This window comes from Sinohyriopsis cumingii, chromosome 19 (assembly GCF_028554795.1).
Source record: "Sinohyriopsis cumingii isolate HCF-2022 chromosome 19, ASM2855479v2, whole genome shotgun sequence".
Lineage (NCBI taxonomy): Eukaryota > Metazoa > Mollusca > Bivalvia > Unionida > Unionidae > Sinohyriopsis > Sinohyriopsis cumingii.
Genome location: NC_142979.1, coordinates 15258974 through 15331062, shown reverse-complemented (window position 1 = coordinate 15331062; position 72089 = coordinate 15258974). Strand labels below are relative to the sequence as shown.

At 34.9% G+C, this 72089-nt stretch overlaps 1 protein-coding gene and 1 non-coding gene across 2 annotated transcripts; one reads left to right on the top strand and one right to left on the bottom strand.

The window, feature by feature from the left end:
* The first annotated feature begins 16876 nt into the window (after positions 1 to 16876).
* On the top strand, positions 16877 to 33675 carry LOC149775172 (placenta-specific gene 8 protein-like). Its single transcript, XM_089943177.1, has 4 exons — positions 16877 to 17032; positions 29310 to 29467; positions 30887 to 31026; positions 32144 to 33675. Exons 2-4 carry the CDS (start codon positions 29323 to 29325, stop codon positions 32234 to 32236), a joined length of 378 nt encoding a protein of 125 aa, XP_089799303.1. The 5' UTR covers positions 16877 to 17032; positions 29310 to 29322; the 3' UTR covers positions 32237 to 33675.
* Positions 33676 to 37741: 4066 nt separating this feature from the next.
* Positions 37742 to 37818, bottom strand: Trnap-cgg (transfer RNA proline (anticodon CGG)). Its single transcript has one exon. It is a non-coding gene; the product is annotated as a tRNA-Pro (tRNA).
* Between the last annotated feature and the right edge of the window lie 34271 nt (positions 37819 to 72089).

Sequence of the window (72089 nt, the reverse complement as noted above, 5' to 3'; positions counted from 1 at the left end):
ATAAAAATAGTAATTTGCAATATATATATATATATATATATATATATATATATATATATATATATATATATATATATATATATATATATATATAGTTACGATTCTATGCTTTTAAAATAAATAACATAAAAGAGTCACTGGCTGGAAAATTCCAGACATAAAAATTGACCCTTGATCAGATTGGACAGATTTGGGAAGGCCAAATTGAGTATAAAAAGTTTATCAAAGTTTGTACTATTGTTTTTGTTTTAATATTCCTCAAAGAAAGTGCCTCTGGGAATCTTGTTGACACACACATTATGGTCAACAAGTATTATTCACCTGACATGATCTTAGGTAAGGCACCAACACAAACTACCATTATTCTGCTAAATGGTTTGTAAAAGGCAGGAATAGGTTGGAGCTGAGCCTTAGGTATCTTCTGATTGGGTTTTTCTACCATTTGACAAGTATGAAAAGATCTGTAGTATTTACAAACATCACTTTTAACTTTTGACCAATAGAAGTGAGTCAAGATCTTGTGATAAGTCTTATTAATCCCTAAATGACCAGCCAAAGGAGTTTCATGGGCCAGACTAAGAATGTCCTCTCTATACGATTTTGGAACTACAATTTGATAGTTCACCGACCACTCATCACCAGCATGTACCTCGGAAGGTCTTCATTTTCTTATAAGAATCCAACTTTAATGAAATAATAACCAGGTACTTCTGTGGTTTCAGTTTCACTAATGGCCATTTGAAACAAACAGACGATCTCATGATCTTTTTCCTGTTCAACGACAAGTGATTGTAATTTGTCACCCTGATTAGAATAAAGAGAATGAGTAGTTAAAAGAGGATCTCTGTGATAAATGCCCTTTGATTGATCCAAACAAGGAGTGAAAGTGACCTAATCAAAAGCCTGACCAATACATGTGTCAGCTAAAGGAATACTTTCCTGATCAGCATCATTCTCAATAGCTTTCTTTGCCATAGATCTAGTTACTGCACAAGCTGGGCATAAATCAGGCAGTTCTTTTTCAATAGGATCGTCCTTCTGATCCAAACAAGGCTTGTCAGTTACAAGTGGATTAACCTCAACCTTATCTCCAGCTACGTCATTGCCTAGTAATAAATGAATTTCCTCACTGTGTAAAGAAGTTACTATTCCGACTGTCACGGGTCCTGAGACTAAGTCTGATGACAAATTTACACAATGGAGAGGAACATTAACAAGCCGCACTGTACTCACTGAATAAGAACACTCTCATTAGAAGATTTCTCAGAAAAAGTCAAAGTACCTGTTAATAAAAGACTCTGAAAACCCCTGTGTCCCTTAAAATTTTAATAGGAATGGAATTGGCTGAATCACACATGAGTGATATAGAGCCCTTAGACATGAATGGTTCATTTTTCTCCATAATAAAAGCAAACTGGGGTTTATTAGACCCAACAAATGTATTGCTTTCAATATATGACCTTGACCTCTTACAAATAAGAGCATTCGGAATAGGTCTGCATTGATTCTGTTGCTTATTTTTCAATTTTTAGCAATCAGAAATAGCGTGTCCTTTCCTCTTGCAATCGGTTCAAGTAGGAAGAGATAAGGATTTCTGATCAATCTAATCAGAAACTTGATTTTTAAATATTGTGCCAGATTGAAATTTGGAAGGGCTCATATTAGGCTGAAATACTAGTTTACTAGACGACAGCTGATTGGAAGACTTATTGACAAAAGAAACTTTATGAACTAAAGATTCCTCGTCAGCATGAGCTAAGGAATTCTCGTCAGCAGTATGAGTAGTATTTTCCAAGGTTTCGATCTTATGCTTATCCAAATAAGTTTTAATGTCACTATGGACACAGTACTTGAACTCTTCAAGTAATACGAGTTGTCTTTGATTTTCGTAATCTTGATCAACTTTCTTGGCTAATCACCACCTATCAAATAACTCCAACAGCATTTGTTTTTCTTCTTTCTAAAGTCCGAGCCCTCTAAACTCTAAGTCCATCTTGTATTTTAATTTTAATTCCTTTATTGTTATGTTAGAGTCTGATACAGACTTATTGATCAAAACCAAAGCGCCTTTATCCAAAACATTCTTTTCCACCAAATATTGGACCAAAATATTTTTATTTCTTGCTTTGTTAAAGAAGCTTTTGCCTCAGAAAGATCATATTTTCTGGCAAGAGGAAGCAATTCATCTTTTTACAAGATGTCTAACTGTTCCTGAGTAGGATCTGAAATAAAGATCTCCACGTTTGATAACATTGTACAAACTTGCTGATTTCACAAAAGATTTCTAAAATGTGAAATAATACTTGTGATTTAAAATTCCGAAACTAAGGGAATTTAAATTTCAAAAACACGTTTACTGAAATATTTTAGTAACATTCGTAGTGACTGAAATTATCCAAGATTTTTTTCAGAGCACTTTTGTATTTCCAAGAATCACTTGAATTCAATAATTTAAAGAAAATAGAAATTCAGCCCAAACTGGACACAACATAATACAACTTAACGTGTCAAGTGCTTTAAGCCCAACTAACACATCTTTATGGAAACATCATATTTAAATGCAAAACAGATATCCGGATGTGGGTCAAGAGTTCATTCTTCTGGAAAAAATAGAAGTTTGTCACCAATTGGCTCAGGATAAATATCACGTAGTCCAGGTATGACCTTGACTCAACGTAATGATTCTTAATCTGAGACGAATAAAAAATAAAAAAATAAAAAAAATAAAAAATGTTGTTTACTTTAATAATAACTCGGTCAATCGGCTCATGCACATATAATCTAATGAAGCTATTTTTAGTTGTTTACATAAATGAAATAAAGAAAAGGCTAAAAGATCAATCAGGTCAAGCAGAAATGAACACAAGTTTGGACAGGGTCAAGTCCAGTAAACAATGTTACATTATAATAGCATGTAATGAAATTTTTAAAAATTTAAAACTAACAGACAAATATTTAATTAAATGATTTGTCTATTAGTTGATTGTAATTTTTTTTCATATATATATATATATATATATATATATATATATATATATATATATATATATATATATATATATATATATATATATATATATATATATATATATATTGATTGATTGTTTATAAGCTCTTGACATCCAGAACTTGTGGTGTCCACTCGTCTCGACCTGCATATGATCCCTCACGAGCTTACATAATCTGAAGACCGGTTGGCCTAGGGTTAACCGTTATCTTCCCTCAAACCGACATCTAAGCTGACTGTAGACTTCGGATAATATAACTCCTTGTAACATATATGAATACAATGACCAAACCATATACTGCATGAGATATATATATATGGAGTAAAGCAGTGTTACATATTGTCTCCATTGTTACTTCTCTTTAATAAATAACATCGAAGAATAATTTTTATACAGTGGTCTAAGTGTCTTAGCTGTCAATTTATTCAAATGTGTTATGTTATAATATGAAGATATTTTATTTTATTTTGCTTGGGGTTTGTTTTGCTTTTTATTTCTGCTGGTTAGAATCTCACACGAATTCTTCGATGGTTGAAATACTCAGACCGATAACCCTATTATTTTTATAAAGGAAGAAAAGGGTCAAGACAATAATATGTTATAATATGTTTATCTATGATGCATATGTAATATGGAAAAATAAATGTGTGATGTATGATTTATTTATTCAACAGGCTACTGATAAATGACTCAAAATATTCAGTTCAATTTATAGTATGTGCACTTAACAGTCCTTATTGTTTTAAATACATCAATTACGTTCCTTGACACTACTTGATTGAATAATGTACGTAATGACACATTTGTGTGCCGAATAAGAAACAATATAAATAATGTATAAATAGTTTTGTTTTCTTTACGTTAGTGATGATGATTTTGATGATAACAGTAGTGGTTGTAGAAGTGGTGCTAAAAACATGATGAATGCGATAATAAATAACATTTTGAGTGTGTATGTAACTATTGCTAGATCAATTTGCTTTTATGTTTGTCTTCAGCTTCATCATTATAGGCATGCTCATGTATTCGAAAGTCTTTACACAACTTGGAGTACATGTTGCAAGTGATGATCAAAACATATAATGTCCGCATATTTTAAGGAAATGTATTATATACTTAAGCGTGTATTATGGAAACTTATTGGCGAAAGATTTTTCATATTTTTGTTCATTCTAATACATTAACATGTGAAAGATATATCTATATTATTTTATATGCGAAAATATATGATTTCCCATTATGCCATGCGACGTGTGATTATGTCTTCCCACAAACATTGAACCTGCAGACACGGAAATTAATCTTTGATAAAGAAATGTTACCAGACGCCGTTCGCATCTCTCTGAAGTTATTTTTCGTTACTTCTTTCTTTAACTACAACGACAAACCCGCTGTGATGTAATGCCGAATCGGACTTGCATTGTTTTCAGATAGGGTCAAATAAGATAAAAAAAAATGACCCCAAAAAATAATTTACTGCGATACATTAGTTCAACCCAATCCTACCGCTTTCTTAAGTGACGTTTATTTATATGATCAGACTTTGATAAAACGGTATTTAACGAGAAGGGGGTGGGGTTACCCGAGTTTGCGTGTAGTGCCGAAGAGTGAGTTTGATCTTCCAAACTTCTATTCTAGAGCAAGTCTGGTACATAGTAAAAAGATAACTTTCTTTTCCTACGTTATTACCGGAGAGATGTCATATTGTGGTACCAAGAACTCATTAAAATTAATCTGTTTCGTACCACACGATGAATATATCCGTTATTAACTTCGGGAAAGATAGCATCCTCTATAAATTTATATTTCCTTTGCATCAAAATATGATCGCAATTTGAGGGTTGATAAAACAAACTGTCACACCTTTTCCAATCCTCGTTCTGAGATATTATACAAAGAAGTTGCGAATAACAAAGAAGTTAGTTTCCCGGATATGCCATAGTTCATTCATAAAATTTAACAGGAAAACGAGTTCCAGCGTTTAATCTTTTGTAAACTTCAGAATGAGATTTTTCTTGTAACTACACAGAAATAATCGTCAACGTAAATGTAGAATCACTTGTTGCAACAATAGATTTCAGACGGACCCAGCTGTAAAAAAGCTAAGCTTGGTTATATTACCAAATGACATTTAAATGTAGATGTTCAATTTGCCGACAATTAAAAATAAAGTTCGCATAAGGAAATTTCATGCATTATATTTTATTTTAAAACGAGAATCATCGGATTGGAAGATATCATAAACTCTCTGCAAATGATTTTAGAGTAATCTTACGTAAGGCATGAGAGGCAGAGGATGAACAGAGGTAGAATGTAAGTGAGGTGATAACCGTCAAAAGGGACTTCATTTTGGTCAATCCAAACACTTAATTGTATCGTCAGTCAAGGAAATGTTTTTATGACAATCAGATTGAGATATGACAATTTTGATGAAAGTAGCATATACTGAGCATCATAATAATGTCAACAAAAGCCCAAAGTTGATAGGAATTCATATACGAATTGGCGGCATTGTAAATGAAATATAGAACAATGGCTGATTGCCATAGTACGAAAGGATTACATAAACAAAAGCCATGGACAACACGAAAACGTTAGTTTGGATATTAATATTTGCTGACTCTACAGCAGATCTAGAGTGGTATGGGTAGTTTTAAGTGCAAGAGCACTGATAGCATTTATTTTCTAGAAGGCATCACACTTGAAGTGGAGGTTGCTGTGATGACGTGACGTAATCATTGAGCACAAGAAGCCAGATTAAATCATTTAAAAGTCTTTAGATTGTTGCAAATTCGCCAAACACTATGCCATTAGATTTTACTTTTAGATTAACGGTGAATTCGTTGACATATGTGCCAAAAACATTACTATGTTTCTTAGTGGAGACTTGCATACCATTTTCAAAGCTTGAGACGCATTAAAATAAGGCCTTGCAAATATTTTTTTATTTTTTTATTTTAATTCATAATTTTTAAATCTTTATTTTAAAAAAATTATTAGGTCGCCTGCGTGTATTCTTTTGCTCTCTCTTGACGTACTCCCGATCTTTGGATCCTCAAGGATACATCATTCAAGTAAGACATGTCTTATCACTAAGAACTAAAAGTATGCAAAACTGTGTCCCATTTTGTTCGCAAACAATAAAGTTTCTCATTAGTGAGACATTATGGTATTGAATTTCTAAGAAAGAAAGAGAAATAAACGTACACATTAAAAATATGCAGGAACAGTGGCAGATATGATAACATTATAGTAAGTCAAAATTGTTGATAATAATTTAACCATATTCCCATACGTACAGACGGACAGACATGTAGATAGATAAGGTAATAATGGTCATCTAAGATAAAATATTTCACCTATGGCCTCGGTAACCCGAGTGTAACATTCATCAAGCAAAACCAGTTATGGACAAAGAGGAATAACCCAAGCTAAAGCGGAGATACCAAGAAAGAGTCTTGAAAGAGTTTTGTCTCCTTCTCCTTGGGACGCTATCTCAAAACAAAATAGAAAGCCCATATATAATCACAAATTGTGGTTTTATTTTGACGAAACATATATCATGGATTTATTGTTTGATGAATATAATGATAAAGGTGAAAGAGGAAATAACACCCTAATTAGAAAAATATATAATTTTCAATCTCCCAAAGTATGAGGAAAACGACGCTGATCTTTAATTATGATTACACTAATTAATTACCTTTTATATTTCCTTTCTTTTTGTACATTTAAATTACAACGATGATATTAGGTTCAAGCTTAAATAAATATTGCATTTCTTAGGAGTAACTAGAATACGGTACCTAAAGAATTCAGCACATATCACGTGGTATTCTTTGGAGAGAAGCTGAATTTTAACGACGTATCTGAATATTTGGTGAATGTGATTCAAATTGCCATCAGTAGGAGTCGTACATACATTCAGTGAATTCTTCCAACCAAAATATTAGAATTTGTCTTCTCATGCAATAAAGTCTTCTTCTTCTTCTTCTTCTTCTTCTTCTTCTTCTCTCTCTCTCTCTCTCTCTCTCTCTCTCTCTCCGGATAACAAAGACAGGCTCTTAAAACACGGTGAAAGAGAAATAATTCAAAATGAAGTCATTAATATCTATTAAAGAGTCCTATAAGAGTTGTGTCCCTTATTACCTGGACGATTTTTCTGCACGCTACTTTCGTAAATTAATTACACAGTTCACGGATATATGTAGAGTAATAATACAAATAAATATGCACATTTGTATGTGCATGTATTTGTGTATGCTGATGTGTTTGTATACAATTAGATAAGTAGGTCGGGATGTATGTGTACTGCATATAATTTCTTTATAACATCAAATGAGATGTTAGCTTTATGAATTTTCGAGGAAGGAAGTGTTACGTAGAAAGGTTTTTTTAATTCTTCTGTGCCGCTTTTTGTACTTATTGGATAAATAATATTACTCTAAAATTATTGTCCGACTGACGAACAACATCAAGTTCTGTTACTGTGGAAACGATGAAAGCGGTACATCTGTTATTTCGTCTTTATGGGCCGACATCATTTTGACTAGTCCGTTTAAGACGCTTTTGAACAGAATATCGTAGCATTGCATCGCCTTGCAAACCAGATGTGAGAGAGAAAGAGAGAGGGGTGGAGGAAGGGAGAGAGATTCTAAAAAGTATGGTTTTCCGTCTCTAAATTGAGCCTCGGTAGCTCATTTGCAGGTGCGTCAGTCTCGTGGGTTCGATACCCATGCAGGCCAGTTTGGGTGAGATGTCTTGGTGACGTGTTCTTGGGAAAGGCACTCAGTTCCCATTTCCCATGATACAGCCAATAATGTGTAACAACGTGCCGTTCAAACAAAGACAAACACCATCTTCCGGTATACATAATACCAGTATATACAAGCACTGTAGCCTAATTTGCACAATGCATGTACGAACGAAATCTAAAAATGAGAAATGTTCTAAATGATGATATAGCTACATAAATTTACACCAATATAGATACGCACGTAAATCCACTTTGGGAATTTTGAGTACTCGTCTTTTCTTTCTATACTATACGCCCTTTAAAATCCTTGCCTAAGAAAGAGCCCTACAATATCAAATATACCGGTAGTTGTGTAGACTATGTATGCAAGAAATACAAAAAAATCCCTTCAGAAGATTATAATTATATTTATCTGTCTTCTCTCACTATAAAAATGTTATGCATCTATCTCAGACATATAGATACGTTATATATTCAAACCAGCTGTATATCTCATGAGAAAGGTAAAGATAGATAACTCAACAAATATTCTCCCAATGAAGTGAGTCAGGACGGAGTTATGCTTCTTATTTGGTTTTAGGTTCGCAATCAGCTATGTAGTTTCTGGTTGTTGTATACATGCAATGTTTTGTTAATAAAGACACTTTGCACGCATTTTCTGGACATGATACAGGCTATAATATGTTAAATATACCTTTAAAATCAACCAACCAACGCCCTCCCTCTCCAATAAAGACAATAAAGAACACACACACACACACACACACACACACACACACACATATATATATATATATATATATATATATATATATATATATATATATATATATATATATATATATATATATATATATATATATATATATATATATATCCGTTGACGTTCTTAAAATAGGCCTTGTTTTGAGGATGAGACCTATTATATTTTGCATACTATTCATTTTGTAGTGTGGTCTTACGCTATGCGACAGAAAGAAGCAAAATCAACAAGTTTTGTACAATTCAACAAACAATTTTTTTCCTTGAATATGAAACTGAAACTTTCCAGGGAACTTACTGTATTGTAAATTGAATCCTAACTAGTCATATATATTCTATGACAAGTCCAAAACTATATAATGTTCTGACTGAATTACAATAATCATGAATGAATTGATCTACCTACAGTATTGATATACCACAATAATTTAATCAAGAATGTCTTTGAATTAGTCCAAAGTAATCCAAAAACAGTGTTTTTCAGTATTAAAAAAAAATTCATTGAACACTATGTAATTCCAATTAATAATTTAAATAAATGATTCCTCTAAATTATAGCTGAACACAAATAAAAACTGATTCCATATTCTGATATTAAAACAGAAGTGATAATTCTTTAAATAGTCCTTTATTTTCAGATTGTCGCCTGACCCATAATGCAACAAACTGAATGTTGGTTATTTCAGTGTAAAATTCCATTAAATATTGTCAACAAGATATCTTCCAGAACATTATAAGGCCGTAACCAATGCTAGGTCCTGAACTCAATGTCATAAACAAGTTATGTTTATTTGATTTAATTTATTATTGATTTAATTTAATTGTCTGTTTGTAAGTTTTAAAAAAATTATTTTCAATTTCATTACATGTCAGTTTGACCTGAATCTTTTCATAAATACCTAATAATTGAAACATTGTTTCTATTTTTGACTTAGTTTCCGACCTTGATTCATAAATCACTGAGACAAGTAAACAACTTTCTATTTTTATTTTATTCTCGATTAAAATTGTTGGTTTTTTATCAAGGTGTGTGGTTGTGACAGTTTGGAGTTATATTTTAATTTTTATTTAAATTATTTCGATTCTTAAAGATAATTCTTAACATTTTATTCTGAAATTCAAACACCGGAATATTATTGTTTGTGAACTGCACAATACTGATTATAGTATGCGTCATCGCCTTCCATTCTGGATTTTTCGTCGGGACTCAAACTCAAATATTTCATTACTAGAACTTCTAAAATTTTATTCGTAGATTATTCTTGGATTATTTTTGGATTTGATTCTTAAAACCGTAAGTTCTTAATTTTTAATTTTTAAAAAGTGTTTTTCCAGGGCAATAAATTATTTGTTAAATTTTTCAAAGCTTGCTGTTTTCATTCTTTCTTTTGTTACTGTTTATTAGAGCATAAACATGTAACATAAAAAAATCTTAAAAAATGACAACAGTCAGGTCGGCAAGAAATCTACCCTCAATCGAGGATAAAGGTCAAGCACACTATATAAATTAAAAATATATAATATGTAAATTGTATTACTGCCTTTGAGGCAGGAAAAAAAAATCTTAACGCGGATGTATAATAAAAGTAAATATGTTTTTGTAACTATATTAACATACGCATTGTGTTATATATACAATCGTTGGGCTTTAACGTTTTGGTGCGTTTAACAGAAAGAGAAAGAAAAAACAGAAAAGGAAAACAACAATGACAAACAAGAAATGAAAAGTAGTTGGGAAGGCCTTTACCGGACTCTCATTTTAAATTCAACACCAAACGTCTCTACACCTGCAACTAATTTCAGGAAAAACTGATTGTGAATTGTTAATACTTCAGTACACGTGAATGAGCGATTTTACGCTAAGTATAAAGAAATAGCTTTAAATTTTGGTCCTTCAATAAAGTATCGTGTAGCAGTGTGTCTGTGAAAGAATTGATTACAGTGAGAAGTATACTTTTCTGAAGGCAGACTTTGAAGCAGTGTACATCAATATGAGTTTGTATGCAAGGAAAAGGTATAACTGACACTAATAGGTAATCCACTGAAATGATTGAAGATGTGGATTTTGTTTACGACATTGTGAAATTGAACGTTAACTGTTTCTTCACATAATGTTTGCAGATAAAAGACATCTTAATCAATCCTTAAAACCTGAAAAGTTGCTCCTATTAATTACAAAAAAGTAGTCCAATAGTGGTCATAAACAGCATTTGATGAGAAACACAATGACACCGTTGTACATGTTGGTAATCACAATAATGAGACTAATAAACAGCATTTGATGAAAAACACAATGACACAGTTCACATGTCGGTTATCACAATAATGAGACTAATGTCAGTGACATATATTATGATAATACTCAAACTGAACAGTTTTGAATATTTTAATAATCTCTGTTCATTTGTCTCTCTGTACCTGCTGTAATTTTATCTGTCTATATGCCTACCATACTTTATTCAATTTAAATTCTGTACCGTCGCTATGGAAAGTACAATATAAAATACTCTCTTGTCCCTGGCGGTTTACAGAACTGCCACTATAATTTACTATATTCTGGACTCCGCCACATAAAAGACTGCCACTATATTCTGGACTCCCTCACATAAAAGACTGCCACTATATTCTGGACTCCCTCACATAAAAGACTGCCACTATATTCTGGACTCCCTCACATAAAGGACTGCCACTATATTCTGGACTCCCTCATATGAAAGACTGCCACCTATATTCTGGACTCCCTAACATACAGTAAACTGAGTTGACATGTCAATGACATGCTCTTTCAAACATTCTTTATGCTTATATAGTCATCCAAAATGTCTACACACCGTTTAAACTGAAATGTAGCATTTTTACTATTGTGATGATATATAAGCAGCCTCCTTTTATCTTGGAATTGTGATACTGTTCCACATTTTCATCTTTGGATATATTCAAATCCCTGAGGGCCTAACAATATTTCCGATTATGTCGACCACTGGTAGCATTACATCGCCTTCTTCAATTCCTCTTTCCAAAGCACACCCAAGTGTTCACAAAAGACTACACTGTAGCACGATAGAAACTAACCTATCCAAAGTCTTCAAATGTCAAATACAAACAAAACAAATCAATATTAAACACAAATGCAACAAACGTCAATAGAACAGCACCAATGTGTGAGCAAGTAAATAGAAAAATAAGTTTAAACTCTTTTCTTGCATACGGACTAATTGACACACCGTGTATTCTACTGTAAATTTGTTTAGAATTCAAGATTAGTGACTATCCTAATATCCAAAGGAACAGCTTTTATAAATCTTACACGGTCAATTACTCACTTTCATATAATTCTTCTTTAAATCACACTTTTAACCTTACGGCAAGTGCCGTCTCACACAGTGGTGGAAATACATCTCAGAACTACAATAGTTCTCATAGCTGCAAGTAGAATCAATGGATGTGCCGTTTCCAAAGAAACCCAATGCGTATTTAGGATACATATCAAATTTAAAGTAGTTACTATTATCCCTAGATGGCCATTTTAAGAAAGAACGACTGATAATACTTGAAGATACCATTTTCGACAGAACAAAGTTGGCATAACTATATCGATGAATCAGCAAAGGTAAAATAACTGAAATTTAAGCAATGAAATAACACGGTTGATGGCATAAATTTCACATATTTTCGGAACTTCCATCCCAATGAACAGTACCGACAACAACTGTACTTTCTATGTGGAAATGATGGTCATGGGCTGCTGATGTGCTTGTAATGTGACTATCAGCCATGGGACCTCCATTACATTGCATTGTAATGTTTGTCACATGCAGTGTACGTAAGGCTTCATGTGTATGCGAAAAGTAACCCTTGTTGCACTGCAGATTTTAAGTAAACAGTGCTGCTACTACTGTCGACTATCATCAAATTCACTGTGCAGTTGTTTTTTGTTGTTGGGGGTTATGGGTTGGGAGGGAGGCTTACAAATACAGACAGTTTCTTACCTGTAAAAAAAAAAGGCGAGCTCTATGAGTTCCTGGTCCGGCCGAGCCGCATCTCGCATATTTGCGATTTGGGAGTCATCCTTTAAACCAAATAAGGACCTGCGTTTTGGTGCTTGCTCATTTTATAATTGCTGACTATACACTTTTTCAATTTCCACCAGACCTCAAAGACTCATGAACTTTCGACTGCCTGTTATGGGTTTATATACGTCATTATATAAATATTTGCTTCAACAGCTTTTTTCCACGAAACAAGTGTACTTTAACTATACCATTAGCAGAAAGGAATTTTGCTTGCTCAACAAACCTTGTATTAAAGTTACTGAGTCTAAATTTGCTGACTTAGAAGATAAGAAGAAATGAGTTATGCAATGCGAGGGATTTTAGAATTCCCACACAAAAGCCACGATCTTTATTGAAATATTACATATTTGCATTACAAGAATAAAACATACTGCTTTTAATACAATTTGCTGAATAATTCAGTTATTACAATAATACTGTGATAATAATTTCGACAGCTCCGACGAATAGTTAGGATTCTGGGAAGAGAAAGGGACATAACACAACAATGAAATATACAAATTTCCCTCAGGTCTTTAATACTAAACGTAAGACCTAAAATATAACATGATATTTACAGTTTATTGTTTTACAGTAACACGATAGCAGACGAGTTAAAATTAAATAAGAACAGTAGAGTGAAACAGTCAAATAAATTTACAGGATGCTATTTCTTTGGTCTCTACGGTTTGACCATAACATTTTGAATACAGATCTTCAGCATTTCTTTGCCTGTATTTTGTGGAATTTTCTGTTGCCAAACCTCTATGAACTATGACTGTCCGTTTAGAATGAATAGTGATAAGGATTTGGCCACCAGACAGCACTGTTTATAGTCAGATCGTCACCGATTTACGTTGGAACCGACTACATGTAGTACAAGTGCTTTATAATTACAAGTTGTTAGAAGTAGAATGAGGCACTTCCTTCAAACCAACAACAGGTCTTTCTTAAAATTTTAATAAAATATTAGTGTGTAGCTGTGATGGTATTATCTGGAAAAATCTGTAAAGGCAAAATCTATTTTTAAGAACAGTGACCTTGAAAATATACTGACTCAAGATTAGTAGGGTTCACTTTTAAGATAATGGAAATGGATGCAGCAAATTGTAATGATGTCTATTCACTACAATTTAAAATTTAATTATTGATCAGAAATTAAATGTAACAATTTGGTACAAGTACATCTACGATAAAAGTCAATAAAAAGAGAATTTGCCAATGGATTTTATTTCCGTTTATATCCATACCTTACAGTTTATGCACTCTTAATTACCGTAAAACATTTTATGCATTCATACATTCTTAATTGTACGTAATTATTTAGGATAGGGACTTACATGTTAGTACGGAATGAAAAGTCTGATCCTAACCACAAACAGTTAGATTTGGTTCGCAAACAGTACTGTGCTATAATAAGTACACTTGATTGCAATTTATGCAATGAAGGTTTGGTAACCGTTGGAGTGGAACAATACGGTACGCATTCGATGGTGATCGGTACGAAGCAGTAAATAAAGGTACCAGTTTTCAATGTGAGCTTGATATTGCTCTCTCTCCTGCGGATGGTTCAGCCTTGCAGTGTTGAACTTGATTCAGATAAACTCCGTCTTTTTGCTCTGTGGCGGGACAATGATGAGATCAAGGATAGCCTTGACTAGTCGGTGTTCCGTCCAGAGCTCGGCTCCCCTCAAAGCTCTTGTTATCTGTAAATCGCGGACATCTCTGTTACGGGCGATGATATAGTCGATCAGATGCCATTGATTGGATCTGGGATGCATCCAAGTCGCTTTATATTTGCTCTTCTGACGGAAGAGTGTATTAGAGATAGTCAGATTATTCTCTGCACACATCGTCAGTAGAAGCAGTTCATTCGTGTTCATCTGTCCGATTCCATGCTGTCCCAATACTCCATTCCAGCTTTCGTAGTCGTGGCCCACTAGGGCGTTAAAATCGCCAAGTACGACGAGTTTGTCTCAAGGTGGGGTAGCTTTTACGAGGGCATCGGAACTTTCATAGAAGGTCTCCTTGTCTTCTTCGATGCTGGTCAACGTGGGGGCATACGAACGAATGATGATGAGATACCGTGACTTAGAGAGGGGGGCGCGAAGCTGCATCAAGCTTTCGTTCACATGCGCAGGAATCACTGGGAATTGACGCTAAAGTGCAGTACGAATTGCAAACCCTGCTCCGCGGATTCTTTGTTCATCTTTTGTTTTCCAGAGTATAGAAAGCTATCAATTCTCGTTTGAAGCCGTATCACCTTACCATACTACAGTTGTAGAACATTCCATTTTGGAGCAAACTGTCAAGCCATAAAGTTGTATTATGTATAATCAACTAAAGATGCTATTAACACTAGTCACATACCAGTCTCCTGGTAACATTAACTCAGAGTCACTGAACTTGATGCGTTTGGAAAGATAATATATTGTTTACCAAGACAGTTGTTTGAAAGCTATTATTCTAATACGCATTACTGCATATAATGTAAAAGTAAACCACCAACAACTGAATGCAACTAGCATTTTGCCATAAATTTTATCTAAATTTAATACAAATGGGTATAGATTATAACAGTACACAGTTTAGTAACAAGAGATATTTTGGTGTCAGCCTAAATATAAAACCTACTCAACGCCCTTGACTTGGATATATTTGACGTGTGCATACCTGGTAGAACAGAAAAGCTTTCGATTGAATCGGTAACAGTTATACGAACCTTTAATTTTTCCCTATGTCTAGTCACGCCGATAAAATCCTCTGACACAATGCAAAATTCCGATGTGCTTGCCTCATCCTTTCGTTAACTGGTGTCTCGTTGCAGTCCGTTTATTTACTTCGTCATACCAAACCTTGTGTATTTCATTCAAAGCCTCGTGTTTTATTTGACATGAAAAACAGGCATCTTTGCAATATCAACTAGCAATATAATTACTCAGCCTTTTTCATAAGTTAATAAATTGTGTTTGGTCGTTCTTTGTGTTAAACACTTCTTTAAATTTCATTTGCATCACATCAGCTGGTAGATTAATTACAAAAACTTAACGTCGTGTAATATTTTTAGAAATATTGCTATATACTTTATTATATGGGGTACGTTTATTCTTCAGCGATGTATGGTCAGTCTGCGTTTTCAACTTTTCATGCTTGTTTTGCCTTTTATGAGACCATTAGCCTTCACCTTAATAATGCGTGAAATAGTTCAGTGGTTTTTTGCAGATGCTTCAAATTATGATAAGTGTCGCCATGGATTTCTTCTATGTGTTACAGCTCTTTGGGTAAATACATGCATTAACAGATAGCACAGCTTCTGATGATAATATTAACAACTCTTTAACGCTTTACTTGAAACGGTTTCTTTTTTCCGACTCTACAATTATATATATATATATATATATATATATATATATATATATATATATATATATATATATATATATATATATATATATATATATATATATATATATATATATATATATAAGCAACCTGATATAGCAAAGCCTACAAAACATAATCTTCCTTAATTTAGACTAACGTGAACCGACATAATGCCATCATAAAGGTTTTTGTATGTGTCATCCTGCCATTTGTCTTTCCTATTTGTCCCTTTCTTAAATCCAAATCACACACACACACACTCTCTCTCTCTCTCTCTCTCTCTCTCTCTCTCTCATACTAATATGTATGTCCCAATCATAAATAACATGCTTAAGTCTAATTAAGAATGCATGAATGCATAAAATGCGATACGGTGATCAAGAATGCATAAAATGCGTTACGGTAATTATGAGTGCACAAAATGCGTTACTGTAATTAAGAATTCATAAAATGCGTTACGGAAATGAAGAATGCATAAAATACGTTACGGTAATTAAGAATGCATGAATGCATAAAATGCGTTACGGTAATTAAGAATGCATAAAATGCGTTAGGGTAATTAAGAGTGCATGAAATGCTTTACTGTAATTAAGAATTCATAAAATGCGTTACGGTAATTAAAAATGCATAAAATGCGTTAGGGTAATGAGAATGCATGAAATGCGTTGCTCTAATTAAGAATTCATAAAAATGTGTTACGGTAATTAAGAAGACATAAAATGCGTTACGGTAATCAGAATGTATAGAATGTGTTGTATGACGTTCGGGTCCATTTTCTCAAAGCACATGAATTAATTCCTGAGGTTGCACCAAACTGCAAAATTTGTATTAGGAAAGATTCCAATACACGGGAAACATTATCAGGCCTGATTTTATACTGGACTTATCTAGATCTAGTTTATTTAACAATATTATGTTGCAGAGACGTAACCGAACGATTTGCATGAGAGCCGACAGTCACCGCGCATGTTCTTGTACGCCTTTCATAAGAAACTTGCTCCGCGGTAAAGAGTATTCTCAGGGCGACAGTTAACGTGTTTAGTTTCTGTTCAATTCCTTCTGCTCAACAGGTAAGTGTGAAATCGTTTTATATTTGCAACAAGGCGCTCACGAGAGAGAGAGAGAGAGAGATCACCAGAAAATATGTATATTTTCACAATAATTCTAAATGTCACCCCATTTCTTCAGTAAGCTTCAAGATGCTAAATAATACATCCGGATTTGTCCGGATCAAATAAAGAGATAAAGAGCTTTTGTTAAGATGCAGTCTGAATGATTTAATATGTATCTTGCAAAATGACAAAGAGTTAATGTAAAAAAGAACAAAAAATCTAGGATTAATGAGATACTGTATATTGTGTCAAACGGAACCGTAATGACAGTGTTACGTTATGAGATTGTTAATTTCGTGGTTCTTTTAGAAACCGTCGCTATTTGACATCAAAACAAGAGCCCTCTTAACGAAACACCTGAGCTTAATGAACTGCTAAAACTGGCCGTTTGAAGAAATGTTTAGGTGAACCACGAAAGTCTCTCTCTCTCTCTCTTTCTCAAGTTATAATTTCAACACACCATTCAGTATCAAAATGAAAACTGGCTGGGCCTTGTTTTCCTTTTCTTTTTTATTTTCCTACACACTTAAAAGCTTTAACTTGAACTTTCTTCGCGACATGTGATGGTTAATGTTGGGGATCTAATTACACGACATCGATCTGAACACGAAATATCAAATATCAGACCGCTCCGGTGGCCTAGTGGTTAAAGCGTCCGCCCCAGATGCGGGAGGTCGTGGGTTGGAACGCCGGCCGAGTTATACCAAGGACTTCTAAAAATGGTACTAACAGCCGCCTCGCTAGGCGCTCAGCATTAAGAGACTGGTGTTCGGACTGGTGTCAGGATAATGTGACTGGGTGAGACATCATGCTAAATGTCTACGGCATGATGCCCCAATGCTAGACATCACTTTAAACTGTCACAGTGCAGACATCGTAGCGATATGACTTGAAAATTGTTAAAGCTAAGATGGATTAGATCCTACCGAACCTAGCTTTTCATCCTGTCCGCCACTTTTTGCGATATTATATTTCGCTTGCTTTCTGACGGTGTGCTTGATACCTCTGATTAATCGAAGGCTAGCTGGTCTCTATTGCTGTCGATGGACTGGTATTAAAGATAAAAGCTTTATTTGACCTTTTTGGATTAGTTGAACAAGAAAATTGGCTATTAAACTGACAAACAGGCAACAAAAACACCAAAATAAACTAATTATTCTAAAACCAGAAACTGTATGAAAATAAGACAGCAACCGAACGTCATATATAATGAAGGTAATAAGCGATCACGATCATCATAATGATTATGGCATGTCGCGTGCCTCTTTTGACCTTTTTACCAGGAGATGATACAGTAATAAATCAAATACTATATATATATATATATATATATATATATATATATATATATATATATATATATATATATATATATATATATATAATGTACGCTGTATAAATGATATACCACGAGATGTATACATTTTTCATTAAAAGAAAACGAGGCTTGCCGAGTTTCCTTTTAATGAAAAATGTACACAACGAGTGGTATATCATTGATACAGCGCACATACTATACATATATTTTATTTATATCATGTACAAATACACATATTCGCACTTTGAATGGAGTTATGATATGCTCCGGGCAACTGTGTATTGACAGAGTGAATGAACTCCTCACATTCCTGCGAGTGTGTCCACTACAAAATGTAGTTCTACGATTTTTCTTGTTGTTCACAACCACATTTGCAAATTGATAAGTTGATTGTTTACTTTTTGAGTTTCTATTTTTATTCACATTTATTAAATCAATATAAGTCACACTCATGATTTAAACATGAAATGTGTTTTTTATGAAGAAAGTATTGTACTACAAACATGGTTAGATTATACACTGAACCTTAACTGTCAGGCATTCACGTACTGGCGTATGGAAATTAGCGTGGAGTAGAAACTAAGAGAAATGATAAACCAACAAGAGGTAATTAAAATAGTTTAATATATTTAAAGTACATATAAGTCATTATCCTGCTTTAATGGGGACAAAAAACCCCGACCTGCACAATTTTATTGTAAACAGAAGGATATTTAGTAGTTTGTGTATATAATCTATCCCGACTATTTTTTCTTTGCATCTATTGTATTTGCGCAAACATTTCATATAAAATAGTGTCCTGCATTCCGAGATCAAACGGAAAGAACCTGCCCCGAATTTGTTAGCTCCCTTACTTACAAACAGGATGTGACGTCATTTGAGACGATTAACGTATAAGAGTTGTATTTAATTTGTCCAGCGAAGTGTCAATTAGAAACAAGATGGTCCAATGCGCAGCTCTAAATTGCGTGAATAATAGCAATTCTGGAACAATCCTCAGTTATTTTACTCTTTTATTTTTCTCCATCTTTGAAAAGTAAGAAATTATCTACCAAATTAAATAACATTAAAGAAATGTTTACGCCTTTTCATACATTGTTTCCAACAACAATTTATTATGCACGTTTGATTTTGTATGTTTCCACTCGTATAATAAACCCCTCCTTCCCATTCTGCATTCATCTTGTTTGTATAATGTCGATAATAGAAAAATAAATCACTTATAATTGAAAGTCTGTGTGTTCATATAAACTTTTTAGATTTCTTATAACTACACACACCGGAACACCACGATACAGTTTTTGAAACAAATGTCACTGTTAACTTTTGTGATTGATACTATTCATTAATGTGGTAATTACTCTCAAACTCGGACCAGGCTGATTCGGTACAAATCGCTGACTGATTCTGCCCAAATATTTGACTGATTATTTTCAAACTTTCAAGCTGATTCGGACCATGTGAAATGTTATTCAGTTTAGTCCAGGATTTAAATGTGACATTTAAATTTGTTTTTAAAGATGATCTTCTCATGTCCCAAGTACGTTGAGCAGTTCAAATATGCACTTGAAGAAAAACAACAATAAATAAAGCCTTAACATCCACGTGGCGACATCTCAGAATTACTATATATGATCCGTGGGGCGACTTCTCCAGGCACGGTGGGGCGACTTCTCCGACCACCATGGGGCGACTTCTCCTAACACCTGGGATAAGTTTTCTCAGGGCGAGTTCTCCATAATTCATTATCAACAATGCCAGTGGTTACAGTGTCTCAAATGACGTCACACCCGCTATTTTTACAGTGGGAGGGAAACGCGTTGTTCTATTCAAGACGGATCGGGATAGATTATCGGTTTTTCATAAATTTCTTCGTAACGAGTAAGAATGAAAGGTACAAATTTTCAAAAATGAACCTTATACATATAGCAAATTATATATGAAGTTTGCGCCAATTTCAGTTTTGCATGTTGGTCCCCTTTAATTGACATTTATAAAGACTATACAACGATAATCCAGAGAGAGAGAGGGCGGCGGGGGACCATTTGGACATTTTTATATTTAATAATTAATAATCGATTTTTAGAACATATAATAGGTTTAAGAAACAACAACTACAAAGCATTAAACACGCTACAGTATGTGTGCCTTGTAAGTTACAAATTTAACATATAAGCATAGTTTCGACTGGTATTGCAACTATGTATCATTGATATTATGAACACTGTAGATAGATCCCAAGGAAAGCGTAAACATACGGTTACGACGAACCAGATTACTGTGGGTTACTTGGTACAAGTTCAGTTTTAATGTTTTCGTCCAGCGCAATGTTTCTCGCTCTCAGTCCAGATTTTTGCTTATTTTGTCCCTTACGCACGAGAGGGGAGAGGGGAATGGAAGAAAAAAAAGGATTGCGATGAAATTGTGTACCATTTTAATTTCATTTAGAAAACAGGGACTATTAATACTTTTCATCGTTATTTTTAGATGTCATTTATGATTAATGAATGAGTATAAATTCATAAATGATCTTTAGGACTGCAGGTGAAAGAATGTTTATATATTCGTATTATTGTGCCATGGGCGGATCACAATTTGATATACCAAAGGTATTATGTCAATTTGCTTTATACCAACACTTTAAATGCCATGTTATTTTTAATGTATGTGGTTCACTCCTTATATACGCCTCAATTGTGACTATGTCACAATATTACCCACGTGACGGATCTTACTACTCATTTTGCCCCGAATGTGCTTATTCATGTGACCTAGTTCAAATATTGGGAAATTAATGAATTTTTATTGAATCGTCTAAAGCCCATCAGCCAGTGAGAAATTAATTCAAAGACGCCATTAAGTTATATTATTATTATTAGCAATTGTCAACACATCTGCAAACATCTATTTATAGATCCTATGTACTTTGTACGCTCTTAACAGACTCGCGTCACGTAGGCAAAATTTAACTCAAGTTGTTCTGTGTAGTTTACGGCCGTGAATGAAATATTACTCAAACAAAATCATGTACCAGGAGTTAAAAAAAATAAAGATATACATAACATTTCTTTTTCTTCACTTTAATGCATACAACTAAATTATTTTCCTAGCTTTTCTTGTGTTTACAGTACTACCCCTGGTGTGTATTGTATTATTGCCACGAAATATTAAGTGATGAAGGATCCATAGGCAATAAGAGGTTAGTGTTAGGACTGGTCGGTGTCAGGATAATGTGACAGATGTAAGATCATGTTACATGTCTGCAGCATAATGCCCCGGTGCTAGACATCACTATAACTGCCACACTGCAGACATAGTAGCGACATGACTGAAAAAGTGTTAAAGCTACGTTAAAAAATCAAAATCACACCAAATTCAAATCCTGTGGTTATGTGTGCAATTGCGAAGCATGCCTATATTCAGTTTTCTGAGGAGACCGGCAAAAAATTATTAGGCAGGCTTGAAATTAGATCGGTATCCGGCTGCCGCTGTAAAATTGTGAGGTGCTCCGATTACCAGAATGATATGATAGTGAACCGGATATAAAATTGCAGCTCAGATTTCGCTGGATGTTGCCCACCAGGTCCAAAATTAACTCATTCATTGTTAATGTCCTTAATCAGATTTAGTAACTCAAGCGTGGATAATATTTCAACAGAGGTATGCGGAAGATTTTTTATTTAAATTTTACCATTAAAACTCTAGTAAAACATTGTATGTAGTTTGTCTCCAACTTTCGCAAAAATGCTCATGTCTTTAATAATGCGTAAATGGCATGATTTTTTTTTTTCCTTTGGGTAACAGGTTACAAAATAACTATAACCAGTAATAACTACCTTGGTCACGGTGTGTACCTCCGAGCGTTGGAACTATGTATAAATTTATGTCACTTAAGTTACATAAATCAGTACAAAGTGAATATACATGAGTAGTTATGTTATGCTTTTGGGGAACGTACGGGTATTAACATTAACCCATAGGTTTACATGGAAATAACGGCATGTGGAGAACGGGAAATCGCCATGTTAAAATTGTCCATAAGTATATAATGGGTTGTGGTATTATGGTGACAAAGTGTTTATGGAGACAAAAGTTTTCATGGGGCCAAAGATTTATAGGGACGATGGGTTGAAAAGTTTATGGGAACAAATGGGAATGCTAATGTTAAAATTTGTACTCGAATCCAGCACACACCTTTACAATCCAGCAAACTGCCTATTGATTATTATCCAGCACACACCTATATTATCCAGTGCCCACTTTTTTTATTACAATCCAACACTTTCCTCTACAATCCAGCGCCTACTTTTAGCTACAATCCAGCGCACACCTTTTGATCACAATCGAACAGACACTCCTACAGTAAAGCGCCAACTAATGATTACTATTATGCACACCCTTTACAATCAAGAGCCTACCTATCGATTACAATCCAAGACACACGTTCACAATCCAGCACACAATCCTACTCTCCATTAGCCACGTTTTGATTCCAGTCAAGGACACCACATACAATATCCATTAACCTTTTTTTCATTACGATCCAGCACATATCCCTACACTAATCAACGCCATTATTCTGATTACAATCCAAGACAAACCCAACGAAAAGAGTGGGAGTCTTTGTTCATACACACACTTTATACTTACATGTACACAAACATACCATCACACAAGGATGGGAAGTGTTGATAGACATACCTCAATATGCTCTCGTACATACTATCACAAGAGAAGGGGTAAGAGGTTTGACATGTTTCGGAGTTTTGTGGAGAAAGACAAAAACATACACAAACACAAATAAACAAAATCATTTTTGGCAAGTATGATAAGGGCCGTCGGCTAACAAGTGGCATCTTTTCGCTGGCCTTCTTCTCAAACTTTGTCCCACGGCAGGCCTGTAGACCAATAATCTCTTCAGACATGGCCCACGATGCCTTTATATACATGGGATAGTTCGGGGTAAACGACTGTTGATGACTCTACGCTTGTCCACATCTTGACAGAGTTGTCATCATAGGAGAAAGCATTTGTACATATAGCCTTGGACTGGATCGAAGTGGATTGTTCCATCAATCAAAACGCGTTTCGCAAAATATATTCAGAGTGTGGGTCTCTCCTCCAATCAGAAGAGAGCGGATGCGTGTCATCACTTTTAACATATAGGGGCACCAGCTTTCTTACGGTTAACAATTGCGAAACAGTTGGAGTACCATACCTATGGCTGAAACGATGTAGACCATGTATTCGGGTGCACCTGAGACGGATACACTGTATACTCGGAGTGATAGCACCATGTCTGCGACTACTACTGCGGCTCAAACTGGTATGTTTCTTCCAGAAGAGGATGTCCTCGATTTAGTTTGGCTGATTTCCTATCGTCTCTGCTTCCGACTATAGTACTTACCACTGGTGGATACTTTCTAAATGAAACAGAAGGAAGAATTCCATTTCTAGTTTTACTACGTCAGAAAGACAATTGTATCAGACTTCTTTAGCTGAACCCAAGAGAAAGAAACCTTTTTTCACCGCCACTGAGATGTCAGAAGCAGCAGCAGCACTGACTGCTACTACCAAAACAGCAACAGCGACAGTAGGAGGGATAGGAATTGGCTGTAGGAACAGTTAAAGTTGATAATATAAAGTCGGTAATTGTATTTATGGGGTTGAGTTGGGAGTGTTAAAAAATTACCAGTGGTCATATATCTGTTAGAAAAGAGATGCTACTCATTCATTGCCAAATCAAGTAAATCCCTGACTATGATTACTTAGTGTTCATCTGAAAGTGTGTTTAATATCTTATTCTTACTGTACGTTTTTTTTTTAATAACAAGACAGAGAGATACTTAGGATTTTTTCATACATTGTATTGTTACACGCACAAGGGTATTTACTTGACCGAGCGGTTGTCAAACCCTGGCGCGATTCTCGCTAGAAGTCATAAGTTTACCCTGACTTTCCAAAGACTTCCATACAACCTCAGTTGTAAATCAGAAAGCCCGACGTGTCCATTCTATACCTAAATTTTCCTCTACTTAATGCAAGACCACAGATAAACCAAACTGCCAAATATCTATCAACCGTACATCTGCGTGTTTTGGCTTCATTATGTTTCCGTACCACCAACCGTTCACGCCTTAGAACATATATGAGTACTCCCTAACAATGGGATGTATTTAAACTCCGCCACCTTAGGCCAGTCAATGATGCTTTCCAGGCACATTTCGCCGATGTAACTGCACCATATTCGCCCACATGGCAACATAAACGGTGTCTGTCAAGTCCCTTTTTATTTATGCCCTTGTGTAATTTACCGGTTTAATACCGTAAGTACCGTCCTTGCAGTCACGCTACCAATGTATGCCACTAGATTTTAATATGTACTATTTTACGACAGGGACATTCATTCGGTTTTGGTCGGAATTCACTACTAGTGAACCAGGACATCATGGAAACACACTAACACGTCACTCCGTGACGTTTGCTCTTATTAATTAGCTCATTAGTTCGGGCCAGGAATATTTCCCTGGCGCCGAATTCCAATAATCAAACAAGTAATCACACAAATCTAAGAATTGCTTAAAACGGGGCACTACAACCAAGTGCACATACTCTAAATTTACTACAGCATGTCAAAAGAATCATAATGAAAATTTCATAAACATCACAAAAGTCCATTGCTTCTTTATTTCGTTCTTTCCTTCACTCTTTGTCACTACTCTTGAATTTCTTTCCTGGGTTTGGGTCTTCCTCTTAGATATCCTCTAACTGTCTGGCCTTCTCAAATTTCTTGACGAGTATTGGTGTTTATATTTCTGTTTCTGAAGGACGTTCTTCCTCCTGTTTGTTCTCTTTTTTCTTTGGACACTCTAAAGACCAATGTATTTTTTCCTGACAATGATAGCAGGTAGATTCACCTTTGTCTCTTTGGAACTCCTGCCTGCCATTTTCTTTGACGTTGTGGACATTATATAATATTGACTATACAAAGGAACATGAATTACTCGTGGGGTCCGGAGCCAATGCTATCACTGATACCAACACACAGGTTGCTCGAAAATTCAGAGTGTTACGACTCCCCATCCAAACCATACCACTACAGCTGAAGATTGCTCGCAGATATGTTATTGGTGTGTATTTCTCAACCAATACCTGGTTTGGCTGGCCAAAGCCCGATGTTAAGTATTTTAACTTATATGGGTTTAGTTGGTCAGGAAACACCCGTAAAGTGGATAGCATCCTGATACAACTCTGATCAGCTTTGATCAATAAGTACTCTGACTGTGGTGCAAACCAAGGAAAGAGAGCTTAAGTTTATCGCGTTTCTCACTTCAAGCACTTTGCTCTTGCAGCACGTGGTGAACATAACTCCGTATTTTAAAATATCTGCACACGAAAATAAACCACAAGTACGCGGTAACGGAACACGAGTATAAACATTAAATACACACAATTTCGTCACAGCAATATTTTATTAAAATCTCTAAATTGGGGTAGCCGAAATTGTCTATGCCCCAGCTCATGAGATTCAATACAGACTTAATGTCTATGTCAGGTGCATGTTTGTGTTTGGGGTTTAAAAATGTATTTTCCTTGCCCGTTAGTACGTGTGTTTTTTCTTTTTTTCATCCTGTCTTTTCTCTTTTCTTTTACTCTCTGTGTTATAATATTGCCAGAGTTGTATGGATCTTGAAGGTAATACTGGAATGGTACATTTGTTTCAAATGAGGATAGTAGGAAATTTAGAGAGGAATAGAGAACGTAGTTTTGTTTCCAGCAAGATTCCGTTTTGACGTTCCTAACATTGCATTTTAAAGTGTTGCCAAATAAACCCATAACGATAAACCTGTGGACATTTTTAACAGTACGCATCATATTAGAGGCCAAAAAGTCACATAATAATGTACTGACTTGTTTTGAACGTGAATTCTCTAAAAAGGATATCAAATATAATGGTGGTTTTGTGAATATTATGGCTATATATGTTCCTTAGGACACAAATATAGTGCGCATCGATTGCAAAATGACATTGTAGGACATCATAAAAAGTCCAGTATTACTCCACAACGTTGTCAACCTTGTAAACACGTTCACGTTAATGTTTGGTATTTGCACATGAAGAGTAAGGGATAAGCCCGAGTCCGATACATATGTATTGATGTTTGGGTTAGTGGGGCTTATTTTAAGAAATATTTTTGAATGAATGGTCTTGACTAGGGCTTTTGCATATTATTCCTCTCTCTCTCTCTCTCTCTCTCTCTCTCTCTCTCTCTCTCTCTCAACTGTATCAATGTAATACAACAATGACCGGCTGCGAGGATCGATTCCTTGCATAATATTGTTCTTGTTCACGGCTCATTCATCAACACCGGCTTGGATTCCTACTAACTATCGGACCATTTACTGACGCATAAGAAGAACCAACGGTAACGAAGAAATTAAAAAATAAAAAGAAGAAAAAAGTAGAAAAATGAACTTTTGTTATGTGTTTTGACATTTGGTTATGATTTTCATTCTGAAAATATACCCCCAAGAATTGTAATCTGTTTCCACATCATGATTTGTTTTTTAACGTCTGGATGAGATATTTACACACACACACACACACACACACACACATTCACACACACACACACGCACGCATAAACACAAACACACACACGCACACTTAGAAACATGTATACTAAGTCATTGTCAAGCTATGTGATTTTATGTTTGTTTATGTTATAATGCCTTGGCGTAGTCAAAATTAATCGTAGTGATAACCTTAAAAATGTAGAACAGATACAATTATTAACGTAAAGAAAGCATTTTGATATTTCTATATCATGATACAATTTCTTGCTATAATTTATAATTTACAATAAATATAATTAAACCAGTATAGAGCACTTTAATTTGGTTGCTGTGAAATAAGAAGTTTAAATAACACACAATACATAGGTTCGATATAAACTTTATTGTAAATATGAATAATCTTTGGCATAATGGGGGCAAATCCCGTCACAGCACACTGCACCAGCCGAGTTCTGAATTGTTTCTATAGGAATACCTCAGGAAGAGATACTTGAGTGAGTTTGTAGGGTTGTGAAGAGTGTCCTATACCTGTATGTGGAGCCACAAGGGGCTGATATGAGGTATATAGGGACACTGATAACCGAAATTCGATAAATCTGATCCTGAGGATTGCCATGATAACAAACATCAACCGATACCCCATACATGCACCGTAGGAAGTGGGTATGAAGTATATGGGCATAATAGTTGAGTACATTTGAGTACTGACACAAATTGGGGGTCAAAAGCAAAGTTATGAATGCATGAAACTTGGCAATGGCCTAACTTGGCAATTTTCCTATAGGAATACCTCAGGAAGAGAGGTTTGGGAATATTGGAGAGTTGTGAAGAATGTCCGAAACCTGCATGTGAAGCCGCAAGGGGCTGATACGAGGTATATAGGGACACTGATAACCGAAACTCGATAAGTCTGATCCTGAGGATTGCCATGATAATAAACATTAGCTGATTTGACAAAGGCCACCCAGAACAGGGCTGGAATGGTACGTTATGCAATAAATGTCCTAAATAAACAACATGGTGGAAGGAGGGGAAGCAGGTGGTTTCTTTCCGCAGATAATGTTAAAGATTAAATGCAGCATATACACAGAAAGGAATGCATCTCTACAGGTGTCCCAGTTACAGTATGACTGAGGCCCTACAGACACAATGTTTGATCAAATGTTTCAACTCAGTCATCTGATTGGTTCAAAATGACAACATATCTAAATTTAGTTACTAGCTTATTAACATATATTGGCTGCAATGACATCATGTCTGGGCAGAGAAACCATAGTAGACAGAGTGGCCCAGCAAGGGGCCAGAGAAAGATGCACTGTATACTACTTAAACTACATTTAATCAATTAAATTATAATATAGGTCCTGAACCTTATGACAAAGCAACAAACACTTGATATTGTTCTTGTTTATATAATGTATTCTTTTGTGTGACTGCGGTCTGCGGTTTCTCCCTTTTTCAGCTGCATTACTGCATCGAAGTTGTGGTAGAAAATCCACGAAATTTTCCAGTTGATCACTTTATGAAATTTAAGGATAATTTTCCTTACTGACTTTCGCAATTCCCAATTACGCTAAAGCTACTGTCTAAAACGGAGAATAATTCAGTTCTGTTCATTTTTATGAATATCAGATTGTGAGGTTTCATATCTGATTTTAAAAAGTGTACAATGAATGATCATCGTGTTTACCTTTAAATCAGAGGCAGACCTATTTTTGCTGTTAAGTTGTATTTCTTGTATTACGTAGTATCTCTTGTATGATGAAGTATTTCTTGTATTACGTAGTATTTCTTGTATTACGTAGTATTTTTTGTATTATGTAGTATTTCTTGCATTACGTAGTATTTCTTTTATTATGTAGTATTTCTTGTATTATGTAGTATTTCTTGTATTACGTAGTATTTCTTGTATTACGTAGTATTTCTTGTATTATTTAGTATTTCTTGTATTATGTAGTATTTCTTGTATTACGTAGTATTTCTTGTATTACGTAGAGTAATGGTATTCTTGGGAAATCAGAGACAGATCTATCTTTGCTGTTAACTTTGTCTTAACATAATCTAGATAGCTGACAAAGATTCCCATTTCCATCACTGAATGTAATAAAGTCATACAACTATGATTAGTATGTAACTATACAATTTAGGATTTTAGGTGTTTGACGTATAACTGCATTTACAGTATTTATTGTATTATGTAGAGCAATTGTAGTCTGGGGAACATACACATAAAAAGGTGTACATCCAATCGCTGTTATTTTTACGGTCTATAACCATCACTCCCAGTAGGAATTAAAAATGATATGAAAATCTGATATAAATCCGAGATGACATTTGTAGCTGACAGCCAAAGATGAATCAATTCTCCAACCAAACAAATACAACAGTTATCATCAACCAGCCTGGGGTCGCCGGAGCAACGCTACTGGTCGGGACCAGAAATGGAAGCAGAGAATGGACGACTGGGATCTGTGGCTGCTTCGAGGATATCGGCTCTCGTGAGTTAATGACTGATGTATACGATTGAGATGTTCTTGTGTTTCAGGGTGTTACAATATTAACAACGCAGAGTTTATGTGTCTAAGGTCACGGACAGAAAGATACACCGACACCAACAAATCAATTGTTTGGACAATTGACTAATGTCCAACTAGATATTCATATAGACAGACATGTGTTAGACAGATAGACAGAAAGAAGGATTAGGGTATAGATGTACAAACAGAAAGCTAAATTTTAGCTTCATTGGCTATATATTATTACGAATCGATGGTCATAAACTAAATAACAAGAAAGAAGTAAAACCAACAAGGTTTGTAAAACTTAACAAAGAATTTAATTTATCAAAGTCATAAATGAAAATGTGAGAGGAACTTGCACTATTATGACGTGAATCCAGAATTATCCTGATCTATGAAAGTCCTAAAGCAATGACAATTTATGCATAAATGTCAAAAGTGGAAATGTTCTGGTCCGCCAAGTATCGTGACCTTCTCAAGTTGGCGTCAAGAACTCCTTCGAATAATGCAAACAGTTCCAAAATAGTATTATTGTCCAAATAATGAGCACGTTCTATATCCCCTGAACCGTCCAAATAAATGTTGTTCATCTCGAATAATGTCTAAGTACAACATAAAACACGCCTACAGACTTACAACAGGAACACAAGAAATAAGAATCGAGATGAATCCGATTGCAGAGTTCTTTCCTAAAATATACATGCTACTGCTACTATATTTCACAATATACCCCACGTGACAGACCTTACGCCTTATTTTGCCTCAAACATACCTATTTATATGACATAGCCCAACCAATAGGAACTCGCTGAATTTATCTAGAATCGTCTAAATCCCACCAGCCAATGAAAAATTTCAGTCTTATTTATACGATTATTTTAAATAATTGTTAACACATACGTCAACATCAGTTTATAGATCCGATGTATTTGTTCACTCTTAACAGACTCAGGTCATGTAGGCAAAATCTAACTAAATATATTGTGTAAAATTTGCAGCTATCAATAAAAATTAATTTTTTAAAAATAAACCATATGTGTGTGTGTGTGTGTGTGTGCATGTATGTATTAAATGTATTATTTGTTGTATATCTCTTTTCTTCTTCCCCCATTGCTATTGTTTTGTTTTTTTTTTTGTTTTTTTATGTCACCAAGATTACATCAAATAAAACAAATTGCAGAATTGCTGTAACGTACTTGAGCTATGTAAATGTCAGAGTACTCTGATTGACTCTCTCTCTCTCTCTTTCTCTCTCTCTCTCTCTCTCTCTCTCTCTCTCTCTCTCTCTCTCTCTCTCTCTCTCATGCGACTATCATATCATTTCTTTTGATGTAAATGTTGTTATAGGTATAGATTAAGTAATAATTCACCGTTGTGTTGTTTGTATTACACTTTCAGTTTGCAAGACATGCTTCTGCCTACCATGCATGACATGTAATTTGTCCACTCGTTTGGGAGACTGCTTGTGCATGCCTTATTGCGTCCCAGATGCCTTAATTGCCATGAGAACTCGCACTCGAACCCTAGGGGACATTCGTGTGAGTTTCAACCTTAATCAACTATTCATGAGCTGTACACTGTTTTTGGAGGAATGTAAATTGCTTGACTATGCAATTAAACCAAAACATTTAAATTAAAACACAAAAGAGCAACAAAAATCCGTTGAACAGTTTCAAGTTTTTACTGTTTCTATATAATTTGCATATATTTAATATCGTCCTGTGTTACCCTCACATCATGAATCTATGAATCCGTTATATATATATATATATATATATATATATATATATATATATAAACACTCCAGTTAAATCACGTGCCATCAATGAGCTGAACAGCCTTGCAAATGCTTTTCAATACATGATGATGCATGACGAGGTATGAACGTCTTGGACTAGGAACAGAAACGATCTGATTCGCGACATTTTGACAAGTCATTCTTACCTTTCCTGGGCCCCGAGTGGTCTAAAGCGCTCTCTGTCACGGATCACTGCCATCTCACCTCTGTCTGCTTGTGTTCGAGTCTCGGGCTCGGCCAGTGTGGATATGTGAGAAAGCTTGCCGGTAGCTTCTCGTGGGTCGGTGGTTTTTTCCGGGGTTTTCCCGGGTTCTTCCTCCAACATTATTACTGGCCGCCATGTATAGCCTACCTTGTGCTGAAAAATGGCGTTAAACCCTATAACAACAACAACAACTTACCTTTCCAGTTAGATTATTATTTGTTTGGGTTTTTTATCCTTTTTTAGTTTTTTGTTTTGTTTGGGGGATTATTTTTTTTTGTTCTTAATTTTTGTTTGTCATGTTCAATAACATCATAGTTCGTGGGTCTCCACCTAGATTACATTTTCTTTCGTGAGGAAGTTATAAAGACACAAATTGTTAAAGTTTGCCTTTCATTCTTATAAGAAAAAGGTGATTTTAAAATCATGGAAAAATAATGATGATGTCAGCTTCTAGTCTCTTTGCCAAAGCTAATATGAGTGTGGCTGACAAGTATCGTAAGTTTTGTTCAATTTAAAAGAATGATATTTGTTTTTATTTCTTATAAATCATTGCTACAAGGTTTATTATTAGCCTCATTCATGGCAACAGCTAGATACAATAGCGCCAAGCATTATAAATTTTGTGTTCGAAATGTACAATAATACTTTTCAGGGTACAATCTGCATGGACTGTCTAGTCACAGCATTTCTCTGGCCGTGTGCAGTTTGCCAGATGGACCGGGAGCTGACCGCAATGGGACTGTAGTGACCGCGTGATTCTTACACTGATCCTAAAAGTGATGCAAAACATTAATACCGTAAATGGTCTTCGTGTTTTGATTGATTATTGTACTTTTTGATACGACATGCTCTAGCATCATCACAAAACCCTCCCAAAGTTATGCCTTTTTTCCAGTGCTAAAGTAATGTATATATGGTAGTAAAAGACTGGTGTTATATATATATATATATATATATATATATATATATATATATATATATATATATATATATATATATATATATATATATATTGTTATGTATATTTGATTTAATTTAATTGTAAGTTTTAAAATCTTTTTATTTTTTTAAATTTCATTACATGTCCATGAAATGTACTTTTGTTTACTAGGAATTTGATATTTCATTACATGTCCATGAAATGTACTTTTGTTTACTAGGAATTTGATATTTTCAAGAAAATTCAGTTTGACCTAAATCTTTTCACAAATACCTAATATTAGAAACACTGTTTCTTTTTTGACTTAGTTCCTGGCCCTTTTTTTTATTGAGTTTTAATGTGTGAATGATAATCGTGAAATCGAGGCTGTAATGATCCACATGTGATTGTGATCACGTGTCCCTCACCTGGGCATCTGTTTTTTGCAGTATTCAGGTTTTATATCGTTGTCTCTAGACAATTTAGTTAGCCGGGGCTTAAAACACTTGCTGTCAAGTCGTTCTTCTGTTGTCGCCAGTTTTCGAGTTATATGTTAATTTTTCTTCCAGATTATTTGGATCTTAAAAGATTAATTCGCTTGTCTGTAAATATTTTAGTGCTCATACAGAATTCTTGAACAAAGACATTTTCTTAAAAAATTTATTCGGATTTCCAACACCGGAGTGTTATTTCTTGTGTTTCTACAAGGAACTGTAGACAAAACACTGTACAGGATACGGTATACGTCATCGCCTTCCATCTTGGATTCTTCGTCGGGACTCGAACTTGAATTCATTAGAACATTTCATTATTAGGACTTTTAAAATTTTATTCCTCGATTATTCTTGGATTATTTTTGGATTTGATTTTTAAAACCGTATGTTCTTATTTTTTCATTTTTATAGTGTTTTTTTTCCAGGGAAATAAATTATTTGTTAAATTTTTTCAAAGCTTGTTGTTTTCACTCTTTCTTGTGTTACTGTTTATTCCAGCCTAAACACGTAACATAAGATATATATATATATATATATATATATATATATATATATATATATATATATATATATATATATATATATATATATATATATATATATATATATATATATGAGAGAGAGAGAGAGAGAGTGAGAAAGAATCTCTCGGAACTTAGTCTGCAGTGATTGCTATGTTTTTTGGTATGAATCCATGAATCGCATAGTGTAAGATATATGATCTAAAATTTGTTTAATTAAACGTTTTGCATTAAAAGTTCTAATTAGAAACTTGTAGTTCTTACTTTAATAGTTTCATACCGAATTCCTCATTTTTACATTGTTTCTAACGTGTTGTTATCAATCGTTATATTTCCCTGCATAGATTTCATATTCGTGTGATTTTTATTTTTCCACGATGATAGGATTTCCTCTGCTTAAAGATTCTTGGTTCACACTGGTCCCTAAATGTAAGAAAAGAAATATCAATGATGCTGTTATTAGCCTTTCATATGGTGCCTGCAACTTTAATTTACATAAACAAACATAGGTCTGAATTTTAGAAACGGCGATTTTTTGAAAAGACAATAATATACTCTCTATAGTGTTTTGTATGTCTCTTGAAAGTGAGCAAGAAACTTCCTACGATGAATGAAACAGTTAAGCTCTAAGGCTGTAAGCAGTTAGAAGTCCTATTTCAGTAGATTTACCGGTACATGAAAAAGAGGCTAATGTGACCTAGTTTTACGACGGTTTAGCAGCACGCTATCTGATTGAAACACTAATGATGTACAGAGATTGAAAATATAGACCTGTACAACGTACTCCCGTAAATTCTCTGAGACCGTCAGTCTCTTATAAGAGAAAGCAATCACTAAAGTTCACGGCTCTGCTGGGAGCCCTTCCTGAGAAATAAACCTAAATAAAAAAATAACTATAGATAGAGAAGTTAGGATGTTATAATATGGTTTTCAAAGTAGTTAGTAGTTGTTTTCAAGAACTGAAAATATGCTTTAAGTTCTTATGACCAGCACAGGGAGGATCATTTATTTATTTAGGCCATAAATGTTGATACATGAAAACCAGTTCACGCTTTATAAAAGTTTAATCGCATTCACTCAGATTCATGGCGTTCATTTCATGAATGAAATCATGTCTCAAACCTGAAGTTTGGTTTAGCAACACTCAAACAACTGCAGGACCATACTCTGATATCGACCAGCAGGCTTCTATTCAGGAGGGGAGGGTCACGTTGAAAACCAGCAGGCGTTTAATCTGGAGAAGAAGGAGGCACAATGAAAGCCATATGGATTCTATTAGGGAGGGGCGGTGGCACAATCACAAAGAATACCAATACGCCTCTATTCCGGAGGGGCAGGTGGCACAATGAAAGTCAGCAGGCCTCTACTAGAGATGGAAGGGGGCACAATGAAATTATATATATATATATATATATATATATATATATATATATATATATATATATATATATATATATATATATACTGCCAATTTTAAGATAATAAATTGTAATCTATGTAATCTATATTATGGTCCCGGACACCAACAATGTTTTACATGCAAATATTTATACAAAACATCACTTTCCTATTTCCAAGAACACAAATACAAAAATTTAAATTTATTCAGTAAACAGAAGCTAAACACTGTAGGTAAAATATAGATCTGATCAAGGTGAAAATAGACATAGCATAGACTCCTTCACGATAACAGTTACAATTGTGTCGGTGTAAGCTAAGTTCACATTGAGTCGAAAGAGTCAAAAGATGTTGGATCCTAATATACGAGAATTACTGCCAGACTTCTCCTAAGCTGGTTTAAATAATTGTTTAAGCAATGGTTCTAAAGGTCCTTCATGTGATGTGATACCTGAGGAAAAGATAATGAACAAGGAATATAAATTAAAACAAATTCATGAAGTATTATACCCTGCAGAATGCATCTGCAGTCCGTACATTGTAATACAATGCGCAGGAAAGAAATGTTGAGTAAAGTTTCTGGTGTAACAGTAACAGTTCTTTGAACTAGAACACTAATAATCCAGCGTCTGTATAATGATTTTGTGACGTACCTCGTTATCTCAGATCAACTTACTTTAAACCATTTTCATATATAGATTGGAAGCGTCTAGCTCCATTGTCTCTTTTGTACTATCATCTATTTTCTTTTTCTCTCCGTCTTCTTGATCAAACTAATCCCGTCAATACAGTGGACTTTCTTCTGAGAATTGCATCGTCGCTAATCTCATTGTTTACATGGAATTAAGTGCTACAGTAGTAATAGCCGCAGTTGTTCGAATATGTATACATTATTCCTGTGCGCTAATTACAGAAACTTTAAAAAGTAGTCATCTTTAATTTTCAAATCCGGCAGTTTGACTTAGATTATCTATGCAAGTCCAAATGTCTGACATGTACTTTATGGAACAGAAAGTTGTGTTAATACAAGGACAACACTCCTTTTGCGTTTCCTGGAATTTTTTTTTCTTCATTTTACGAAGTAGTGCTCCTTTAAATCATTTCTAAATGACGTATTCGAATCCGTGTATAGTTTCAATTTATCACATCAGGTCTTTTTCACACGCTTCAACACCTAATTTCTCCTTAGCTGCGCTTTCAAGGGACAGTTGGAGCCGTCATATCTCAGCGTACATTGTTCTTTCAAGGGACAGTTGGAGCCGTGATATCTCAGCGTACATTGCTCTTTCAAGGGGCACTTGAACTTCTAATATCCCAATGTACATTGTGCTTTCAAGGGACATGTGAAGTTGTAATATCCTAGCGTACATTTTCAGCAACATTCATTTGTTCTCTATGTTTTTTTTTTGTCGGCGATTCCACACATTGTACAATTCAATAATTTGGTCCGGAGACTTGGATAGCGTAAGAAGTAGTAACCAGAATTAGTAAAGCAAATCAAACCTTCGGTAGGCTGAAATAGATATAAAAGGTCCAGACAGCTTGGACTCAAGACCACTCTTAGGATTTGTCAAAGCAATATCATCCGTGTGCTACTTTACGGTTCTGATCGCTGTAAGGTAATATCAAGAAAAAGAATAGCACATACGTTTTAAATCTTCCAATGGAGACCAATTCCTCTATACGAGAACAATTCTTGGCATCTTTACGCCAAACAGGATCAATAATGAAGATCTTCCTCAAGGACAGAATCAACATCCTTATCCAGATTGTGCAAAAAAGAAGATGGCGGAGGCATGTATACCGAATGTCACTGGATGAACCGTGCAGGACTTCCCTCCGCTGAACCCCGGAGGTGAGACGAAAGAGGGGTCGGCCCAAAGAGACATGGTTGAAAACTATAAAGAAATAGATGAAATGGTGTGACCTGAATGAATCATCACCAACGTAAACTCTGCAGACCATCACCCGATTTACGACGAGGGATGAACTGAACATCACTGTTCAGAAACATTTATTACTGTAACCATCTCGTAGATTCGACAGGGTTGCGAGGACTATGTGGACTGCTATATGGTGACATATATATTAATATCGGGTTTATTACTTCAAGGTAATTATCAAATTAGTCTAAATTGCTTTGACCAGGATAGAATTAAGTGAATGTCATATTAATTAATGCATACAAATGCATGAGCTCACCGCCTGGTTAAAAGATCACCACTCTTTTATACTTTCCATCGGAGAATTAAATTAGTGTAGTTGAAGACGTCTATGCGACTTAAACGTGCAAACAGAGCCATGGAACAAGGCTAATCCAAATAAAGGTTCAGTAACATTATTCAGCCTAGGCAAAAGGTTATATATTTAGAGCAAACATGTACAACTTTCTCCGAAGCGCGAACCGTAGGTTGCACATGCCTGATTTAGAGTATGTACCAGGGTATGTATTTAAGAAACTCTATATTTTACTTGTTCTTGATTTACTTTCAACTGAATGACGCACCTGATGTACACCAGAGTTAACGTCGTGACAATGAAAGTGCAGGTGTCATAGCTTTCACAAACATATCTTTCAATAAAACTGAAAGTCATAGTAAAAATGACGAGGATTTTCTTGAATTCTGATTTCAGGTAAATTCAGTACTTGAATGAGTGTGTGTGTGTGTGTGTGTGTGTGTGTGTGATTTGGATTCTTAACGTAGCTTTAACAATGTTTCAGTCATATTGTTAAGATGTCTGCAGTGTGGCATTTTATAGTGATGTCTAGCACTTGGGCATCATGCCGCAGACATGTAGCATGATGTCCCACCCAGTCACATTATCCTGACACCAGACCGACCAGTCCTAACACTAACCTCTTAATGCTGAGCGCCAAGCGAGGCAGCTGTTAGTACCATTTTTGTAGGTCTTTGGCATGACTCGGACGGGGATTGAACCCACGACCTTCCGCTTCCGAGGCGGACGCTCTAACCACTAGGCCACCGGAGCAGTCCGTCTTGATGAACGAGATCGTATAAAATATAAATTTATTGAAGGTACTGGTTTCAATTTTAAATATTTGAGCTCCAAATTTAGCATCTACAATACTATGATCAACCTTTGGTTCAAGGAGACTCTCACGTGACTTCGAACGAGATTATAATTAAGGTCTAAGCAAGAATAAAAGTGATACTTTATAAAAGTTCAAAGAGAGAGCGCGAGTGAAATATTCAATGAAAAAAGTTGTTACTGTCACACTTGCATAAAATCAAGCCAAATTAAAGTTTTTTGTTTTCATTCACGTGCTTGTAATTGAAAAAAAAACATGACTGTCTGTGCTATTAATGAGTCGGAAGGAAATCAAGTTGGCAAAGACAGCCTGACAAGGAAGTACTCCTTGTATAAGAATAATAAACCTAAACGAATGCACAAGATGCTCTCGTGTCCTCCAATAAATGAAAGTAATGCTTAAGACGAGGTTTTCCATAAGTTTGGTAAAGTCGTTGATTGGTCCATAGACTACTGCCATTTAATATTTATCGGGCTTTAGTTTACTTTTAAGGAAGGTATGGCCATGTGTATGCACTGAGCATGGTTAATAGCGTCTGAATGACGAGATGAACGAGATAGCTCGTGTAAACAGCATGCATGAGGAGTAAACACCTACTGATCGAGATCTATTGGATATAACACTGAAAGATAGATGGATAAATTACACTGTTGAGGTATAAACGTGAATAATACATTGCGTTTGTGTTTAATGAATTCAAAAAATGTAACCTTTACAGACAGAAGAAGAAAAAAAGAAATCGCTTCGTCACAAAAGTCCTGCTAACCGAGTTACACTGTGCAGACGTGATACATTAAAACGAGCGAAGTCTTACGGTAACAAGCAGTAATGCAGCCCTTAGCTGGGCTCCCGCACGGCAAAGATATTTTGAAGTCGCACGAGAGCTAATTCAGAGAGTCTACGGTTACTCAAAATAGATTTAAAGTTATAACTGGGTAAAGGCTGTAACCCATTTTATACCTAAATAGAATACTATCTGGACATTATTTATATTATCGTACACGCCTTTGTGCCTGATTTCAATTTATTTACGTTGGTTAAAAGGGATTAATTTTGTAGTTTTCTTTGCTATTTACTTGATGTAGATCGTCGTAAACAGTTGTGTGATGGGTTTTCTACGGTTTCTATAATAGAAAGCAATGTCTTGTCCGTGCATAGTGTGGTATGGCATACGTTGCAGGCTGAAGGCTTCGTTCATATCATAGTGTGGTATGGCATACGTTGCAGGCTGAAGGCTTATCCTCTTGACCCCATCCTACATCCAATTGATTTTCCATTTTAATCGGAAGCCTTTCAGGTACGTAATGATAGCATATAAAAAATGAAAATATAAATGAGATGTGAATATGTGTTAGAAACATTTAGTGTCGAAAATGTAAGCACACCATCCCCAACCCCTTTTTGGGTCAGATAGAAAGAAAAATACCATTCCAATATATAATCCGTACGCAATTATATACAGCGTTTCCGCTAGGGTTGCAATTCTACTGGCATCTCGTACCGGTGAGGACGGAAAATGTCGGTATAAAACCAAATTTTACTAGTACAAATGCTAATCAACCAATCTCATCGACGCCTGGTTTATAACTTGCTTAGAAAGGAGATAATTATGTTCTAAACAATACTTCAGAGGAATAAAATTAAATTAAAGCGGTTTTTTAAAATATATATACCTTTACAGGGGCTGCCTTTGTAATGGAAAGCGTCTCAAGTCAACACCACGACACCATAGTTCGTTCGACACGTCATCGCGAATTTTATTCCCTCTGTAACTTAGTAAATTATCAGGTCATCATTATTAGATGTAACTAAAAGTACCTAATTTGTTTCACACGAAGTAGTCAAAAGGAATTAGGTACTTTGAGATACATTTAATGACGCTGTCCTGAAAATTTACTGAGATACAGATGTACTAAACGTCGCGATGCTTTGTGGAAAAAACAACAGAGTAATCCCTGCCAATATCGTCAGTCAGTCACCAACTTAATCCACACGCAATTAACAACTGTGTTGTAGAGTTTACTTAATAAGTATATAGTTAAAGTGATTCCATGCTACACATAAAATGTTTATTTTTGTGGTTTGGTGTGAGTGAGAGCATTAAATTTCAGCATGGCTAGACCACATAGTCTAAAAATAGTAACCGGCAAAAATTGCCCATATTGAGATCAGTCAGGAGTTCCTACTGAAGTAAAGTGACGCATTGGCCCAAATAAGATACATGTAACATTAAGAAATAATAAACATGTGAGAAAGCTGGAAAAATATATACATATTAAAAAATGAGCTTTAGCATTATTATTTACCACAGTACATTTTACAATATTCTTGGAATTCCTCTATGTTTAATTGTGTATTATTAAAAATATACATAGCGAATATAATGTACATCGCGTTTTTCAACCCTGAGGTCACATGTTGATCCTGTTGTCAACACGTGCCAGTACGTGCAATTGCCTAATCAGGATTGTTTTAATTGCAATTTGTTGTCAAAATAATTTAAGTCTGAAGCTGTTTGAGGACATTTGATAATTTCGTTAGTTTTGGGTCCCATCAAGCCTTTATACCCTATTTGTAGACTACTTCTACTTTATTTTGGCCATTGTTATTGACGGCATGATACATAGAATAATTAACACTGTTGTATATTCCTGTCTAATTAGTATTTACCCGTATACGTGTGTTCTTCTGCCGTGACACAACTATCGTGTGTACATTGAATGACGAATATATTTATTCAGAAACCTGACCTTTTAGAAAGAAAACTATGTTATCTGTTATGTGGTTTTTTAATTCAAAACGACTCGAATCACCATCCTGGAATGCAGACATACAACTGAAATGCATCCTTATATTAGTCCCGGATGGATCCATTAGCTTCGTATTGTTGGTTTGCAAGTTAATGTTTTTTTGTGTACTGAAATAGGTCCCATATCGCATGTCGTTACTGCGTAAAAGGAAAGGCCTGGCTATGACATACAATTTTGCTGTAGTTTCTATTCTCACTGGTACACCTCTGCTTCTTATGCATGCACCGTTCTGCTGTCGAGTTTTCTTTCTCACTCGAGCTAAACTAATAATGTAAAAAAATGTTTTGTGAACGATACGTAAAACTGGTCCGGGAACGAATCGGTTAATTGATAAAAAATGTGAAATGAAACATGACAGTTACATTTATGGCGGCGTCATCAACGTTTTGCTTAGTTGTTACTTAAAGTTTTATTTTTATATTTTTAAACTACTTTGATATTTTCATCCTCCTTGGCATGATGCAATACTGAGCTAAGTTACTTCATGCTGCTCGCTCGCTTCTTTTACATTTGGGCCAATATCACAGGCACTTAATATGTGACATGGTTGGTTAAAATTGTCTCATTTGGTAATATTTTCTAAACGCCTTAATGGATTTTCTTCATAATTTGCCGAATCTTTATAATGTTAAGCAGGGTCGACCCCCCTCCCCCCAAAAAAAGGGGGCGGGGGCAACCGGGGATATATACCCAGGGCCACGGGCCCGTAAGACAGCCCGGGCCGAACAACACTTTTTAATTTTATAAAGGAAATTTTTTATTTGAACAAGAACTAGGAGAGGTCCAGATGTTTCTTACCCCAGGGCCCGTGATCGCTTTTTACGGCCCTGATGCTAAGACAATTCATTGTGTGGGTCACATTCTCACTTGTCCTTGATACTTTGGGGTCAAGGATACATTGAAACATGTGCGTTAAGGTCTTAGATAATTTTTTTGTTGTCTATAATTTATATATATTTCGTAAACCTCTTTATATATTTTGATCATCCTTGGCATGAATCAAAATGATGTTAAGATAATTCATTCTACAACATGTTCCCTCGCCCCTTTCACATTGGTTACAGGGTTACAGTCATTGAAAGTGTGCAAATATTCCCTGACCCCCTTGATGGCTTTTATTCATGTTTTGGATGTCTCGACATTGAGTTAATACAATTATTTTGCGACACTGCGGCCTTATGGGTCAAAGTCACAGTCAGATCATTAACATTAAGGTTTTGGTTGGAATGTTTACATTTTCTTTATGAAACCCCATGAGGTATTTCTTCTTTTTTTAGGACAAGTAATTAGGAAGCTAAGACGAATAATAGTGTAAGATACTTGCTAAACCTTTAGACGTTGGTGTAAAATAACACATATTTTACCACGATTTTTTATAGTGGGCTTAAAACGCACTCCCTGGCAATCTTCTTTATATATCACGGTACGAATAACTGCTTAATTGTTCTTTGAATTCTCCACACCTGTATCTTACATTCAATGATAATGCTATCTCATGTGTAAAGCAGCTTGTGTTACACTTAAAACTAGTGTTTGATTTTCAGACAAGGGAACACTGTTGAATATAATGGATGTATATGTCAGTGCCTTATTAGTATTCATAAAAGTGTATGTTTCTATCAAGTTTAAGAAATATCTGAGAAAAACACAGCCTTCCGCCACGAAATCCACATAATGTGCAAAAGAATTCACTTTATAACGAGATTTTCCCGTTGACTAAACACCAAACTGACCAATCAGAAGAACGTGACGTTTCTGATATATTTGAAAACTACAGAAACCCAACTAAAGACCTGTGTAGAGAAAACTGAATAAAATGGTTCCATTTTATCTCGAACAATCGCTTGTTCATGGTCTGACGTGTTTTAACCGAATGTGACATTCACGAACAATTGCCAGTTTCTCTATCCATATTTTTGCGATTGTCGGCTAGCCTTTCTGTTTCTAGGAATTACAAAACAGCGTTTGCTTAACAACATATCATCTTAGCAGGTTATTTGAAATATCGATTTTCAAGTTAACATTACTGAATAAATTTTAATATACAACGAAACAAAGTTGTTGCATTATCACTGCATGACAAATGAGATTTCCCGTGAAGGAAACGCAATGGAAGCTACAAGGAAATTGTGCAAATTTTATTTCAGCGAAGTTTCAAAGTAACGGAAACTACCGTGAAGTTTCTTAGGTTTCCAGGCTTTAAAATGAAATATACTCAAAAACAGCAGCAGCAGTTTATGTGCAGTTACATAAGGGAATAGCATTTTAATAAATATACGTAGTCTCATTTTATTAAAACAAAACAAGAAAAGAAAACATCAAGGTGTCTGATTAAAGTCAGACACCTCACACTTAAGTTGAGTGAACTAAATTTGCCGTTTACCTAACAATGTCACAAAAAATGAAATTCTTTCAACTGCTATAAATTTTGCTATAAGTTTAATGAAGCAATAAGTAAATAATACAGTTATGTAGACAAATGGTCCCTGTATTATAATGAATAGAGAATAATACTTTTGGATATATTTGAGCATTATTAATAACCTAGGAGCTCAATGTACCCTTACTGATAACCTGTGTATTCCCATGTACAATCCTCAATGTTGGTATATGCGTAAGTCCTCAGCTATCACTAATTTATAATAATAATAATAATAATAATAATAATAATACTTGTTTATTTAAGGATGATAGGTCAATTAGAATACAGAAGTATCTAGTCTCCTTCAGGCCCTCGGCTACTTTCTAACAGTCTACATGCATGAATCTTATTAACGAAATTTAAGAAAGGAACAAAAACAATTACATGACTTTATATTACTATGAATATAGAAGGCATATTGCAATAAATGCATAGATGAGCATCCTCAAAGACAAAACAAAATAGAAACAGGGATTTGCACAAATATAATGGCATGCATAAATCAATCAAAATCAAGCTATAATATCTAAGATATTTTGTACAAAACTTTAAAAGTGGCTGATCAAACTGGTGTGGCAATTACGTGTATATTTTTCATCATATTTAAAATTAAATTCAAATTTTTTAAAATTTGGTTTTGGAAATTTCAGGTAGCTACATGAGGTCTAACGTAAAGCAAGCTATCCATGATTATAATCCAGTAATTTTTTAACGCATTCAGACATATTGCATTGTATACATTGGTAGACAAGTACTGCCTTCTGAAAATGTTTTCTATCGTTTATTGAAGCCATTTCAGTTCATGGAAAAGAATACTAGATAGTGGATCAAAAATGAACACCCAGAATTTGGCCAGTTTTGTACCTTACATATTATTTCTAACTGGATCATGGGGCAGTTTCTCCACATTGTAACTGGCCAAATCTACTAAATGTAGTACATTAATGTAGCTTGTATGGGTTATTTTACTTCATACAGATCTTTAGGCTTAGTTTTGCCCACTTTAAATCACGTTCAACTATCGGACTATTTATTGCCAAATTTACAAACATCTCAGAAGCGAAATGCTTGTTAGATGAGGTTAGCAACATGCATTACTTATGTTTTTGTGTATAAACATTTTATTGTTGTTTCGACCACATCTCAATATTTGTTATGTCGGAGTCTAGTAGAAACTCTTCGGTATTTACATCTCTGTCTTAAACTGTTATAGCAGCATCCTCTGCAAAAATGTCTGTCCATAGAGGTAGGTCATGTCTAAAATTAAGAAACTGAAAAGGGCCTAAAATAGACCCCTGGGAAACAACGTGATTAATATACATCGAGCTAGATTGATGATTCAGACGTATCTAATATCGCTCGCTCTCAGGTAGTCGACTTTTAGCTTAATTTCTAAAATGCCCAAGTTGTTTAGTGGAAGAAATTTGACGTCAGAAGGTGTAAATTGCGACATCTGATTTGAACGATAACCTCTATCTGCACTGAGTGAAAGTTCGATAACTTTCAAAATTTAGATTTAATAAAGACCAAATGAAAATAATAAGTCAAAAAGAAATATTGAAAACATCTTTGATAAATAAATAAAATAGCGTATGCTATGACATAGCTTTTTATTGACAGATAAATAGAATAAGTCGAGGAGAACTGTGTAACATCTGCAAAGCAGAATGTGCACTGGATGCTTCGTTGCTGATGCATTTGTTCGTATAACCGCACTTGCTACAATAATCATCATTACAGGGAGTTCATGATACAACGAAGTTTAATATGAACACTCTGTTAGGTAATACCGATCAAGGTCATGCCAGAGAGAATGCACGCTCCAACAATTTCCTCAATGATGAAATCAACCGTCTTGAATGATTCGATTTTTGTCTTTTACGTCATCTTTCAACTAGCCTTTGTTAATCAGATGTATATTTATCTATTTTACAAATTTCCTTGTAAAATAAATGGAAACTTAACAAGACAAAATGCGCGATGACTCCAAGGTAGCAAAGTACCAGAGAAAGTAATTTCACAAGAGAAAAAAATTCCATGTAGAGTTGGACTTAGAAGACGACAATGTTCACGGGAATGAAAAAGCGAAAGCCGAACGTTTGAAGAAAGAATAAGACGAGTAAAATTGTCGTCTACTGCGATAAAGACTTGCAAAACAGGTCAAAAGATCTGAAAGAAAGGAAAGAAACTCAAACAGCACGATCTTTCTTGACAGGAGGTGGTATAACTGTTCTAGGTGATTTGCTCATTTTATTTTTTTTTTAAAGTTAATGAGAAATCAAAGCATATACAAAAGCCAGTCGTTTATGACCAGTCAATGAACACATCGTTGACACTATTAGAAACCTCTCAGCTGTAGACGACAATAATCTGTATAAATGAAACGCAATACAACAAATGCTGCAGTATATTCGTTCCTCCTTTAGACAACTTCAATCAGCTAACCTTTGTTAGCTAGTTAGGGGTCACCAGTTATTATAAACTTTTGAGAGAGTGACGTATGTAAGGTGAAGTTGTTTGCATTTAAAACATGTACAATGGAGAAAATGTTAGCATAACTCTGTGCTACTTTGGTATAATGCGGCTGACATTTCTTTGGATATTGTACTTTTGGAAATTGTAAATGATCTAAGTACACTCCTAGCTAAAACGACTGCTCCCTTATGCTCCAACAATTCGCCTGAATTTGTCTAAAGTACACTATCCTTAGCAGCTATTACAATAGAGAAAATGATTTTTTTCCAGACTAGACAATACCAGTTCTGAAAGTGCAATGAATGAATTACCAAATATATAAAACGTAAAATAGTTATCGGCTCTTTTTCTTACAATTTACCTCTGAAGTTCAGGAAGTGAAAGTGACCAAGTGTAGCTAGCACTTTTATGAAAGGTGCACATCTGGAGTAAAGCCAAGCTGTATACTCTATAACCCATATTACACCCACCAATCATAAACCAAAATAAACGGAATTAAAGGTTCTTTGAACAATACCTAAGATGTACAAGGTCTTTTTTTAAATAGCCAGTATAACCAGTGATGAAACCCGGGGAATGTTTTTTTTTTCTTTACAATTCTAACCCTATGCAATGTACGAAACTGTAGAGCGCCACCTTAAAACAAATATAAAAATGTATGCAATTATTTTTCTTATTTTCAGATTATTATGTATGATGTTCTGAATAATATGGTACAGTAATATTGATTTTATCCATGAAAATAAGCTAATTATGCTTATTTTGCTCTTGCTTACATAATATGCCATGAGGCATGTTTGTGTGAGTAGTGACCTTAATTATGGGAAAATTAGAAGTCTTAGCTTATAGCAATAAAGTCAACTTAAATTTAAAACTGTTGCATCAAGTAAAATAAATTTATAGTGAAAATGTTTCTTTTCATTTAATTGCAATGAAATTAAATAATAAATGATGACAAAGCAAATTCGTTTTCTTCCATATTAAAAAATAAGCAAATATTTTAAACTTTGACCTTTGACCTTTATGAACCTCATCCGTTTCATCCCTTTTCAAACTGTAAAATTTATTGTTGACAACTCAGGAATATTTCTGGCTAGTTTTATGTTCCCGTCTTTCAGCATAACATTGGTTGCTATGTAGATAAAACGTAATGCGCGTTTTTAAAATAGCTCACTTTTTTTTTTTGGGGGGGGGGACTGGAGTTGTTTGAGATTCCGACACTAATAAATACTGTTCTGTGGGGGAAAATACAGGAGAATTATTCCAAAGGACTGTGTTTGATGCTTGCGGCTTAAATGTTTCAGCCATACAATCAAAATTAAATCATACAATAATAATACATATGTGCTCTTTAAGGGGGCGCTTACCAGTTATTATGTTCGTTTGAGAGAGTGACGTATGTAAAGTGAAGTTATTTGCATTTAAAACATGCACAGTGGAGAAAATGTTATAATACCTCTAGGCTTCTTTGATATAATGTGGCTGACATTTATTTGGATATTGTACTTTTGGAAACTGTAAATGATCTAAGCACACCGTTAAACAAAATGACTGCTCCCTTGTGCTCCGAAAATCAGCCTGAATTTGTCTAAAGTACACTATCCTTAGCAGCTATTACAAAAGGGAAAATAAATGTTGCCAGACTAGACAATACAAGCTTCTGAAAGTGCAATGAATGAATTATCAAATATATAAAATGTTAAAAGTTATCGGCTCTTTTTCTTACAATTTACCTCTGAAGTTCAGGAAGTGAAAGTGACCAAGTGGAGCTAGCACTTTTTTGAAAGGTGCACATCTGGAGTAATGCCAAGCTGTTTACTCTATAACCCATATTACACCCACCAGTCAGACACCAAAATAAACAGAATTAAAGGTTCTTTGAACAATACCTAAGATATACAAGGTCTTTTTTAACTGGCCATTATGACCAGTTAGAAAACCCGGGGAATTTTTTCAAAAAATTCTAACCCTATGCAAAATACAAAACTATAGAGCGCCACCTTAAATAATATGATGCCGAGTGAAACAGAACTAAAACCGCAACATCATTCTTTGCTCTTTCTTTTGCCTACACCAAGCTTTTGGAAAGATATTGATGTTTTGAATTTGTTACGATACAATGGTCATAAACTAAGTAACAGACAGAAGCAAAACCAAAAAGCTGTGTACAACTTAACAAATAATTTAATTATCAAAGTTATAAAATGAAAATGTTAGAGGAACATACAATATTGTGATTTGAATCTAAAATAATCCTATAAGTGCTATAGAAGTCCAAAATAATTGAATATTCCAATGAATTTCAGATCCTCGAATGTACGTATCGCAAAAGCATTGTTCAAAAATCTTTTGAATAATTCACAATAGTCCAATGAGCACTCTGAAATTCCAATGAATGTCTTCTCTCAAACTATCTAATCACAACATTAATCTAATCTGCAGACTGATTTTAACATCTGAAATTAAATCCGAAATAGTAATGGTTCCAAAATTGTAATCAATTCATTGCTCAGTTCTCTCCTTATATACACTGCCAAGAGTCTAATTCGACTCTATGCTCCAATATACACCACGTGACAGACCTTTCTAATCAGTCTAATATATTACAATATCTGTTCACGTTAATTAATCCATCCAATCTGAAATAACGTAATTCTTCCGAGAACACACGTGACTCTACCAGCGAATAAGAAATAGCCCCAAACTTGTCAACAGGTCTTGTTGTTCAGCTTAGTAATAATGATCATAAACACGTACATAAACATCTATTTATAGATCCTATGCAATCTACAGTCTTAATATCTCAAAATAGAATTGTAGACCCCGAGTACAACAATTATTTACCTAATACTTGATTACAGATGAGTATTACAATTTAAAGTCATGAACAACAATTACACATAACATAGATACAATCAGATACCAAGAGTTATAACAAATATAGATATACATAAGAAACTGGTCATCAATAGATGCTAAAAGCGTTATAACAAATATATACATAACAAACTGGTCATCAATAGATGCTAAATGAGTTATAAAGATGATTCTTCTCGTTTCTTTAAGTCAGTTGACAATCGACTAACTGACAACAAACGCAAATTATCCTGACATAACCTGATAGATTTAAATTCATTTTTCTGGATTCCTAAATAGTGATGAAATCTCTACGAGTATAAGTGAAAATGAATCAAATGAAGCACCTATACAGCAAATTATTCAGCCTCCCGCGGCTGACATCTCCATTGGAAACATCTTTACCAACAACGAAATAAAACAACATCTGCAAAAGGTATGAGAAAAAATGCAAAATAGCATATAATGTTTCGAACTGGTCAGATGCTGGGTCGGAGAGAGTTTCAGCTGGTATGTGTGGTTCTGCTGCTGAATTTGGCTTAACAGGATTAACCTTTCCACTATTCTTCACATGACTTAGCACAGCAGTTACAGGAATTGTCTTAAAGGTTTTGAATAATAAGAAATTTGCATTTTTAAAAAGTTATAAAAGATCAAGAAATAATTACACCTGTCATCACCAAGTTAAACAGCATCACTACGCAAAGAGGTCAGTGAAAGTGATTTACCTTAGTTGTTACCGGGGATACACTTGATATTGTTAGTGTCCGGACGTCCCCTTTCCCTGTGAAGGCTCTGCCATCAACGAACTCAAACCTAAAATGTTTATTTTGATAATCAATGTGTACAAAAGATACAAGGAAAAAATTTAAATTATGGAACTAATAATGGAGAAGAAAAGAACAAACAAATCTTCACAAAACCGTACATAAAAGCTAATTAGCCTGTACCAAGTATTCATCTACAGAAAAAATAGCTAAAACAGCCTTTGCTAAGCAGGGAAGCTATTGTACAATCAACAGTCTTTACGACAAGGAAACACATTTTACTAATACGATGGAAAACGGAAATGGTTAATTGTTTCATGCAAAGAATATATTTTATTGTTGGGTCAACACTATTCTTTTATTAAATCAAAACGAATATGATTACAACATCAGTGACAAGAGTGAAACAATGACTGTTTAAATTTCCAAAGGTTATTACACCTTTCAAAAGTATATTCGAAAGGTAAAAGACAGGATAACAGCAAATGGTTGTATTGAACAGTGTTTATGTTAAATATGTGACACACAACTCAAACGTTTCAACAACAATTCCACTGCGTAGGTAACCAGCAACAATTCATAAATGGTAGGATTTAATTAAATCTAATAAAAATTGCGGGTTTCTCCATTTTTCTCGATAAAATTAATAAAAGTTAGAAGCACCCAATGGCGATTATTAGTGCTTACTAGAGCTTGGATGTTGAATAAAGTTTTACGAAGAAGTAACAGATCGAATATCAACACCAAAGATGAAGATTGGGAAAGTTATAGAAGTCTATATTAGAGGTTCTAGTGGGTTCTTACCTTTAAATATTTTTATTGAAACAGATGAAAATAGTGCTGCACTATGTGAACCAATCTCGAGTGATTTAACCTCAACAATAACCACACTGCTAATATGGCAGATCCAGTACACATTTCTGATGTGGTTAATAAAATATATGTGTACAAAAGCGATTTGTCACGACATGTAGGATACAAGTGGGCAATAAAGCTATTGAACTTAACGGTAAATAAATAGCTAACAAAATCTCAGACCTACACAAACAGTGATTATTAAAGATTTTAGATGGACATAAAAAGAACATATACAGACTCGTCACTTCATCAATTGATATACAAGCCTTGCAAACAGTAATATAAAGATCAGATAATTTACTTGACGATCGACAAAATATACAAGTGATAGAACTGAGAAAACATAAATAGATGCTTTGGAGAGTAGCATGAATAAAAGTTATTATTTTTTAAATATTTAATATTATAACACTTTAAGATCTCAACTTAAACAGGTACCAAGAGATTTGAATAATTACATCCAAGAACATGATCAAGAAATAAAAACGCAACAAAGATAACAGCTAACTCTAGCAAATTGTCAGTTGTAGAAAAGGAACAAGGTTAACAGAAATATCCAAAAAGGTAGAGTACGTTAAAGGTATAATGAATGCGGAGGAAGGCACGCGCAGAATTAGATCAATGAAAGCAATTTATGGTTTATTTAATAAGATGTAAGTGTTAATATCAAAATGGTAAAAATTTTACATTCACCAAATTTGACAACCAATTTTACAAGCTGATGTTAAACAATCTAAGCATAATGATATAGAACTGGCAAGCAATCATTAAAAGAAAAGAAGAATTTACAGAAATGGAAATGTTGTATATTTTAAGTTTGGATTTCACCACATATATCAGTTAGCATTTATGGATTCAACTGAGAAAAAGTCACACACACACACAAGATATAAATATATAGATATATATACATATACATATATATATATATATATATATATATATATATATATATATATATATATATATATATATATATATATATATACATATACATACATATACATATATATACATATATATACATTTATATATATATATATATATATATATATATATATATATATATATATATATATATATATATATATATATATATATATATATATATATATATATATATATTACAGATCAATATGGCATACAGATAAGAAAACCATAATTAGATACAATTTTTTTCAACTTGAATATAAATTATTTAAGCTCTTAATCGCTGGAAAATATTGATCTTTTCATTGGATTATTTATAACAACACATATTTGGTTGCTCCCTCATTAGATATTAAATAAGGTGTTTGAAGAAATATTTTCCAGCGTAAAAGTAACACATTCATCCTGTCTGGTGAAAGAGATACTTCTATTTTTTTTTCTAAAATAAAAACTGACATCAGCTTTAAAATTTGCTGCACATAAATATTTGGCCAAAATAGCAGCTGTCATTGAAGGAACATGAGTAAAGGGACCATCGTTTGCAGAAAGCAACTGTCCCTTCAAGTAATGTGAATTAGACACCACAGTAAAAACACAAACGAAAAAGATCATTGAAAACTAGTTCAACGACTACTTGAACTAAAGCTTTAGAAAACAATGCTTGTTGACCAAGTGCGGATCATTTATATCAACCCGCTGATGATCAATTCATATTCATTACACTGGTGCCTGGTATTAACGTGTTTGTTGTTTGTAAATTTATGTACAAAGTTCAGACGTTTCTAAAGCCTATAAGTAATAATGAAGTTTACAAACGGTAAATACATAAGGTAGAAAAGATAGCATTAAATGTAACACTAAAAGCATTAACCAATAAGCATACTGTGTAGATAACAATAACAAAGTAGGCTCCAAATGTATTGATTGTACCGGATACTTTCTTCGTGACATTTAATATGAAGATGAAAGGAGATGTTAACAATGCAGTGGTAAATAAATTAGACACATTACACATATTGAAGACATGAACTTTTCAGGTTAAAAACTACAACATTTTCCAAAAATGTACAGATTAACAGTTACGTGAATTATTTAGAATAAACACGATTGAGTTATAATATGCAAAAAACGTTCGAAGTCAGAGATCATGGGCAGGCGATGCAAAAAATGTTGTCACAGAAGATGACTCCTTATTGTTTATGGAAATGAATTTAGAATGCAACGTGAGTTTCAGACACTAACAAATCATTGTCTACTGTATCCTTATTCTCTTTCCCAGAATTTCGGATTAAATAATACAAAAAAAAATCATCTGAAATAACAGACAGTGGAAATCAAGTCCACGAAATGGAAAATATTTGCTTGCAGCACGATTACCTCGGAATCAATTTTTGTAATCGGCTAATGATAATACAGAAACAGAACTGCTTTTTTCTACAACTGCATCGCTATGGAGAGGCTCATCGATGTAGCTTTCAATAAGAGTTTAACTAACATCACACTTAATTCTTCCATGATGATTTTGAATGGTTCTTTGATACTGCGTGAAACAACACGGCGGAGAAGTGATACAGAGAAGAATCCCGGTTTATCAAAGATGGTTTATTTCCATGGTCTCCAACTGATTGAAGTTTACAGAATTGGTTTTTAAACTGAGTGAACAGTTCACGGAAGCCTCTAAGTATTTATTCAATCAACAACAGAAAGACAGAAAAAATTTCACAACCTATGCAGTGTATCAGACTTGACTAGAGACACGATATCAGTTTAATTGGCAACTATCTTAAATTAGAGTAAATACAGAAGATATACACCGAAATAAATCGAAAAGATAATGCTGATTAACACAGAATGTATTTTTATGGTCTGACTGCCATATCAATACTGAAAACAATCAAGCAAACTAAGTATATTTTAGACATTCATATTAATGGATGGCAAAGCCTTTAGTCATGTGAACCACAAGAATAACAATTCATGTATCGACTAATTGTGGGAAATCATTCTTTGTACTAAATGCAAAGACTGTTTCAAATTACATCGTTATCAGCTGTCCGACTTTTCTGTGCAGCAAGACCTAAGATTGAAAGTAGTTACTAAAAGATAAAAATGTGATAGTGATAGATCCTGTCGATAACTGGTTCGTGTTTCCTTACCTAGCTGAATAACATATATTTCTCATCCGTATTCTGAATTATGTTTACCTATTTATCTTCATCGTTCTTTTCAAATTCGCCCTGATAATAGAGTGATCATACTCATAAAGGTTGTGAATGAACAACAGGATGACGTTTTAATCTTTGATTTATAAACTACATCATTATAAGCAGACCCTCTGTATTTGCCTTTTCATTAATTCTGTCTTTAATTATTTTTCTGTTCACATATATTGCTTGTATTAGTTGACTTAAAATCTTATTTATCATCCAGTGTGAACTACAGATAATGCATTTTTTGGCCTCAATTCATGGTATTTTTGTTATCCTATGCAACACGTTGTAAAACACTACAATGCAGTTAGTAACTCTATAAATGATTAGATTATTATTTGTGTGTATTCACTTGAAGTACAGACAAGGATCCTGTTAGATGTTTGCCTTGTCTTTGCATAGTTTTGTTTTTAGTTGGTTGACCATCGGTGCTCGATAAAGTAAATCCTGCGCTGATCTTCGCTGATGGGTCCTCATGTGACTGATGAGTCCGATACGAGATGTGCATGTCCTGGAGCAATGTGTACACTGGAGCATGGGTTGGTTCTTGACGTTGACGCTTTCCTGCGTTCCCTGGGGTCGGTGACTTTCGTTCTGCGGGCATCCTCGAAGGTTGAGCACCCATTACTAACAGCTGCATGCCAGCCAGGTCTATCCTTGGCGCAGGACTCGAGGTTTGTCACAGATTTTGAGCAGCATCTCAGGCTGTCCTTGATGGAGTTTTTGAATCTTTTCTTCGGGCGACAAATGTTTCTGTGTCCACTAGATAGAGCTCCACACAAAATCTGACGAGGCATTCGAGACTCCTCCATACGGATGACATGACCCGTCCACCGGAGTTGGGCTGTCATGACCACCGCTTCGATTCTGGTTAAGCCTACTCTATCCAGCACTTCTAGGTTCGTCACTCTGTCTTGCCATCTGACGCCCAGGGCTCTCGTGTGGAAGCGCTCAAGTTGCTAGACGTGCTTCTTGTATGTTGTCCAGGTCTCACAACCATATAGGAGGCTTGTTAGCACAACTGCTTTATATACCTTTATCTTGGTGGACAGTTTGATATTCCTGTGACTCAACACGCGAGAGCGGAGACGTCCTAGTGACTGACTGGCGCTGCTGGTGCGTGCCGTTTGCATAGTATAGCAAATAAGATTTGTTTGAACTAAACGAAGTCTTTGTACAGGAGGTACACCTTCCATATAACACTATTGCTGCATAGACCTATTAATGTGTGTGCACGGTGATACTTTCAAAGCCATAATCAGTATATTTATCTTTCAGCTGATATTAGTGGGGTTTTTTTATTTTACAAGTAAATCTTTTTCAGGCACTACATCTAAGGAAGGAATTATCTACCTTGCAACATATTTTTTTATATTCTGATCAGTTTTAGGTGTATTAAAAACTTCGAGCATACTTTTTGGAGATTTATTTCTTTGTGTCTCTTTTGCTTAATTATGATGAAGCCAATTGTGATAAATCTTTCATGAAAACGTAAAGATTCTTTTATCAATAAAGTTACTAGGATTTTTTTTAATCGAATATGACCCATATGTCAACGTCTCTGTTTGCCCCTCACGGCGGGCGACGAGTATTTCTGTCTCATTTACTCAAACAGGTTTAATGCAGTTTCTCTCAGCTGGGCTTCGCCCCGTCATACTGATGTCCACTTGCTCCAGGAAGGCATCATGTCTATCCTGGTTCATTTGCTTCACAATCTCTTGATACACGTGAATGGTATCTTGACTTTATTGCCTCCCCTGGTCAATTATTTCTGGACTCTATTGAGATACGAGAACGGTATCTGGACTTGACTGCATATTCAAGTCCCTTTATTCTGGATTCCCCTGCTACATGGGAATGGTATCTTGACTTAATTGCCTTCCCTGGTTAATTAGTTCTAGACTCCTTTAAGACACGAGATTTGTATTTGGACTTGATTGCCTTCCCTGGTTCATTTGATCGAGACTACTTTAAGACACGAGAATTGTATCTGGACTTGATTTCATATCCTGGTCCCTATATTCAGGATGCACGGGAATGGTATTTCAAAAGTCTCGAGACCAGTGGACTACTGGATTTTGCCCCTTCAGATTCTAGAAAAACTTATTCTTTCAAAAGTCGTTATTAAACTGTCATTTTAAAATGCCACTAGTGGGGCTTCAAATACAGCTTTAAATATTTCTTCCTTATTTTCATCCGTTGGAAGAGTATTTAGCTAGGATATGATCCTATACCTCACAACGGAGCAAATAAAACTATTATCAGAAGCAAAATGGTGACTGTAGTTAAAATCTACTACCTAAGTAGAGTTATGATTTTTCAGGAAGTTTGGCTATTAATAAAGTTATTAAGCCTATATCTGGTAAATTATGTTGGTTAATTTACTGTAACTGTACTTTGTCCACCTTGACAGATAACACGAGATTCTCACGGTAATTCGTTTTCCAAAAATGGCTTGCTATACCATATATGGATATTTTACGATACTTTATTCAGTGCATACCATATTTACTACGATCTGTTTACGTTTCCAAAATAAGGTAACAATGTCCTTATACAGCACACGAAAAAGAAGCCGAAGTAGTTATCAGTTGAACTAATGTGGCGGACGATTCAAAAGAAAACGTCGGATAAAGAAAGAAAACAATATTCACACGTATTTCTAGGATGATGTACAGCAATTCTGGTATTAAATAAGATGATTGGTTAATTTATAAAAGAAACAATCATGTTGTTGTATTAAAATAAATAAATAATTCAAAATATGTCACCGACTTATACGTGAAAGGCTACTAAGAAACTTTTAAAGCTGCAATGCCGGTAAGTCTAGGACTGTCTTAAAGCTGAATTGTTATATTTTTATAAGTCTAGGCCTGGCTGGTTTAAAACTGCAATGCCTGTATTTTTTTAAGATTAATACTGGCTGTCTTAAAACTGCATTTTTCATAATATAGGACTGGCTGTCTCAAAGCTGCTGTGTTTGTAGTCTTCAAGTCTAGGTCGGGCTGTCTTAAAGCTGAAATGCCTGTGGTTTACAACTGGCTGAAATCTGCATATTTTATTTGACTATGATTAATTAGCATGTTCAGAAATTGTCAGTGATAACCATGGATGTTGTATTGAGATAGATTAGTGCAAATGAAAAAGGGACAGACCAGTTAGTGAAGCCGTTGTCTATTTTCACATGAACAGCTATTTTTATCAAATGCGTATTACCACTAAATTTATTTTATAAATATATCATACTTTAATTAAAACAACCGTTCTAAGGGGAAATCTATCTTTATTCGCGTAAATAAGCCTATGGATGTTGCCAGTGTATTGACGTTCGTTTGTTACCCGCCGTTTTCTTCGAGTATTTCCATATCCGGAAATTCATGAATTGACTGAAGTAATTTAGAAATCTAACAACTCCTTTAGAATCAATTGGCGGAAGTCTCCGTTTTGTTGCTGCACATTTTTTAATGGCTCTATTAAAATCACTTGTGATTCTTTCTCAACAATTATGGTTAAGATACGCGAAAAATGCAAACTCTTCTCATTGTTCAGACAACTTTTTGGAGTTTATGACGTTCTCAGACTGTTCTTAATGGGCACAAAGAAAAGGCATATGTTGTCACAAGCCGACCACTGATTCTTAAAATTCATTTGTCCGTGAAACATGCTTGAGTATAAAACTGTCAGTGAAATACAATGCTATTTTGGTAACAAATAAACAGTAGGTAAAATAACGTTAGATGTTCATAGCAATTCAAGGTGACAAAGCCTCTATCCTCACATCAAGAGCTTTCATCAATAGAACCAAAAGCTGTGATGGCTGCATCTGCTCCGCAATTGATTTAGCGTTTCCACTAGCCGATCTAGCCAAATGTGTAAAACGTTCGAGAAAATGATTCTCTCCTAAACTAACCCAAATTGCTAATAAACCAACAAGGGTAGCAGCATAGGAGGTGAACAGACCATTTGATAGAAGGTCAATTTTTGAAAACAAAGGCTTCCTACGAAAAGAAAAATAAATCCTGAACAATAAGAAAAACTATCCCGCTTTTTCTCTAATTAAGTCACTTTATTTTTATCAAACTTTAATGTGTTTTTGTTTACCCGTCGGGACATTTATTTGAGGTCGCACCTCCTCTGCTGCTATAATTAGATCAACCAAATATTTTGTCAAGACCCACACGATATCTTGTTCTGGGATCGTGTAAATTTATTGTTATAAATCCGTGTGGAGCAGATTGTGCTTTTGAAAAAAAAAAATTTAATTTAATTATATCCATGTCTCCGCTGCACCAAGTCTGATGAATATTTCTCAGAGTATGTGTATCAACTCCGTTAAATACAACTAAAATGTTACAGTTATCTCTGATCACTCTAGGTATCTGTGTATATCGTTGTGTGACATAACTTACATCTGTAGTTTTATGTCTAGCCCGAGAAAATATTATGGCAGGATTTGACTGCCTGTCCAGCATTACATTATCATATACTACGAGATTATTAATAAGTCCATTTAAATCATCTACGGACGGCGCTTCATCAATATCGATTATAAAATCAATGATATCGTCGCCATCTTCATTTAACAATTTTGCATTTTCATTAAAATCTTTAAGTACATCATAGCATCTCTGACCATCAGCTGATGGTGCAACTAAATACAGTTTGTTCCATTTCAGCCATCTCATTATAAGATTAAGCAGTAATTGTGTCTTTCCACTTCCAGACGGGCCTATTATAATCATTCTAACAGAATTCGGTAGTGCTGGATGATGTTTTACTGGCTCTTGTTTTCGTGTCGCTGAGAAATCAATTACATCCATATTATAAATATATATGAATCTATATTGTTTGCGTTGCAGAGTTAAAACTCCAACTACTAATTTATCTACTGTTACAACAAAAAATAAAAGAATCGCATATGATGGAAGATGTGCAATATGTAACAGAAAAAAAATTCGTTTATGCGCAGAATTCAACATAAAAACGGTGGTGATATTGCTACATTAATGTCAAAATTTCCAGGAACTCCGTGGGCTAAATACCCTGGAGAAAAACATCTTCCGGGATATAATTATAGCTGTCCTGGTACCCAACTCGATATCCGACTTGATAACCAAGATCAACCAAAACCTGGTGAATATCCAGTAAATGATATTGATAAAGCATGTCACGTTCATGATGTAGCATATAAAAGCGAAAACCTACAAGATAGACATATTGCAGATGTAAAATTAATTCATTCGTTAAATTCTATAAAAAATAAAAATATCAGAGAATCATTAGCCAATTGATTGGTAAGATCTGCGATGAAAGGTAAACTAGCTTTAGGGGCTGGTAATTAATTAATCACTTATCAAATAATGGAATCAATTTATTAAAGTCCAAGGGGATACTGGAGAGGTAGAGAAGAAATTAGTAAACTCGCTGAAACAGAAGGTGTCAATGGTTCTGCCGCCGAAGCGTGGTTAGCACGACAGACAATATGGCAAATTTATCTACCACCGCCTAAACGAATTCATCATGCACATTTTGATGTCAGCACTCCTAATGAAGTTCATCAGGCGGATATTTTATTTTTGCCACATGATACTATTAAAATTGGGAGACGTCAAATAACGTACAAATACGCGTTAACTGTCATTGATGTTGCAAGTATGTATTAAGAAGCAGAGCCACTATCAGCTAAAACAAATGCTGAAGTTGTATCTGCTTTTGAGCGAATTTATCAACGAGGACCCTTACGATGGCCACAACTATTACAGGTTGATCCAGGCAAGGAATTTCTTGGTGCAGTATCATCTCTGATGAAAAAACATAATGTCGAAATTAGACGAGGACATACTGCAATTCATCGTGATTAGGATATTGTTGAACGATTTAATCGAGCACTTGCTGAGCGGTTATTTGGATATCAGTATGCGAAGGAAATAATTCAGGATACGAGATCTCGCGAATGAGTTGCAAGATTACCAAGTGTGATATCCACGTTAAATAATAAAATTACTCGTGCAACTTCCATGAAACATATTAATGCAATTACAAAAAAAAACATATATCAATAAAACGAAATGATTTTTCAAAACAATCAGTGCTGGGTAATATTACTATAAGATATTTATATGAGCCCAGTGAAGTTGAAGGTGGTAAAAAATGAGCGGCTGATCTTATTTGGAGTGTAACGACACATAAAATATCTAGCGTGGTCAGATCCACGGGTAGACCTGCAGTATAAAGACTAGATTCAACTGCTCCTCAGCGTGGATTTGTACGCGAGCAATTACAAGTAATTCCTGAAGACACACAACTACCACCGCGTTCACTTAACGAGCGTCTCTTCATCGATTACATTTAAGACAGGTCAGCATCACATTTTCGCGTGTAAGACCAAACTTACTATTAATTCTTTCTACAGTAAATTGTCTTGGATCATTACTCGAGTATCGCCACAACATCAAAATATTACAGCTCGCACAATGATTATTCTGTTGTTGTTTCAGCATCATTATAAACTCAGCATCAAGGTCAAAGTCGCGTTTATTTATTTTTTTGTCACACTGTTTATAACTAACTAAATTTTTTTCTTATTATATCATTATCAATAATATCTCCAATGGTTTCTGTAAAGTCTATAATAACCCTCCGCAACTGAGATATTTTTCTAACTCTAGACACTGCGAGATAAACCTGATTTGACCATTCGATACGATCATCGACGATCCAAACTCGTGTATCAGAAATAGTTAACCCCTGAGATGAATGAATCGTCATCGCGTATCCTAGCGTCCACGGAGATTTGTTTATTTTTAGTGCATCTTCAACAACATTGACAGAAACCAAAACAATATCATTTAACACGAAATTTTGTTTTTCTGACGATCCTGGTATATCAACGTCAATATTCTGCCGTCGCGTATCTGCTGGTCGATAACACAGCCGCACTGGTAATTCTGGAAACTTTTCTTTATGTAACATGAATAATTGTTGTTGAAGTGTATCCCGAACTATCTTTCTACTTGCAACTATCAAATCATTTGGTCTCCACAAGTTCCAAAAATTGTTAATCGGGGTTTCTGAAATTACTTCACGCATTATTTCACAGTGATCTTTATTCGGTTGTAGTCTGATTAACTTTTTAAACTCTCTTAATTCTGGATCACGTGCTCTATGATCATCAGTTATTTCTTCATAATAATCAACAAAATTCCTCAGCCATTCGTGTAGAGACAATCCAACAAAAGGTGGTGGTTGACCATGATCGCCGCACATTATTACAGCAGTATTTTTGTTAATAACCAATCAAGAAATGTTTTTAATGTTTCTAACGACACAGTACATATTTCATCCCAAACGATAATCTTTGGAATGTACATCTCGCCCATTCGACCAGGAGTCCATTTATCTCCCTTCCATCGAAAAAACCTGTGATAAGTACATGATTTAATATTTCTTTCTCTCATTTCTCTTGCAAGTCTGTGTGTAGGGGTTAAAACGATCATATCAACAGAGTTTGACGAACTCTGCCGAAATAGTTCAATCACTCTAGTTGTTTTACCAGCCCCTCCAGATCCATTAAGATAAATTGTTTTATGTCTAGTCACGGGATCATATACTGATGGTGCAGATGATAACTTTAATGTCTGGTATTTTTTGCAATAAATATTTATGATTTCAACGTCAGCGGATTCAGAATAATCGAGTATATTCTCCTGTTTTATTCTCCATTCGCCCCATGATGCACAAGTGTCGATATTTAATTTTTCCAACAACCCTGAATATTTTTTTATTGATATAAAACGAATCCGTAGCGACTCTGACCGCGGTGTCAGGAAATCTGTTTATCATCGATAATAGATTTATCAAAACATATACGAGCATTCACGATCTTAAATGAGTAAGTTGTGGTGACTCACCGCCCATATAGCTCACAATTGTACCTAATTTGGTTCCGTTTGGCAAGAAAGCTATTTCTCGACTTATAAGCGTATTTTTCTTCGTTGTATCAGCGTTTATCAAATTAACTCAGCATCGTCTATAATCAATCTTGCACAATGTCGTTAATTAATGATCACATGATCCTCCCTGGGTGAATTTACCGATTATTTTTCTGCCGAGATCTTTTGCAATTTTATTTTCATAATCGTTTGTATCAGGATTTTCACCATCAGAATATTTCTTTTGTTGTGGTAAACAAACTTCTTTCTGCGGCCGATATGATATATTTGCTTCACTTATTGTCAGAAATATCAGTATTTTTACGTCGAGCATATATCGTAATAATGATGTTGGTGCCCAAATTTTTTCTGAAAAATGTTTGCCAAACCAGACATAACAAATTGGATAAAGACCTTTAGCAAACTCGAATAACTCGATACAAGCGAATCCAGTCAGGTCAAAATCCGGTAATGGTCCATTTATCGATACTCTGGTCATTTCGTGCGTCGGATAACCGAATCTTTTAAAATATGCAGAACATTCTCCCTTACCAAGAAAACTTCCCGGATAACATGCAACCATATCAACCGAAATAACATCTCTGTGATCGCATTTAATATTCCACAATACGCCGTGTCCGTATTCGACACAACTCGATAATATATCATTAATAAAAACAAACGGAGTTGGTTTCCACGAATTTTTCTCTCTAGCACAATGAGCCGCAACTGACGGAACAGTAAAACAGTTACTCTGCAACTCGTCAGTATCATCAGTATATCGCCGTGCAAGACTTTTCTTTTTTGTGTGAAGAAAATCTGTTCGATAAATAACACCATTAGGTCATACAAACTGATCAAACTTACTTGTTTCCTGGGTACAAATACTTTCATCTGATCTAATCAATTCAGACTCTGAAATAACCATACTGACACAGGATCATTCTTACTTATTTCGTTAATAAAATCAAAAATATCTCCTTGATAAAATTTAACAGTTCGATTTTGTGGAAATAGTGTTACTGCATTAGTCCACGCATGCGCATTGTGATCAATAATTTCAATCGAAGCGCCTTTTGATTTATATTTTGATTCGTACAAAATCTAACTGGGTGTCGTTTTTACGGTTATTGGGAATTTTAGTTTTCTTCCTAACTCAGCGACATCTTTGATCGACGCCCCGGTGTCTTTAACTATTTATCCCCACTCGATTTTTATTTCACGTCTTTGGTCCATTAGACCGTTTCCACGAGTCGAAACGGTAAAATGTTCTGTTACTCGTTCGGCTACACAATTCAGTCTTGAAAATTTCGTCGGTTTCAGATTATCAACGCTGGGTTTTTCATTTATCGGATAAATTCCATAAATAACTGCTGTTACAGCATAAGCTCTTTCATAATACAGTCTGTCAATACCAGTCAACATTCCTGGTTTGGACTTTTTACTCAGTATGGCAATTTTTTCGTTATGAAGGACAGTATCATATTTGTCACGGATAATCCAATTATCAGTTTCTGCTAGTACAACAAATTTTACTTTACAAAGATATTTTCGATAATTAATGATACTTGCCGCTCGTTTGTCGTTCATCGTAGCACCGACACCATCGGTGATTTTGAACGTTGATCAGATATGAAATGCGCCATCTTTGCTAAATTCCTTCTTGGCGTCGTGAATTTTTTTAATCAAACTTTTATTCTATGGATCAATAAGAGTTTTTATTGGTAAGTCAGGGGATATCTGTCAAGATTAAATTTATCTTTAGAAGGCTTGATCTTGGATAATCTCTTAAATTCGTTCATATTATAATCAAGACAAACATTTAAATTGAAATATTATATATATATAATGACTAAAGCAATGGATAAATGCCGGTGGTTGATGATAGGTTCCTTGACTCCTTGTAACAAAGCCTGCATGAACGAATTCTGCAGACATCATTTGCAAAGTGTTCGTAATGGAAGTTTAGGATCTAAACCGTGTTTGAAATGTAGTGTTAAAAAATATAGAGAACTTAAAATATATTATGATAAAAAAATAATGACAGTGACAAGGCTATAAAAAGCGTAGAAGATTATCTGATAAGATTTGCAAAGTAATAATTTAGAAAAATTATTATTTAAACAAATGATGTTATATAAGATGAGTCAAGAATTTTTGAAGCGTCCAATCATAACGAATTATGAAGCAAATCGTGATGGTGTAATTCGGTACTGTCAACTAAAACGACCAGTCGGTTATGTCACTAATACTGGTTATCTCATATTTAGTAGTATCATGGAAAATAAAGTAAAAATATATCTTTGTCATAAATGTATTTACGAGTGTTTCAACACAGTGCTCGCACACGGTCTTGTGATCGATGATATCAACGGACTAAAAATCGATAATAATTTATCAAATTTAAGAGCTGTTTCAAAAATCCAAAATTGTAAATCCGGTAATACTGGCAAACATTCAAAAATTGCAAGATCGGTTAAATCTACAAATAAAGAGACAGGCGAGGAAATGATATTTCAATCAATGAACGCAGCTGGCAAGTATTTTGGTATTTGCATGTCTTCGGTACATTTTGTCGCAGAAAATATAACCAAATCTGCTCTTTAAAACAATTATAAACAAAAAATTACATTTCAGTATTGTTAGAGATAACTGTCAAGTAAGCTATCTCCGATGAGGTATTAAGTAGTTTTGTCGCCTGTATTTATTAACTATTTTATTTAATTTCTTTTTTTGTTGTTGTTGTTATTGTTCAGTAATTAAACAATTGTCAATTTATTCCCTATCACTCCAAGGGAGATAACTCCCCTCTCCTTGACAGAGCAATTCAGCGGTTATCTCCCTTTCTTAAGGTAAATGACACGAAGGAAGGGAAATAATTTTTTTGTTATATAATTCTGCGCAGACGTTATTAATTTTGTCGTGGTAAAATTTATTATCTATCTGTATCAGTGAAATAACATAATTGTATAATAGTTCAAATTAGTAAAGGAAATTTATGGTTTCTAACTAATCAGGACAGAAAGAACACGCGGTACAGTACAACAAAGCTATTTTAGATAACTGTTACGTAGAAATAAAGCAGCAGGAGGGGCGAACCCACCACTTTGTAGGAGCGTCCAAAACTGAAAATAAACCCTTTTATCTTTTATATTATATCTTAAGCAAATATATTTGAAACAAAAATATTAACCAACTCGAGGAAGCCTCTAATTGGTTAAATATAATTTTATCCGTGTTGATAGCGATCATATTACAAAAAAATCGACTCAACTTGAGGTCGCGCCCTTCCTGCTGCTATTAATTAAAAAATTGTTATATCAAAATAATGGTTCATCCAGAATCTCAAACAGCTAGATTAGCCCGAGAGCGACTAGAAACAATCAAAAAATTTCTCCCTGTTAGAGATTCATTTAGAGAAAACCTACAAGCGCAGCAGGAAACACAAATTGAATATGAAGAAGACACTAAAAAGTTATTTAAACCTGTTACTACATCGTTAGCGCGTACTGCTCAACAACAAAATTTTGCAACAAGGCGGTTAGCAGCCGCAGCTGAAAGATCCGCTGAAGCAGCCGCTAGGGCGGCCACTGCTATCAGGGAAGTTACAACAAGACCGCCTGGAGAAGTTTCATAGATGCACCAGAAACGTCACTTGAAGCCGAACTTCCGCCGAAATACCAACGTAGCAAAGCAAAAATCAGGGAAGATATGGCAAGAAATATCAAGTTGAAAAATTACGATAACGCGGTTGATCTTGTAGGTGAATATGTTAATCGTTACAATTACCTGGAACCGAGTTCACCACCGTTGACTTATGATAAGTGGGAACGGTTGGTGTTTACTACGACGATGAATTTGCACAATTTAGGAAAGATGTTAAAGCAAGGATCGTTGCAAGTCCTGTTATAACCGCAGATCTGTCAACACCGTTAAAAACAACACAATTTTCCTCACCGCAATAGAAAAAACAATCTCCTCTATCACAGCAAAAACCACAAACTCCAACACCGCAGCAACAAAGGAAACAACAACCTCCTCCACAACAGAAAAACAACCTCCTCAACAAAACAACCTCCTCGATCACAATCTCCAGAAGAAGAATTTCACGATGCACCAGGTGCTACTGGTAGTGGTTTCGGAGGTAATATTATTTGTCCCGATAATATTCTTAATGACGTGTCACGGTTAGAAGTTCCTATAGGATGAAAACGTGCCGGAAATAACTCACCAGAAATAATTAATGAAGCAGCTGATATTTGTCAACGATTATTTCGCGGTGGTATTATGGATATCGGCGTTTACCGAGAACTTATCGATGAGCTCGTTGATGATTAGTCACCGCGATTAGATAAATGACAAATAAGATAAGATGATCATACACAATAATTATCGTAGACCTGTAATGGTCAGAGTGGTAAACTCACGACTACCAGTCTACAGAGCAACTTACGGAGATGGGTTCGACGATGTTATTCGGGGATTATTTACAAGGATGGCCCCAAAAGTAGCGCCTGTTGCAAAACAATTATCAGTGAAGGCTATTGATATTGTTCGTGAAAAAGCTCCTGGTGCAATTGTTAATGTTGCTGGTAAGGCGTTCTCGGCAATCAGAGAAAGACTAGCACGATTAATACGACGAAAACGACAACCAGTAAAATTACCAAGTACTGAAATTATGCCTGCGGAGGTCAGTAAAATAATAAATCAAGCCGCAAATAAAAAAACTAGCTGCGTTGATGGATCAAGGATCTGATGAAGCACAAATAAATATTACTGCAAATTTGATAGACGGAAGTGGACTTCGTACTCGCTTGACAAAATCAGCGCGAAGTTGATTTAAATTAAAGTTATATAATAAAAATGTTTAAACGTATATCCGACGTAGCATTCGACATGGAAGCACATGTCGAAAAGGACAAATCAAAACGTGATTATCAATTTTATTCCTATGACGCAAGACAATCAAATCAAAGTGGACGTATCGAACTTCAAGTTCAGGATACGAGTAGATATTTCTTACCCCATGAGGCATTTATTGAGGCAGAGGGTAAAATTGTGACGAATGTTGCAGCTGATACGGCATATGATGCTAATTTGCGAGTTGGTTTTGTCAATAATGGTATTATGGCGTTGTTTAGTAGCGCTACTTATATGATCGATGGGAAAAACATCGAGACAATTGAGAAAGATGTCGACGTTGCTACAACAATAATTGGTCGAGCAAGATATTCTGATGATTACACAAGATCAGCTGGTCCATCAATGATGTTTGCTAAGGATATTACCGACAACGCCGATCATGTTCAGTATATTAAAATACGGACACCACAAAATACTGCATCTGATCAACAACCGGATGATTTTGAACACGCAGCCAGACCAGGTGCTGCTTTTGATATTATAGGAAGTGTTAGTGCAACTTACAACTTGGGATTTGCAACACGCCGAGCGATGTTGAAAGGTGACAATAGAGAGTTTTCATGTGCAATTCCATTATCTCACATCTTCGGATTTTGCAGAGATTTTAGAAAGGTCATCTTTGGAGTTAAATACACAGTTGTGCTTGTAAGAAAGGGTGATGATAACGATGCGATCTGGCGAGGTGCTGGTGTTGCTGATGGCAAAATAATTATAAACAAACTGTCACTGTGGATGCCTGTATTAACTCCATCAATTACAGAAGAACAGAAATTATTGTCTTTTATGGATCAAGGCGGTAAATCATTGCTATCATGGTTAACAGTAACCACAGATGATATTCAAAGTTCTATTCGGGGTTTATTTACATGGCATATAGCATCACAACAGGATGTTTCTGCGCCGCGACATATTTTTGTTGCGCTGCAAAATAATAATCGAATAGGTAGTCAGGAACGTTCACATATGATATTTGACAATTTAGGCGTTACTGAGGTTTCTTTAAGGATAAACGGACAACAAGAACCTTACGAAAATATATCGTTAAATTATGAACATAACCAGGTAGCACGTGTGTATCATCGTTTGATGTCATTCATGGGACGTGATCAAAATGTGGATACTGGTTTGCAAATATCACAGTTAGATTTTACAAATCTATATCCGATTTATTATTTTTCGCTGGAGAATCTTGATTTATATAAACAATCTGTCGTTGATATACACTTCCGAGCTCATGTTAATACCCCGCCAGTACTCGTGGCGGGTCCACCAGTTATTTATAGTCCTTACAGAACAATTGCGGTCATACTTAGTGACAAAGCTATGTTACTTGAAGGTGGTAGTGGTCGAATGACAGTCATTGATGCACCAGTGGAAAATCAATAATCGTGTTATTTAGAAAAAGATATTTATATAAAAAATGTCATACAATGACGTTAATGTCACTCTGACTCCCGGTCAGGTGAAGAAACTTCAATCAAAAAACGCCAACAAATGCGGAACAAAAATATCACTAAAGCCAGATCAGATTTCTAGTGGCGGTCCAAACAAATTATCGTTGACAAATAACCAGATTAAACATCTCAATAAAGCGCTGGAATCAAAAACCGGAGTTCAATTTCATCTTTCTCCGAGCGCCATCAAGGACATGGTTACAACAGGTGGTATTTTTCCACTTCTTGCAGCAATACCGGCGTTAATAGCTGCTGCTGCTGCAGCCGTAGCAAAAGCAGCCGCGTTAGGTGCTGTTGGAACAGCTGCTGAAATGGCTCTAAAGAAAGCAACAGGAAAGGGATACAAAAAAAGGGGCGCGGCCTAAGATTACCGGGATCTCGTTGGGGAAGAGGTCTGAGGCTTCCAGGAACACGTTAGACGTTCGAGCATCAAATTTTGATTTACTTAATGCTGCTAAACAACTAAAGATATCTGCCTTTAGAGGTGTTTTCATGCGAGATCAATTACCGAAACAACCGAATGAACTCGAAACGGGTATTATTAATCTTGACTCAAATTCAGGACCCGGTACTCATTGGGTATCATACGCAATTGATCCACGTGGAATTGTCTATTTCGATTCGTACGGGTTAGCTCCACCCGTTGAATTTATCAAGCATGTCGAGCCACTTCATAAAAATGTTTGGTATTCAACGCTACCAACTCAAACAATGACAGATCCGCCAATATGCGGCCGTGAAGCAATTAATGTACTTAACGCCATATCAAAACCATCCAAACCTCCACATAAAGTTGTGCATGATTATACAAGTAACCGCTTCGTTCCGCGCAAGGTGTTTTAAACAGATCAAGGATCTTATATAATGGTTGATATTTACGGAAGATCTTCCTCTACATGTAAGAAAAGTAAGAAAAAATCAGATGACATCGATTTGTCAAAGTACGCGACTAAACATGAACTTGCCGATATTATGAATCTTGCTTGAGTTGACCGAGATGACGTTGTTGTTTTTCAGGACCGATATGGTGTTTTAAAAACGAGTAATATCAAATGAAATGACATAGTTCGTCGAGTACTCGGTGCGGTCACGGATAACGTCCCTGTGTTTACTGACAGCGGAAAAATCAGAGACTCAAGTATATCGTTTGCAACCATCAGAAATGAAATTGCAAGAAGCGTTGCTAATCGCGTGAAAAACACCGGCGACACAATGACGGGAGAACTCAGCATGAACGGGAATAAGATGGTACTGTTGAGGGATCCAACACCCGACGAAGACGCAGCAACGAAAAAATACGTCGACACCAACTATAACACTGTAGATGGTAAATTATCCACGTTGTGGGCCGAGTATGACGTTCATGTAAACGCGTTTACAAATCTCCGTAGAAATTTTAGAAAACGAAACCGCAGATGAATATTTTGGTACTCCGCCCACCGCTGATATAAAACTATCTGATATCAAAACTAACATCGATACGATTAAACGAACACTCGAAGACATCGTGGCGGGGATTCCTGAGATCGTTAACAAAATTAGTTTGATTAAAATTCCACCTGGAATAACTCCCGGGCATATTACCAACATCGTATACACGGTATCATCAGGATTTCCAACATGGTCAACGCAGAATAAAACTATTAAATATATCGCAATATGTACAGGCTATATGTGTTCAGTGCTGCAAAATTCGAGATATTTACAACGTATCCATGGCGTCATTCAACTGATAAGTTTTCTGGAGTTGTAACTATCATATTAAACAAGGGAACCGAAGAAATATTTATTCTGGAAGCAGCTGATAAGAAATTAACCGCAACATCTTACTGGTGTTGTATAGAATTTGTAGCTGAAACACCTCAATTGGTTACTGCATAAAATATAATGAGTACCTCATTCGACGATGCATCTCAATACAGGTACAATCAAGCGCGTGAATGGCAAGCAGCGTTGAAAGATATCATCGAACAATATATAGTAAAAATAAAAATTATCGACGACGACTCGTTATCGTCGACGTGATTGTTTATTCAGTATCCGCTGTTGTTGCTGGAACAAGTGTTATATTGTCAACAATGACGATGATGGCACCAGTAGCTGTAACAATCTGTATTTCAGCAGCAACAACTATTGCAGGTGTTTTTAATATCATAGCAAAAAAATATGCACCTGCATGAATGAAAAATTATCCGATTACATAATAAAATTACACACAGCGACGGTCGCATAATCGAAGTTATCTTCGTTGTTATCAGCAAGCCTCAGCGATGGAATAATTTCTGATTCTGAGTTTTCAGAGATGATTAAAATATATAACAGTGCTGTTAAAGGTACGAGTATTAATAATGACATCAGTAGAGCTACTTCAACAGATCGTGACAAACATAGCTCCACCAAAAACAACAATGATCTCGGCAAGCTCGACTAATCCCGAACTTAGTGTTAATTTTCCAACTGCGATTCGCGCTAATGAAATCGCATTAGCACAATTACGAGTATATTACAGCTGGCCAAACATCAGATTGAAATCATTTAATGGAACACCATCAAATAATTCGCTTGTGTTTGCGAACAAGAACAAACCAGATGGAACACCTGATTGGGTCGTTGTTGGAATACCAACTGGCAGTTATGAGGTCGAGGAAATCAATGAAGAATTTCAACGTAGAATAAAATCAATAACCGGAAAAGAATCAAAAATATCAATCAACGTCATGAGCCAACTTTATCAGCAACGATTGAAATACATTCACCTGATTACGCAGTTGATATTTATCAATCATCGATAAGATCCGTACTAGGTTGGCCTGAAATTCCTCCACCTGAAAAACCAATACCACCAGAACCGAAAAAGTCTGATTATGTCACGGATAGGCAATCATATCATGAAATTACCCCATCATACAAGCAAAAATTACTTAATATAAAAGATTTAGCGTCAGTTAGTAATTTTATGTTCCTTGATGATAAGAAAATTAACTGGAGATTTATGCCTGAACTCCCTGAAGAGGTGGCGTTCAGATTTGTTACTGTTTATGATATTGACATAGATGAACTTATTGAGTATTTTAAAGAAATAAATCAACATCATAAACAACAACTAGAACGACTACGGCAATATTTCCAAGAATGTATCTTTGATGCAACGAGTTCATGTAGAGAAATAATTGGTCGCGTGGAGGTATTAAATAAGCTTGTATCTGACATGGAATATCTTAACCAACGATTAATTCAGGCGGTAATTGATGATAAAAGAGGCAAGAAGCAACAATTTTTAAACATGTATTCGATAAAAGAAGCTGATCTATCGAATTATACATTCCCCGGATGTAACGTGGATGACTTAAAAAAATCTCTCAATGATCTTATCAACGAAAACTTTCACGAAATTGTTGAGGCATGGAGAAAGATGATATCACCAGCAACTGTTCTTAGATACAACAATGACCCACGACGAGGTGGTAGACATGTTTCACCAGGAATCGTTAATATATCATCAACGATCGCAGTCAATTTTGTTTCTGACTTAATCGATCTTGGAAAGTCAAATCAGGCTCAGCAAGGATATATCTTATACACGTTCACACCACAAGTATCTCCTGGGAGTTTTATCGTGCAAGAGCCAACCAATCCTGTTTATCTACGTTCACATGATCAGTATTTGTCACGAATCAATTTCAAACTCAATGACCACATAGGACGATTAATTGACCTGCGTGGGGAGAAATTGATTGTGAACCTACATATAAAATCTTAAAGACTTTTATCGTAATGATTTCTGTCTTAAAGATTTTTATAGTAATGATTTTTGATCATAGATTTTTGATCAGAAATATTTGTATTTTATCAGAAATATTTTTTTCTGAAATATTTTATTTTTTTCTGAAATTGATGGGGTAGTTGGTACTTAGAATCTTGCAAACCAATCAATTTCGTAATTTTGATGGGCTAGTTGGTACTCAGAATCGTGCAAACCAATCAATTTCGTAGTTTAATGAAGTAGTTGATACTCAGAATTATGTAAAATGACCAAATTTTATGATAAAAAATATTTCTGATAAAATAAAATAAAATATTTCAGAAAAAATAAAATAAAATATTTTTGATAAAATAAAATAAAATATTTCAGAAAAAATATAAAAAAATATTTCAGAAAAAATAAACTATTTCAGAAAAAATAAAAATATTTCTGATAAAATAAATAAAATATTTCAGAAAAAATAAAATAAAATATTTCTGATAAAATATTACACGTGCTCGGTCGTTTCATGATCTGACATAATTTTTCTTAATTGTCTTATACGAGTACTAATTATTTATTTTGCCTCGTATTCGTGGGGTAACTCCGATCTAATTTTTTCTACTGCAGCAGAGAGGGGAACGAATTCCTTCACTTGATCATCTTCTATAGTAGCTACCGACTGAAACATCGCCGCCTGAATTCGTTTCATGAACCTGTATTCGGATGATAGTGTGTGTATTCCTTGGTTCTTACGTTCTTGCAAAATTTCAAAATCAAAAATTATTTTTTCAGGAATTAGTTCATCAAATTTATTAATACCATCTTTTTCCAAT

What these genes read in the sequence shown, in the direction of transcription:
- LOC149775172 (XM_089943177.1), top strand. Translation starts at nt 29,323, where the DNA reads ATGAATCAATTCTCCAACCAAACAAATACAACAGTTATCATCAACCAG. An exon ending in CTTCGAGGATATCGGCTCTC is followed by an intron (nt 29,468 to 30,886) that starts GTGAGTTAATGA and finishes TTACACTTTCAG; the next exon opens with TTTGCAAGACATGCTTCTGC. An exon ending in GAACCCTAGGGGACATTCGT is followed by an intron (nt 31,027 to 32,143) that starts GTGAGTTTCAAC and finishes AATACTTTTCAG; the next exon opens with GGTACAATCTGCATGGACTG.